The sequence below is a fragment of the Bidens hawaiensis genome, unplaced genomic scaffold (assembly GCF_021521415.1).
Source record: "Bidens hawaiensis isolate Kalapana, Puna unplaced genomic scaffold, B.hawaiensis_p1.1 tig00019082_1, whole genome shotgun sequence".
Classification (NCBI taxonomy): Eukaryota; Viridiplantae; Streptophyta; class Magnoliopsida; order Asterales; family Asteraceae; genus Bidens; species Bidens hawaiensis.
Window position 1 is genome coordinate 96,804 of NW_027492898.1, and position 72,089 is coordinate 168,892.

Consider the following 72,089-nt stretch of genomic DNA (forward strand, 5'->3'; position numbering starts at 1 on the left):
AAAGTATGTATGTTATGGGTATGCAAAGACAGTATGTACGAAGATGAAGAAAGAGGGACCAGACCCTAATAATATCTGAGATAGAGAAGTAAAAAAGGACCAGACCCTAACAATATCTGAGATAGACAAGAAAGGGACCATACCCTAATAATATCTGAGATAGAATGGACAGTAATTATAAAGTATGAAAGTAATAAAGTATGAATGTATGAAATTATGTAATGATAGTATGTTAGTAAAGTAACTATTATATATCTTCGGATGCATGATTGAAGTTAAGTGAATGTATTATACGATACGTGATTAACTAGAACTCACTTAGCGTAGCTGACTTTTAGTATGTACGCAGGTGAGTAGGATGAGGCAGCTCGCTTGAGGGGACACGTGGCATTGAATAAGAGGCTGGCATCGGAAGACTCAAGACGTTTAGTTTATTGTTTTGTTTATTATGAAAGACGAGATGATGTTTTAAGAAAAGTTATGGTTTGTTATGAAATTTTTTATGAAAGTTTTTATATTCCGCGAATGTTTTAATTAACTCTGATATTTAGAACTGTGTTTATGAGTAAATCCAACATCCAATGTAGGGCACCGGTAACGGGGCCTTACAATATTTTTATTTATAAAAATAAACATAACATGTTTATAGAATTCTATTATGCATAACTTAACGCCTCACACTTTGATTGATTCATTCATTCTATTTAGCATATCTAACTATACTATTAAAGCAATAAGCTTTAAGTCCATATACCCCCTTCCTATTGGTTGATTCTCATAGTTTCCAATTTATATCAATGCCTTCTCTAATTTTCAAGTTAATAAAATAAATCAATAATATATTAAATTAAGATTCATCAATGCTATTAAATTATTATCTTTCATCTTTCCTTTAATCTTTAATTTTTCATTTTGAATACTTAAATAATAAATAATAATGTAATATTTTAATATTACATTTAGCTAAAAGTGTAAATTAGATTATTTAAATACGAAATATTATTTAGCTATAGTTTGAATACGAAATATTTAAGTATTCAAAAATACAAAAAGTCAAGACAATAATACGAAATATTATTTAGCAATAGTTTGAATACCAAATATTCAAAATTTCTTTTTGAAAATTTAATTATTTTTGGGTGATATCATTCACCACCTTTGTTGTTTTTTGCTTGATTTCATTCACCACCTGTGTTAATTTTATAATATATAATAAATAATTTAATTAATTATTTGTTATTTCATCAATAGAAAAGATTACGGATAATATATATATAATATAGAGATACCGATATAAAATATTATAATTGTGTTAAAATATTATATTATTTAAATTTAAATAAAATAAATTAAATATGTCAAATTCGTAAGGAAATTAGGAAAGGATAACCCATTTTATTAAGGTCCGTTGACCCTCCGGCGACTCTCCGACGGTCGAAAATGTCACCAATGAGGTCTAGTACTTGATGTTTCTCTTGTGCTTTTGACCCTTCAAAATATTATCAGCTGTGTAATTGAAATGGAAAAAGGAAAGAAACTAACATGATCTGAAAGAAGTTTCAATAATACGAAGGGCGGTAGTATTTGTGATTGTGAGTTTATCAGGAAGAAGAAGATAAATGTGAAAGTGGAGAAGGGTATATTAGGTATTTATCCTATTTAAAATAAAAGGATTTTAAAATTAAAAACTTATTCTAATTGTACTTATTATTTTATTGTTTTCTTTTTACTGAGTTCTCGAATAGGACAAGGACCAACCAACAATATGATACTAATATTTACATTATTTTTATATTATTTATTACTTTGCAATTTATTTTTTTTAATATTATTTATTACTTTGTAATTGATATTTATTACATTATTTTGACTTAATCCATTATTTTGGCTTAATCTTCTTTTAATTTTTTTAAACATGTAAGAGTAAACAATTTTAATCTTTTTGTTAGGTTTGGTTATTTCAAACATTTAATAAATGATATAATCTAGATCGATTTAGTTGGAATCATTGTGTTTTGGAGCGAGGCATAATTAACATCACATTGTTTCAGTTTCCAAGGACATAATCGAGCCATCGTTTATTAGTCTGGATAGGTTACTTTAGTTCGTTTTTGACAGGTCATTTGCTTTCGCTATAGATTATATGTTAAACTCGCCCCTTGTTGTATCAGTTAGCAAAAATCATAACTAGTCGTATGCTAATGAATGTAATATCTTTTTATTATGACCCTCCTGTCGTAAAGTTCTGGTTATGTCATTGTTTTGAAAGATAAATCACCCAAAATTCCTAGAACCTTAATCTGCTTTAACCAAACCATAAACAAGCCGCCTGATGGTCGGTTAATTTGTATATGTTTTAGTTCGTTTATTATTTAGTTTTAATTGTTTATTCTAGAACTATCGATACTTCATACGTGTACTATTGGATTTCAGGTCACAGGCGTTAAAGTACTCATTATGGACCTGTTGTGAAACGGAATGAAGACTCGGGATGTCCAGCACGTAAAACGATAACATTCATTGAAGATTGGCTGTAGCAGAACCCATCGCGGTACGCGATGGGTGTGTTGAGGGTCCCATCGCGTACCACGATGGGACATAAATGAAGACTTTGACTTTTGGTCAATCGCGGTACGTGATGGGCCATAGAAGACCCCGTCGCGTACCGCGACGGGAGGTGCAGACGGGATTTTTTGTTTATATCTTATTTTTCATCAAAGAAAACCCTAACTCCGTTTTTGAATAATAGAGGCGATTTCCAGCAGCTCCTATAGGCGATTTCACCATTCTAGCTCGTGTCAAGACCATATCTATGATCCATATCATCCGTATTGAAGATTCGATGATGTCGCGGCTCGGCTAATCTCCTAGAATCGCACCCGGGATGTATAGTTTGTAACCATTTAAAGTTTTTCTCATGTGATTAAGAATACTTATGTTTTGATCATTGAAGATTGATATATGATTATTGATGTTTAGTATTTCTGTGTGTTCGATCGGTTTAGGTTTACGTTGGTCTGAACGATCTGTTACCAGTTGCTAGATAATTAGTCATATAACTGTTTGGTTAGATTGAATACGATAAAACGTACAATTACCCTTAACTAAGTCACACTTGCAAGGACTGTTTGATAACCAGAACAACAACCAAAACCAAGACCCACTTCCACAGAATATCCAGTTTCACCCAGACAACATACCTGACCCACCAAATTTTAATAACCCAAATGACCAAAATCACTCAGCTCGTGCTTCCAGAACCCGAAATCAAAACCGAAACCGAAACCTTAACCTCAACTTTGACCAAGCCGGACCATCCGCTCCAAACAATAACACCAATCGCCGAGTTCGGATAAATATTGATGATGTTCGATCGAGTGTTCCGACTGAAGATGAGGATGAGGGTGAAGATAATAACGGAAACGAAGGTTTTCGGGCAGCTAATGATGTGGTAGAACGATGGGTTATGACGAATCGGGCGGTTAAGCCCGAGAATGTGGTTGATGAACCAGAGGTTGAGGGTGATAATCAGTATGAAGAAGAAGTGGAAGAGCCGGTAATTCAAAGACTGGTTGAACCCGTTAACAGAAATGGAAGGGGTCGAGACAGGGTTAATCGGGCGGAACGGCCCGAAAGAGTTCGTGGTATTCCGGTTAACCGGGGCGGTATGGGAAACCCCGGGGGGCAAAGGAGAAATTACATAGCCCCGGCTCATGGTGTTAACAGTCGGTTCAGACCGGCTATTTCAGATGGAGCATCCCCGTTGGTCCCACAGGAACGAGTGCCGGGACAAAAAACTTTCAAGTCCCGGCCATCTTACATCAACATCATTCCTCATTTCAACGGGATGGCTTCGGAAGACCTGTATTCACACCTAGCCGATTTTTCGGCTATTTGCGGGTCTATTGGTGATGGTACGTTAGATCAGGATGAAGTCCGGTTGCGGTTATTCCAGTTCTCGTTAAAAGACAAAGCGAAACTGTGGTTTAACTTGTTACCAACACACAGTATCAGAAACTAGGCTGAGATGCAACAAGTCTTCCTAAACGAGTTTTATTCACAGTCGAAGACTACTGAGACCCGTTCAGACATTCGTCACTTTTCACAGTTACCAGGTGAGTTATTCCATGAAGCTTTTACCAGATATAAAGATATGATCAGAAAATGCCCACATCACCAAATCAAATTGTGGGAACTGGTAAAGTGCTTTGTTGATGGTTTGACATACGAGGACCGAAAGCATCTTAAGGCCTCGTGTAATAGTTAGTTGTTAAATCAGCCTGAGGAAGATGATTGGGAATTTTTAGAGTTCATGTGTGAAGATTCCAAGGCAGAAGCAGCAGCTGAAAGACGAAGACGGGGTAATTCATCCAGATCAGTTAAGTCAGTCACGAGTGAGTCGGAAAGAATTGATGAGTTAGAACGTGAACTGGCTGGGTACAGAAAGGGTAAGAAGAAAGAAGTCGGGAAAGTTGGAGTAAAATTCCCGGTTTGTGAAGATTGTGGTGAACTCGGGCACAAAGCAGAAAATTGCCCCGAGTTTTATGATGACGAGGAGGATGATACTGAGGAAGTCAGTTATGCTTACGGGGATTCCAAAGGCCAAGGGTTCAATTCGAACACATATCACCCGGGTGATGTGCGTAAAGTGGTATATAAAAATTTAGCAAATAATGACCAAGCACAACGAGTAATAAAAACCTAGAATACCCTAAACCAAACCACTAGCAACAGGCAAGTGAACCTATCGGGTGTAGAATAGCTATGGGAAGACCGGGAATATCGAACCCTAGAAACACTTATCAAATTAATGAAACTAGTTCTAAAAGCTAATTTAAAGTAATAATTAAGAAAATATTATTTTGGGTTTTTATTTATTTTATTTTAAAAAACTAATAATTAATTAAACTAATTACTTAATTAAATTAAAGTAAACTAAAAAAAATTACCGAATACGCTTTAGCAAATTCAAATGAGAGCAAGAGTTACCTAGGCAAGGAATCCGAATTGTGACGACACAGGCTTTTATCGGTTACGGGAAAATGTTATGGGAACCGGGAATCTAAAGGTATGAAGCTCTAGGAAACTTAATGGATCCTTAGTCACTCTCAAGGTGTCACCTAAAAAGAAATCTTAGAGATCATGTAAAAACACCGGCTTATTGGTTCACCTGTTAGTTCACCAACTATGATTAATTACCCTAGAAAACAGCTAACCCGTCGGTTTCACTATCTCAATGCACCTAAGTACACGGGGTGGTTTTGAACAGTTCAAAGGACACGGGTAAACAGTGAAATTAAGGCAAAACTAGGCAAACCTCCTGTCAGATAATTTAACCTAAAACCCTAACAACGCAGACAAACCCAACAACTTATCACCCTTCGGATATTTGAGCTAGTAAGAATATAAACTTCTAATAATATGCCAAAAATCAGTTTCTATGGTGAATGAGCTCAATAAACCATAAACAAGTTGGAAACACACAGTCAACAACCCTAACATGCAACCTATAATCGAAAGACAATCAATCTAGCAACATGTGAAACATTCATTCAGACACAAATCAAAAGTAAATACGCATGAGACACATCCAATAAAACTAATCAAAACATTTAATTAATCAAAATCCCTAAAACAAAACCCGAAAACCGACAAATCTAAAAATTGCTTGTGTGATCAGCACTAAAAACCAGTTACTTCATAATTATAAATCTGTTACACGAATTGCATTGACCACATACTCCTTGTGATACGATACCCTACTTGCTCTATCTATTTAGAATAATTAGGTTTTTGATTGACTCAAACGACGGTAATCACCGCCCAGCTTATTCGGTTAATTGTTACTTTTGACAATCCTAATCGTCATCCATTTAACTAGCGGTACTCAAAAGTAGAAGCGGTAGTTCATGACACGACCCGGAACATGACCCGAATCCGACAAGAAAAATATAGATTTTGGGTCGGTTAACACGACCCGTTTTCTTAACCAGGTCAACCCGAACCAGACCCGTTAAAAATGGGTTGACCTGTTAACCCATTTAAAAGTTTTAAGGAGTTAATATTTTAATTTTAAAGATAATAATTGTTAATTTCTAAAGTTAAATACTTTCATTCTTATTTTTTTTCATATATATCCATTTCAAAAAGTAAAACTAAATTCTCTTTAAACTACTTTTATCTAACCTTTGCTTTCAACATTTTTATTTTATTAGTATTAAATACCGATTTTCTAATTATCATCATTCGTTTATTTATATCTTAAACTAAATATGTAAACCAAGTTTATTAGTTAAGAATGAGAGATAAACACATAAATTACTAACATCTTTTATATAAATAAGAATAATTAATTGTTACTAAATCTCTATCTATTACTCATATTCATAAATGAACGTAAAATGGTTTGAGCTGATACACGACACCAATTTAAATGGGTCAAAACGACCCGACACGAATCTCAACACATCAATCCACTAACCTGAAACTTATCAAGCCATTAATCCGACACGATTTACACAATTGCTTAAAAGATAATACATAATACTAAATAATTCTCATAAAGATACTAATCCGTCACTTCACTTACCAGCCAATGAAAACACTCATTCCCTTACCACACGGATCACCATCCTACGGTTCTCAACCTCTCATCTCTCCACTAATCCAGCGTACATAAACCCTCCTCACCCAAAACAAAGTGTCACTCGTCCAGTATATAAACCCATACCCAAAATAAACGAAAACCATCACTTCAAATCAATTTCATAATAATAATAATATTAATCTAAAACCATGTCAGGCAGAGGCAAAGGAGGCAAGGGGTTAGGAAAAGGAGGAGCAAAACGACACCGTAAAGTCCTCCGAGACAACATCCAGGGCATCACCAAGCCGGCCATCCGGCGTCTGGCTCGGCGTGGCGGCGTGAAGCGTATCAGCGGGCTTATATACGAGGAGACACGTGGGGTGCTCAAGATATTTCTAGAAAACGTCATTCGTGACGCCGTTACCTACACCGAGCATGCTCGAAGGAAGACTGTGACGGCCATGGATGTGGTTTATGCTTTGAAACGCCAAGGACGTACTCTGTATGGGTTTGGTGGTTAGTTAGATCTGGGTGTTTAGTGATGTAAGATATTCAATCTCAATCGAATTTGTAATGGGGTTTTATGATATATGAATCAGAATTTGCTTTTAATATCTCGTGAATTTGAATTTAAGGTCTTGTTTGGTTAGGTTTTAATATTCTTTATTATTTTGTGAATCGAAATGTAATTTGGGCATTTTGATTTCGGTTAATTGGTTTTTGGGTTGGGTCAGGTCTAGATAATGTGAGGAAACACATGTTCACAACATGATACCTTGTTCTACTAATTAATATCGATTTAATTGAGTGGGAATTGATCCAAGAGTGTCAAACGAAGCATGTTTAAACTCGACTTGGGCCTATGTTTAAACCTTATTCGGGAATACCTGAATTTGCTTTTCGACATGTATAATTAAAACGATACACTACTTGATTTTCCTGAGCATGAAACCTGCTTCATCCGAATCATAAACAATTTAGGGTTTCATCACTATTTTTGACAGCAGTTTCACTAACTTGTTTGTACCATTTGTCATGTATAATGTAAATCCAGTGGTGGATCAATTCCAACGGGCCTTTCAAACATTCTTTAATTAGAAGCGAAGTAGTTTCATTGCACAGTTGCGAACGGGTTTTGTATTTGAAAACCGGAAGTCTATTAGAAACCTTGTTGACCGTGTTGTACATATACATTTGTAGGAATCGAGGCCTCTCAATTTTAAAGATGTGCATTCCTGATGAATGATTTGCAGAATATTAACGTCCGTGGTACCCCCGGAGGTGGGTAACGATCAAGTAAAAAGGGAAATATAAGTATCTTCGAAGGGATTAAGGTGCGGATTGGCTGGAAAGGGGCTGTTTAGGTGGATGAGATTCCTAGTGTCCTATGACCTCACACTCTCACAGGACCATGCCAAAAACAAGCCAAGAATAAACACCATTCACCATGACATATGGGCACGATGCAATGATCCTGGTTGGAACAGGGTTGCAAAATTCGCGCAGGACAAATAAAAAAAGGGAAAATAATGAACAGTTATAATAAAAAGTAAGATCTAACAATATTGTTAAAGTATTACATATGCTTCACATGACATTATTCTAGGACCTCAACATAGGATGACACATAGATGCCATGTCACATATTACATTTCTTATTAATGCTCAATCACCCACTAAATACTATATAAACCTTAACATTCCAACTCTTCTAATTTATTTTTCTTTCTCTTTCTCTATCTCTCTCTCTTCGATGTATATGGCCCTCAAGATGTTCTTTTCATTTTAATTTATGCCATTCGTTTGTTCGACGTGTTAGCCGTACACAATATTCTGGTAAGGTATTTATTCTACTCTAATGATCGATTCTCATATGTTATTCTTTAATCTGATTATCATTTAATTTTCTTTGCACTTTTGTTGTTTGTATTCTTATCAGCGTTTTAAAAACCGGTTCAAACCGGCCGGTTGAACCGGTTAAACTGGATTTCATACAATAGGCCGCCATTTTGAGTCCAGTATTTTTGACCGATTTACTAGAATATCGTACCGGTGGTTTTTGTCTAAAATACCGGTTTTTATCGGCAAACCGGTTTTAAGCCTGAGAAATTTCTGATATTTGTGGCTCGTATTTTTTCAAAATTACTTCTTGTCACACCCCGACCAAAGGCGGAACATGTCGGGGTGCAACGTGATTGGACAAATACACAAGACACTATTTAAAGTGACAATATTTATTTAACTCATTTTATTTCAACAAATCAATAAACAACACATCTCGTCCACACAAACAAGTTGAATACAAGTAGCAATTATATTGTTCGTTTTACTAATATCCTAATAGTCTTGGTAACGTTTTCGTCAAGTCCTCGAGTCAACAAAAGTCAAACATGTAACATTTCATAAAATAAAGTTTGTCAACACAAAGGTTGGTCAGCAATTCATAAGTTTGAGCATATAAGTATATAGTAATAAAAAGCCATAAAACTTGTATACAAAACAATAAATAATAGCAACAATTTAGATATGCAAAGGATAAATAGTTCGGACCCTTTCTAAATGGTAACAACCAAGTATACTCGGATCATAGTGTCCATGAGGCTACCCGCCTCATGCTAAAAATAGTTATCGTTAATAAGAATACATTAACAACACCCTCCATAAGAGAATACCAAATGGACTCGGGATTTCGTGAAGTCGTTATAAGAATACATTAACGACACCGTGCTATAAGAGAATACCAAATATTTCACGGATTTATGAATCAACCTTCCAAAAGCGGTAAACACATAAGCATATAATCATGTAAGCATATATCACCAAATCGAGCATTTATTTAAGTAAAGCATACAATCACGTTTGTGGGTTTAAAGATTCAAGTAAATAAAACATTTAGTTTGATAAGTATGAAATGTCACCCCAAAACGGAAGATGGAAAAAGGGGTATGAAAGTACTCACCTCGATTGATGAATTGATAAACTAATAAGTGATTGACATATAGGAAGCTTGTAAACGAAACGAACGAATCCGACTTGAAAGCTAATTGAAAACGGATAAATAAAATATATTAATGAACTTGAACTTTAGTTGAAACTACATTTGAAACATGGAACGATGAGGTTCGGTTGTAAATCGGATTACCGGTTAATTTGCTAACGATTAGGGACTCACACTTAATTGATAATTTAAAATAAAATAATATTATTTTATTTGGGCTTTTAAATAACTAAACCAATATTAAGTAGAAACAAGACGGGTTTAATTCAAGAGTTCGGTTTTATAAAAAAATGAATTGATAATAAGGTTTATAATAATATTATTAATGTTTAAGATAGAAATGATAATAATGATTTTTAAAATATGTTATATATATATATAGATATATAAGATAATGTTGATGATATATGAAGAGGTATGTACCCGCCTCAACACCGAGCGAGGCGGGTCAACCCACAAGATATAGACAAGAGGCTTGAAATCAAGACATTATGAAGGCACAAAGCCAAAACCTATGCGCATGGCGCATATCATATATGCTCACGCATATCACATATGCTCAGGCATCACATATGCTCATGCATCACATACGCTCACGCATCACATATGCTCACGCGTATCACATGCTCACGCACCATATATGCTCACGCATATCACATCTGTGGGTGGCGCATCCGCGCGTGGCGCATATCACATGCTTGTGCATATCACATCTGCGCATGAAACATCTGCGCGTGAGAATAAAGAGAAGACATCGCGCATCCTCAGGATAGGCGCATATCACACATGCACATAATCAACCTCGTCCTTATCCAAATCAGGATAAGGACAACCTTGATTGTGCACGTCAGACAACCTTCCAGAAGGTATCCTTTTAAGGAATAAGAATATGCTGATGTTGACAGCTGCCAATGAAAGGTGGACAACTCAGCAAAACCCATGTGCTACCACGTGATTGCACAGAGAATAATCAATGAAAAAGCACCAGCTGTCCCAAGGACACGTGGCGCGAAGCAATAGGAGGAGGCCAAAAAGGCCCTGATTGGGTCTGAGCCCAATCATTGGAAACCCTAGCACTATAAATACCACATCAACTCCACAAGGAGAGGTATGCCCTATTACACAGTATTCAGCTATATTAAGCAATACACTCCCATTTCCTTACTCTCAGATTATTATCTTCTCCTACAAACTCTTATTCTCACACCGGAGGGTTACCCCAAAGAGGACCCTTCTGTCCCTTTCTGAGGGGTAAGTTTACGGTGCTGTTCATTTTGTAGGTGGAAGAATCCAGATCCCAGAGAACCATCGGTGAAATAGCATAATCACACCCGAGGAAAGTTGATCGTCTACCAGTGAGTCGATCCATGTTTCTTCATTGGCGCCATCCGTGGGACCCGAACCCACCGCGGAAGAGGAGGAGGAGGAGGAGGCTGAGGTGCCCCAACTAAAGCGTAAAGCTAAGGGGAAAAGTGGCGCAGGGGCCAGTAAGAAACAGAAAAAAGATGTTGCCCCTGTTGCTCAGGATCCTCCTACTCAGGCGAAGGGACTTGAGAAAACCCAGGAGTTTACCTCCAAGTTTTCCTCGTTTTCCCTGCCTCAAAATGTGGGCAGGCCTCCTGTACACACGAGGTATGGTGCCGCCACCTCCTCCCTTCTCGCGGAGGAAAAGGGAAGCGGCGCTGCGCCTGCCGTTTCCTCATCGACAGGTATACTTTATACTTTATGGTTTTATGAGCGCGTTTCTGATAGAATTACTAATGAATCTTTGCTCACTCAAATGTTTGTAGAGCCGGCGACGTTGGTGGATCAACCTCAGGCGCAACAAGGTGCCGAGGCTGCGCCGGAGGTCGCTTCGAAGTCCCCTGTTTTACCCTCAAAAAAGGGGAGAATGGACTTCATGGCGATGTTTAACTCGCGAACGGCGATGCGCCAAGGTATGTATTGAGCTTTTACTTTCTGACTTTTTTCTTTTAGATCAAGTCATGAACCATTTCTTTCTGTTGATTTTTTCATAGGAGTCATTGCTGGCGTACAAGCTGCTGGCGGCACTGCTGGCGCTGGTGCCAGCGTCGTTGGTTCTGCTCCTGCTCCTGCAAGCGCTGAATCTCCCCTCATCGGGATTACTAAGGAGCAGGAGGCCGTTTTACGCGCCGATCTGGCGGCGTCGAGACCTCCCTCACCTCCTCCTGCGCGCAGCCCTCCTCGCGAGACTGATTTTGTTTCTTCTAGGTCTCAGGAGAAAAGGCCTGTTTCAGAGGATGAGGAGGTTCAAGTTGAAGGCTCCGACAGCGGCCGCGCCAGCCCTGCAGCGCCACGAGATTTCGCGGCGCAGTCTTCTCATGGGGCTGGCGCTGACTTTTCTGCTTCATCCCCGCAGGTATAGGTTCGTTTTTGCTCCGCTGCGCGGACTTCCATATTAGTGTTTTGATGACTTAGATCATTACTTTGTGTTTGCAGGAAGCCGATCACATTTACCGCCCGAGATGGAATATTACTGAGGACAGCTCATTTCAGTCCATGGGTGTGTGTGAGGACTTCTGGGCTCATTCTGTGCCTCCAGCTGAAAGGAGGTTTCAGGAGGACCGCGCTCGCGATGACTTGCTCAACGATCATCTGTTTGCTGGGTCGGCTTTCTTTGCTGCCTCCCAAGAGCTTCGCTATGATTACGTAAAGGTACGTGATGCTCTTGCGGAAGCCAAGCAAGAGGCTAAAGTGTCTGCTTGGCATCTTTCTGATGCTCGAGAGAGAGCTGAGAAACTCCAAGCAGAGCTCAGCGAGAACAGAACAAGTGCCAACACCGCCTTCGTGAAGCGCGGGCATGAGCTACAGGCTGCGCGGGAGAAGCTACAGGCGGCCGAGGCGGACTCGGCCCAGTACGCGCGTAGAGTGCGCGACTTGGAGCTGGACGCGGAGGCGCGTGACCAAGCTCTTGTCCAGTCTATAACTGACAAATCATCATTGGAGAGTGAGGTTGCGCGCCTGAAGAAGGAGCTGGCGGCCGCGCGGGCCGAGAAAGATGAAGCCTTGGCGACGGCAGCGTCTAGCCAGGAAGCACTCGATGTTGCGCGAGCGGAAAAGGAAGAATCCTTGGCGGCAGCAGCGTCCGACAAAGAGGAGCTGAAACAGACTAAGGAAACTGTTGAGTTGTTAAACTCTCAGATTCCTGCTCTTGAGACGTCTGTTTCTTCCCTCGCGCAGGATTGCCAATGGCTAATCTCACAGGGTATGACTCGTTGCGCTTACGCGATGAAATACTCAGACGAGTTTCAGGCCCTTGTGATGGATTGCAACGCTGCCGCGCGCTTGGTGGGTCGAGCTGAAGGGTTTAAGGATGGCTGTGAATATAGCATGCTGAAGAAGAACCCATCCGACTACCCTTTTCAGCTCGACGTTGCCTGCGCGGACATGGCCGAGATGGGGGAGAAGTATTTGAATACTCCCATTCCCATCCTTGCGCAGGTATTTTAACCTTAATGAATTTACCTTGACTTATTTTCCAAGTCTTTTTGTACTCATATTTTTCCTTATGATTTGCAAATATCCGCGCTTGCTGACCAGCCCGATCTCGGCGCGCTAAAGAAATTACTTGACGAGTGCGAAGGGGCTGGTGGCGGCGATGATGGCGCGGGGAATGCTGCCCCTGCTAGCGGCTCTGGCGTGGCCAAAGGACCCGCTCCTGACACTATTGTGATAGAAGACTCCATTCGGGACGAACAACTTGACTATGGTCAGTTTGGAGATGACGAGGAGCGGGCTGCGCCAGATGCTGAGGGCGGTGATGAGGACGATGAAGAGGCTGACGTCGACGTGGAGACTTGAGAAGCCCCTCATGTTTTTTTTTTATTTGTAGTTTGTATCTCATCATCTTGTAAACTTGTAAATTTCAATGCTTTGAAATGAAATTTTGTTTTCCCTTATTCGCATCTTGCGCATTCCCGAATCATCTCTTTATATTGCATGTTTGCTTGTTGAATATAAGATATGCTTGCACGTTGAAATAAGAACAAGGTTGTAAGGAAATTATTTTACTTAATCCTTGTCATATTGTAAGTGATTTTGCAATATCCTGACTATGTTGACACGTGCTTTGGCGTTTCATTATTCCTCTTTTGCGCGACGTTATCGCGCATTTATTATAGGGAATTATGAGTTTTTTAGCCTTTACGTGTCAGTTGTTACTCAGATATCCATTACAATTTCATGCGCGACCTCGACCTGAGACCTTAACAACTATGTTTTGGCATGTGCTTTGCCTTAGTTGTGCTTAGGTATTTTTATGGTCAGGCTGCGCAGCATGTAGGATGGATGTTGTGAGTGATTTGAGCTAAGGCTCACATTATTGGGCTAAGGCCCTGAGCTAAGGCTCATATTATTGGGCTAAGGCCCTGACGTTTTAGAGTTAAAACTCATTAACGCGTTTGAGCTTGAAGCTCGCGCATGTATGTTTTACTTCGTTTTATTTTGTTTTGATGTCAATACAATGTTGTCATATTGCTCAAAATTAATAAAGGGAAGTGTGAAACATGTATGCAAAAGGTAATAGAATCCACATTAAGAGAAGATAGCGCTTATCATTATTCATAATGGCTTAAAAAGCCTTGATTACAAACTTGACAATTTTTACATGAAACATTTTCTAAGCTGTGCCGCGTTCCATGCGCGCGGGATCTTCTTTCCATTCAAATCTTTTAAGGCGTATGCGCCTTTTCCCAATTCTTCCGAGACTTGATAAGGTCCCTCCCAATTGGGGGACATCTTTCCCGGGGGTATCGCGCGGCTAGCTTCATTGTTTCGAAGGACAAAATCATCCTTCTTGAAGTGGCATTCTTTCACGCGCTGATTGTAATATTTTTCCAGTTTTTTCTTGTATTTGGCTTCACTGATGATAGCCGCCTCTCTGCGCCCTTCAAGTAAGTTGAGATCCAACCTCCTTTAGCGCTCGTTATCAATCTTGCTCATCATGAGCACCCTATGGGATGGGCATCCAATTTCTGCTGGAATCATAGCCTCCGTTCCATAGGTTAGGCTGAACGGGGATTCCCCATTGCTGGTTTTGCTTAATGTCCTGTGCGCCCACAGTACATTAGGTAGCTCTTCGACCCAAGAATGGGATTCTCCCTCCAACCTTTTCTTCAGCCCATTTAGCAAGCTTTGGTTCGCGCGCTCCACTTGGCCATTCCCCTGAGGGTGGTATACTGAAGTGAAAATTTGGTTGATGCGCAATTCCTTGAGCCAGCTGGATATCTTCTTGTCAGTGAATTGTTTGCCATTGTCGCTCACAATTTCCATGGGAAGGCCAAAACGGCATATGATGTGGCTCCAGATAAATTGCTTCATCGCCTCAGCTGTAATTTTTGCTAGTGGCTTGGCTTCAACCCATTTTGTGAAATAGTCTACTGCCACTACCAAAAATTTTACTCTTCCTTGCGCATGCGGTAAGGGACCCACAATATCGATTGCCCATTTGTGGAAAGGCCATGCGGAGGTCACCGGAATCAAGTTGTTCTTTGGCTGCATGGTGTTTGGCGCATAGCTCTGACACGCTTTGCATTTTTGGATCTCTTTTAAAGCGTCCAAGTACATGCCTGGCCAATAGTAACCTGCGCTCATTGCCTTGGCAACCACCATGCGCGGGCCAGCATGTATTCCACCGATTCCTTCGTGTATCTCTCTGATCACATAGCTTGCTTCCTCAGCATCTAGGCATTTCATGAGTGGTTAAAGATAAGAGCGTCGATATAATGTACCATCAAGCAGTTCATAATTCTGCGACTTGTGTCTTATCTTCCTCGCCTGTGCGCGATCGTCTGGTACCTTTCCCTCCATCAAGAATTCCATTATTGGAGTTATCCATGATGAAGGGGTTGTATGAGTTACCAGGACAGACTTCGCTCCCACCGACGGGTTGCTCATTACTTCTACCCTGACATCTTTGCCAAAGTGATCGAAGCTGGTTGATGCCATCTTGCTCAGCGCGTCAGCAGACTTGTTTTCACTGCGCGGAATATGTATGATTCTGAAGCAGTCAAATTGCTCGATGAGCTTTTTCGCCTGCTCTAGATACAGAGGCATGGTATTCTTCTTGGCATCATAAAGGCCATTGACCTGTGCTGCTACCAAGTACGAATCAACAAGGGCCTCTAGCTTTTTAACTCCGAATTTGTGCGCGATGCGCAGGCCAGCCAGCAGGGCTTCATACTCAGCTTCATTGTTGGTGCTCTTGAAGTCCAACCTGATGGCGTAAGTATATTCATGATTCTCTGGATCCACCAGTTTGAGGCCTGCGCCAGACCCTTCGTTGTTTGAAGCTCCGTCAGTGAATAATCTCCAAACATTTTCTTCATCATTGGCTCGCGGAGGGTCTACCTCGCGCTGAGCCTCTTCAATTTTTCCTTCGGGGATTTCTGAGATGAAATCAGCTAAGACTTGTCCCTTTATTGCTGGACGGGGCTTATAGGCGATCGTGTGTTCTCCTAATTCCAGCGCCCATTTTGTCAGCCTTCCTGAGAGCGCGGGACGCCGCAAGACTTGCTGGATGTTGTAACCAGTCAGAACTTCAATGGGATGACCATTGAAATATCTATGAAGCTTGCGCGACGCGTGTGTTAGTGACAAAACTAACTTTTCCATGATGGAGTAGCGCGTCTCAGGATCTGTCAGCACCCGACTCACATAGTATATTGGCGTTTGGATTCCCTTGCGATCCACCAACAATACTGCGCCGATGGCGCGCTCTCCTGCTGATAGGTACAATGTCAAAGTTTCACCAGGAAGTGGAGCTGTGAGCGCGGGCAGATTTATCAAACATTCTTTTATCTCACTGAAAGCTTGCTCAGCCTCAGGAGTCCACTTGAATTGGCTTTTCTTTAGGCAGTTTCTCAATGTGTTAACGAATGGGGTAGATTTGCTTGCATGGTTCGCTAGGAACCTGTTGATTGATACCAATCTCCCATTCAACTTTTGGACTTCTTTCATGGTGGATGGCGAGGGCATGTCAAGGATGGCCTCCACCTTCTCTGGGTTCACCTTGAAACCATCCTTGGTGACCATTACACCTAGAAATTTTCCCTCTTGTACGCCGAAAGTGCATTTGCTCGGATTGAGCTTCATGTTAACTTCCTTTAGGCGCCCAAGGGTTTCTTCGATGTCTTTGAGCATTTGTTTTTCCTCCCTGCTTTTGATCACCAAATCATCCACGTAGACTTCTAGGTTTCTTCCAATTTGCTCGTTGAAAACAGCATCCATAAGTCTTTGGTAGGTGGCTCCCGCATTCTTCAAACCAAAGGGCATTTTTGTGTAACAAAAAACACCCTTGTCGGTTCTGAAGGCGGTCTTGTCCTCGTCTTGTGGTGCCATTTGAATCTGGTGATAGCCCTTGTAGGCATCCAGGAAACATTTGAGCTTGAATGGCGCCACGGAGTCCACCTTTGCGTCGATGTTTGGGAGGGGGGTAACAATCTTTTGGGCATGCTTTGTTGAGGTCCTTGAAGTCAATGCACATCCTCCACGACCCGTTACTTTTCTTTACCATCACAGGATTGGCTACCCATGTCTGGTATCGTATCGGGCGGATGATGTTTGCGCGCAATAGATCCTCAACTTGCTCATTCATGGCCCTCGCCTTCTCATCCCCCATGACTCTCTTCTTTTGAGCAATTGGCTCTACAGACTTGAACGTGTTGAGAGAATGTTGCACCAGGTCTCGCGGAACCCCAGTCATATCAGAGTGTTGCCACTCGAAGACCGACATATATGCTGTGAGCAATCTTTTCATTCTCAACCTCGTGTCGTCTGATATCGTAGCGCCAATTGTGATTGTCTGCTCCGGGTATTTTGGGTTGAGAATCCATTCCTCTGGCGCGTTGTCTGCCATTGGAAGTTTCATTCTCCCTTCCCGCGGAGTACTTGTCACTGCACACAAATGATCTCGGTATACAAATGTTACACCTGTTGGTGTTGGGAACCCCAACGCGACGTGCGCTGGCGACGGTATGGCGTTGAATTGGGCAATCGTTCCTCTACCCAAGATCATATTGTGGCATGAAGTGGTGGGCAAGACCAAGAAGTTGACAACTTCGGCTCGCTTGTGTTTCTCATACCCATAGTTAGCTCAAATTGTATTTGACCTAGGGGATGAATGATTTCATTTGAAACACCAGAGATTGGTGCATTCACAATTTCGAGCCTTGCTTGGTCTGCCGATCCAACTTCCTGAAACATTGCTCATACATGATGTCTGATTCGCTGCCAGTGTCCACCAGGACTTTTGACACTTCATAATGAGCAATGTGTGTAGTGATGACAAGAGGACTGCTGATAGAAGGGCCTCCCCTGATTCTTGGAAGATTACTTGTTGCTCGCGCCAATCTCCTTGGACTTGCGCGCTTCTCTTTCTTGAATTTTGCCCTTGCCTTCCTCCTCGGCTACACAGATTCTTTTGAACCTTTTGCTGGCAGAGGCTCCTTCTGGTTGTTCATTTTCTGGTCTTGAGTTTTTCACCAGATGAGCCAGCTTGCCTGATTTCACATCTTTTTCAATTGCATCCTTCAAGTGGTGGCATGCATCAGTGTTGTGTCCTGTGGACTTGTGAAACTCACAGTACTTGCCACTTGTTTGATGGTCCCTTGTAGTGTAATGGCTTGGGGCTTTTGAACTGGACATTCTCAGTGCTTAACACTTGTGAAGGCGTTTTAGTGAGGGGAGTCCATATTCTTAGCAGAGGTCTGTTAGGATCTCTGCCGCCTTCCCTCTTATCAGCTTCTCCGCGATTACGAATGTCTTTTTGGGGCTGAGGTGAGCTTGGTTGCGCCTGCTTTTCTGCGGGAGAAAAACTGGTTGGTTGCAACCTGGACCATACAGAGTTCTGTTTGCCCCTTCTTTCGTTGCTGCGCGGTGTCTCAGCTTGATGCCCTCTTTCTCTTGCCCTATCTTGGGCAATTTGTTTTTCATTTCTCGCGAAGACTCGCGATGCTTCCATTAGCTTGGCCCAAGTGGTTGGCATGCCATCTCTGCTTACGAGAGCTCGGCGGAGTTGATCACTGCGCGCGCCTTGTATAAAGGCCACGCGCAAGAGTTGCTCAGTGATACCTCCGATTGCCAGAGACTCCTGATTGAAACGAGTTATGTAGTCTTCAATCGTTTCATCATTCCTGCGCACGCAGTGCATGATGTCATCAGGGTCGCGCGTGTGTCTGCGCTGCTGTACGAAGTGAGCTTGGAACTTTTCCAACAGTTCCTCGAACCCATCGATTTGCCCAGTCGGCAAGCTTTCGAACCAGACACGCGCCGCGCCCGTGAGGCAGTGAGCAAACATGTGACACCATGTTGGCATCGTCCAGCTTTCTAGGTTTCCAGTGTTGTAAAAACCTTGTAAGAAATCGTCTGGATCTGTTGTGTCGTCATATTTGCCCAAACCACTTGGCATCTTGGTTTTGTGCTGAATGGGAGCCTTCGCGATGCGCTCAGTGAATTTTGAATGTTTCACCAAGATGGCTGGCCTGTACGGTGTGGTTACGTCCACTTGCCCTCTCACTGGTGGGCTGTACGTTAAATGTGATCGGCTTCCTGCAAACACAAAGTAATGATCTAAGTCATCAAAACACTAATATGGAAGTCCGCGCAGCGGAGCAAAAACGAACCTATACCTGCGGGGATGAAGCAGAAAAGTCAGCGCCAGCCCCACGAGAAGACTGCGCCGCGAAATCTCGTGGCGCTGCAGGGCTGGCGCGGCCGCTGTCGGAGCCTTCAACTTGAACCTCCTCATCCTCTGAAACAGGCCTTTTCTCCTGCGACCTAGAAGAAACAAAATCAGTCTCGCGAGGAGGGCTGCGCGCAGGAGGAGGTGAGGGAGGTCTCGACGCCGCCAGATCGGCGCGTAAAACGGCCTCCTGCTCCTTAGTAATCCCGATGAGGGGAGATTCAGCGCTTGCAGGAGCAGGAGCAGAACCAACGGCGCTGGCACCAGCGCCAGCAGTGCCGCCAGCAGCTTGTACGCCAGCAATGACTCCTATAAAAAAATCAACAGAAAGAAATGGTTCATGACTTGATCTAAAAGAAAAAAGTCAGAAAGTAAAAGCTCAATACATACCTTGGCGCATCGCCGTTCGCGAGTTAAACATCGCCATGAAGTCCATTCTCCCCTTTTTTGAGGGTAAAACAGGGGACTTCGAAGCGACCTCCGGCGCAGCCTCGACACCTTGTTGCGCCTGAGGTTGATCCACCAACGTCGCCGGCTCTACAAACATTTGAGTGAGCAAAGATTCATTAGTAATTCTATCAGAAACGCGCTCATAAAACCATAAAGTATAAAGTATACCTGTCGATGAGGAAACGGCAGGCGCAGCGCCGCTTCCCTTTTCCGCCGCGAGAAGGGAGGAGGTGGCGGCACCATACCTCGTGTGTACAGGAGGCCTGCCCACATTTTGAGGCAGGGAAAACAAGGAAAACTTGGAGGTAAACTCCTGGGTTTTCTCAAGTCCCCTCGCCTGAGTAGGAGGATCCTGAGCAACAGGGGCAACATCTTTTTTCTGTTTCTTACTGGCCCCTGCGCCACTTTTCCCCTTAGCTTTACGCTTTAGTTGGGGCACCTCAGCCTCCTCCTCCTCCTCTTCCGCGAGCTCCAGCTCGTAGTTCTCAAGCGCGTCTACAATACACGCAACAGAAAGGTTAGCCAAATCTGGTATTATAAAGGCATAAGCATAAGTACAAAGGCTTACCAGGCGCGTCGCTGTCAAAGAGAAATCCCAGATCAACAGGGATGAACATGTCATCGAAGCGATCGGGGAAGCCAACCTCCCCAGCGCCCAGCGCGACGGAACCACCCTCCATATGCTCATCATAGGCGGCGTGGACATACTCCTTGCTGACTGCACAAAACAAGTCAAATGATATCAGCAAAGCGAATTATATTCGCGCAGAAGTAATGCAATGAGTTAACTTACACAAGCCGTCAACTTGGATAACGGGCTCAGTCGCGCTGTCAGCCCACCTCCTGCTCATACCAACCCCCACCAGCGCTTCCTCGCAAATTTTCTTGGCGGGGGATGGTTCGGCAGTCAACTTTTTTACCCAGGCGCCAGTTGGGTTCTTGAAGACACCCACATCCGCAGGCGCAGAAGAGATCGCGCGCATGGTCATGCGGATGGGGATCACACCAGCCCTGATATAGAAAAATCTCTCAGACCAGTCATGAAGGCTCTTGAATGAAACAGTGCAGCACTTGACCTTCTGACTGCGAGGAATAAATGAGAACCAAGAATCTTGGATCTTGGGCTTATAAAATAACTGAAAGCGCCGAGGGGTGGGCTCCTCGCGCTGAGATTTGCACATGAACTCAAAGTGAGTCATGCGCACGAGTCCAAACGGATGGACTTGGGATATATGAATCCCATAAAACCTAAGCAGCGCACCCACAAACCTTGTCATCGGGAGACGAAGGTTGCAGTGGGTGAAAAAATGGCAATAAAGGGATATATAGCCGGTGGGCGGGTCCGCCGCCGTTTGCCCGGCCGCCGGCAGCATGCAGCCATACTCAGGGAGAAAACCCTGAGAGGCGATAAGGCTGTCAAAATCGGACTGCCTCAGTTTACAGGGGATCTCATCCCACTTCTTCACTGCCTTGGTTTTCCCTACCTCCTCCGATGAGGCCTCAGCAGCCCTCTTCCCCTTGCCGGTCTTCTTCAACGTAGACATTACTAACGATTTCACACGGCGATGGCTGGGGGAGATTGTGTTGTCTGAGCTATCAGACATACAACTATAAAATCGGACAAAGGATGCTTCTGAAGAACAGAGACCTGGAAGCGGAAGACAGGCAATCGGAATAGAATGAAAGGAAAAAAGCTCGGAATAAACAACAAAGAAGATGAAGGATAAAAAACTCAAAAGGCTTGCTTTTATAGGCCCAGGAGAGAGAAAAATTGGTACTGATCGGACTTCACGCACCTCCACTCGCAGGTGTAAGCCAACGCGAGCGCGACACGTGTCCCTGACACTGTGTGGGGGGACACGAAAAGAAACGATACAGGTGCTGCCAGAGTTCACGCGCCACTTGAACCTCGCAGGTACGGACCAACGCGAGCGCGACACGTGTTCCTGATACTATGTGAGGGGACATGAAAGGCAACTGTAGCACCTCGAGCACACGAAAAGTCTGACACGTCTCCATCACTGACGCATGTCAGCAACAACCAACCACGTACAGGGACGATTCGTTTTCAACCAAAAGGATAGAATTTCGCGCAACGATGAGTAATAAGAAGAAAAAGACAAAACCCTACTAAAAGAGCAAACTATTAAGTCTAATATCTATCTTACCTCGCTCGCGCGAGATAAGACACACATTAGACTGGGGGGGCTTGAAGAGGTATGTACCCGCCTCAACACCGAGCGAGGCGGGTCAACCCACAAGATATAGACAAGAGGCTTGAAATCAAGACATTATGAAGGCACAAAGCCAAAACCTATGCGCATTGCGCATATCACATATGCTCACGCATATCACATATGCTCAGGCATCACATATGCTCATGCATCACATGCTCAGGCATCACATATGCTCATGCATCACATATGCTCAGGCATCACATATGCTCACGCATCACATATGCTCACGCGTATCACATGCTCACGCACCATATATGCTCATGCATATCACATCTGCGCGTGGCGCATCCGCGCGTGGCGCATATCACATGCTTGTGCATATCACATCTGCGCATGAAACATCTGCGCGTGAGAATAAAGAGAAGACATCGCGCATCCTCAGGATAGGCGCATATCACACATGCACATAATCAACCTCGTCCTTATCCAAATCAGGATAAGGACAACCTTGATTGTGCACGTCAGACAACCTTCCAGAAGGTATCTTTTTAAGGAATAAGAATATGCTGATGTTAACAGCTGCCAATGAAAGGTGGACAACTCAGCAAAACCCATGTGCTACCACGTGATTGCACAAAGAATAATCAATGAAAAAGCACCAGCTGTCCCACGGACACGTGGCGCGAAGCAATAGGAGGAGGCCAAAAAGGCCCTGATTGGGTCTGAGCCCAATCATTGGAAACCCTAGCACTATAAATACCACATCAACTCCACAAGGAGAGGTATGCCCTATTACACAGTATTCAGCTATATTAAGCAATACACTCCCATTTCCTTACTCTCAGATTATTATCTTCTCCTACAAACTCTTATTCTCACACCGGAGGGTTACCCCAAAGAGGACCCCTCTGTCCCTTTCTGAGGGGTAAGTTTACGGTGCTGTTCATTTTATAGGTGGAAGAATCCAGATCCCAGAGAACCATCGGTGAAATAGCATAATCACACCCGAGGAAAGTTGATCGTCTACCAGTGAGTCGATCCACGTTTCTTCAATATATAACTATACTACCACTCGAGGATTGTTGTTAAAACTAATAATAGTAATAATAATAACAATATAATAATAATTACTTTTGTTGTTGATTACATTATTAATATATTTGAATTTTACTACTAATAATATTTATATATGCCATATTAATGATAATAACTAGCTTATAACATTTTAATACTAATAGTATTAGTGATAAAAATATAACTCGGGTAACGATGACGTTAAATAGTAATTAGGCCCGACATGGGTTTCGGCTCGAAAAAAAATGGGTAATATTAAAAATATTAGATTTTAATAATATTCCTTAATAATCATAATAATAATGATAATAATAATAATAATCTATTATTATGAAAATAATGATAATAATAATAATAATCTAGTTAAAAAAATAATAATAATAATAATCTAGTTAATAATAATAAAAATAATAATGGGCTTTATTATTTATGAGATTAATAAATATGATTTCAAAAACACTCTTTAAAGTCGGTTTAAGGGTGAGCCGGATTTGACTCGATTATCGGGTTATGTGTTAGATACAAGACAATAAAAGAACTCTAAATCTCGAACTTACCATACGATGTTTGACCGAGAACATTTTTCGGAGCCGATCAGGGTCGTCAAGGCCAATTCCGGCCGCCGGAGGCGTGCCGGAAAAACAATACAGGGAGAGAGAGGAGGCGGAGAGAGAGAGAGAGAGAGAGAGAGAGAGAGAGAAAGAGAGTGCTGAGAGAGAGAGAGACACGGCGGGAGAGAGAAAGAGAAAGAGAGTGCCGAGAGAGAGAGAGACGGCGAGAGAGAAAGAGAGTGCCGAGAGAGAGAGAGACAAGCACCGCGTCCACGGCGGCAGGCTTTCCGGTCTCCGGAAATACGATTCGGGGGGAAAGGGAAGTGGCCGGAGGTGATGGTGTCGCCGGAGAAGAAGGGTGGTGGTGTCGGAGGTCTGTGATGGTGCGTCGGAGGTGGTGGCCGGAGGTGGGGTTGGCCGGAATCGCGTCACCGGCTCCTCGCCGGAAAATCGATCTCGCCGGAAAACGGCCAGAGAGGAAGTGGCGGCTATGGTTTTGTTGTGATGTTAATGTGTAGGTTTAGGGTTTATTGTTATATATATGGGTGGGTATTAAAGTTACCCCTTTGGCCCCTCAAGTTCTAATAATGGTTTAAAACGAGTTTAAATGTTTCCAAGCTTCTAATAACTTTACAAAACTCAGTTAGAACCCCCTAAGTTTTTCTTAACAACACTATATTATGACCAACATCGATTTATTTAAGGCCGATGTCTAAAATAATATTATATAATAATTAAATTAGGTTTTTTTGGATATTAAGTCGGACTTACATAATAAAAGTTTACAAAACGAGCACCACTCAGGACTCAAATTTGATGAATGTCACACTTCTAATCCAATAATAAACATTCAAACGTGTAAACTTTAGGACTATTTTTTTTAAAATTGAGTGCTTTTGCATTTTTTTTATATTTGTAACCCATATTTTTTCAAAATTACTTTTAAACCAACAATAAACATTCAAACGTGTAAACTTTAGGACTATTTTTGCATTATTTTTTTGATATTGATTAACTTTTGGATTATTTTTTGTTATAGGAATAATTTAGTTTTGGGTTATTTTCTGATTGAAGTTACATTTATAGGAAAATTATAAGGTAAACTATTCAACCGGTTGAACCTCTCAGTATAAACCGGTTCAACCGGTTGTACAATTTTATAGCCCAATCCGGTACAAGTAAAATACCGGTTTTTAAAACATTGATTCTTATAATTGTGATATGATTTTCATATCATATATATAGGTTCTACATCAAACTCGAAGAACCAATGGACATGTTGAAGTTTTTGACACGAAAATAAGGTTAACTTAATTCATTATTCGAATTATTTTGTTTATTATTCCAGTCACATATATTGATAATTGTTACCGAATTAATTTTTAATATTTCTGCATATTTAACATTAATTGATCTTTAATAATTTGTCAATAGTTTCTGGTGGCCCAACTTGGTAAATTGGCAAATTCCATAGAAGGATTTTTTTTTATGGAAAATAGGCTGATTGTGTTTGTTTCAGGTATTACGAATGTATTTTAGTTATTAATTTATCAATATTTATTATTATATGTAGCTTATATAATTTATGTAAATTAATTCATTTTGATATGATTAATCTTTAGATTTGTTAACATTTGTGAATTTATATCGAAAGTCTTGAATATAATTTCATCATAATTTAAACTATTAACTATATATTGTTTAGTTTTGCACTTCAAAAAAATATTTATCAATTATCAATATTATTGTCAATATCCATTAGTCTGATTATAGTTTTGAGTAGTTCCTAATTTTCACACACTTTTCATCTTTTTAGTTTGACCAATGTATAATGAGACATAAATGCCACAAATAATGCTAATGAGTGTCATCATTTGGTTATGGAAATTATAACAATTACTGCACTATAAAAATCGAAATATTATTTGAATTTGAATTCTAAAAAAAATATATTACAATTGGTTATGAAAAAATTTGGTTTCCATTGTTAATATTATAATGTTTATTAGTTTCCAATTTCCACAAACTTCATATCTTATATGTTTGACCAATTTATAATTAGACATAAATGTCACAATTAATGATAATGGGTTTGTAACAAAATTGAATGCAGATTTCATTGACGGTAATAAAATAATATAAAATGGACCGACTAAAAAAATAATAATAATTTCAGGATTACATTATGCCATGATTTTTGTAATATTTTTTGTGTTTAGGATCTTTGACTATAACGGATTTCGTTTAACAATTTTGGTAAACATATTTATAACTTAAATAACAATTTATTATATTCTAATTTAATCAAATCATATAATAAAGTTGAAAGTCATTATTTATAATTATTACTTTTTACGTGTATCCAAATTAATAATTCGAATTTCAAATAAATAAGTTGACTAATTTATTTTTGGAATTGACTATAATGTGTGTCGGTGTTTTCTAAAATTTTCAAAGTTAATAACTTCCTTTAATATTGTTGATCGACTATTAGTTTTGATAGTTCTAGAAATTTTGGTAAACAGATTTATAACTTAAATAATCATTTAATATATTCTAATTTAATCCATTTTCCTACTATATAATCAATATAAAATGTCAATATCTTAAATACGTGTCTATTACATTTTCTGTTTGTACGAGATATTCATATATGTTTGTTAGTAATGTCTTTATTAATATTCTCATTTAAATATAACAATTAATTTAATCGTTTTTAATATATTTTTTTATTAAAATACATGTATATATGGTATATATACGTCGGTTAAGAAAAATAAAATATTTTTATACTAAATATCTTAATATTTAAAGTGTATATTTAATTAGGCTGATTTTGCTTTTTTTTAGGTTATGAAGCAAAATTAGTTTGTTTGGGTTGAATGTTAAAGAACTTGATGGTTGGCTAATATGATAAAAGCATGTTCATGTATTCTTATGGTTTTTTTGTTGTTAGGTGTAGAGTAAGATTTTGTAACTATGATCTCTTAATTTGTAGAAGATATAAATGTTTAACATTTTTGTAAAAAACCTGTGTCTAATTATTGTGTTGGTTGAATATGTTATCTATAGTTATATGTTTTGTGTATTTGTTTTTTCACCCGTGTGTAACACGGGTTCCTATTCTGTTACAATTAAAGCTGAAAATGAGACCTATTTGTTTAGTTTTATCCTTTATGAAATTGGGGTTCGGTGTTTCATTAATTCATTTATAATCTCTTAACTGTCTAACCTAACCTTTTTGATTTTTGACATATTACTTAAAATCACATAACCAACAATTTCAATAAGTTGACTTACTTTTCTGTTAATAACATTGTCATATTTGATATACATACTTATAATAGGTAAATATTACTAAAAAAGTTACAGATATATATAAGTATATAACTTCAAATGCTATATTCAAAGAGATTTTTAGAGATTTATGAATTAATTGAATTATAATATTTTGATTACATTATCTATCTCTTATGAACCATAAGATACGTTATTATGCATTTTATTAAATTCAACTTTTTTTGTTGTATTTTATAATTTCATTTATTTTAAACCGTTTTTCAAGTTTCACAAAATATTAATGTCACTAAATTTCTCAATAATGTATAATAAAAAACGTATTATATGTTTACCCATTTTAACTATTACGTTTTTTAAACATAATATAAATCTTCTAATTCTAACATCCAAACAATTTGATAGTCTAAGTGTTCATAATGTTTTCAAAGAATATTAAAAATATTTGATGATTTATTTCCTATACGTTAATATTTTGTTTTCATTGATTTTGTATCATATTTTTTCACCTTTAATTATTTTCAAAGTCAATATAAAATTTTTTAATCTTACCAAAGTTATTTGAAAATTCACTTATTGTAAAACGTTTTTAAGTTTTGAAAGTTTAACAAAATATTAATGTCAGTGATTTAAAAGTTTTTTGCAAGATTGGTCAAAAATAAAAAAAAATTACATAATTTTTTGAAGTTGACTTATTCCAATTTTTTTTATATTTTGTAACTATTTTGAAAATATTTCAAAATGGGTTGTTTTAAAAGAGTATCAAATTTGTTATGTATAAAATGACGGCCAAAAAAGGTTTTTATTGATATATCTTTTTGGTTTAATGATTTAAGTTAGAAAGATGTTTTATGTTGTCATTTTACTTTGTTTGTTGTTGTATGTTATTTTATTTTAATAAAAACACCAATTTAATAAAAACAACTTTATTAATGTTCAAATGTTACTCATTATTAAATACTAGTTTGAGGCCCGTGTATTACACGGGTAATTGTTGAAAATTTTAAACTTTGACCATTAAGTGAAATTTATATTTTTAATAAAATTACAATTTAATTAAAATTACAGAAATTACATAACTAAGATTACACAAATATGTTACAAATAGGTAAAAACTTTCTTTTACACTACATTTGTGATTGTATTAGCAGGTATACATTGCTTATTAAAAATTAAAATATTTAATTCATGTCTGCTTTTAACTCTTAATAAAGTAACATATATGCTTGCTTATAACTCTTGATATAGCCATATATAGTTGTCAGTGTGACAAAAAAAGGTTCTTCAAGTACATACCAACTCTAGATAAATAAAAATATATATCCATGATGCTAATAAAAAAATTCATACACATAAAATATCATAGATTTTAATCAATTAATATGATGTCATTTGCGAACATCTACTCATTTTTATCCAAAAAAAACATGATCTTCCCAAAAACCATATACATGAACTTTGATGATATAATCATCCTTAAAATCTTTATAATTTGAAATTGATTGATCATGATAAACTTGTTGTCAGTACTATTCTGTGTATGATAAATTTTTATGACTTTATATTTTACAATTAAAAATTATATAATCAAACAACATGAAAACCGAAAATTTAAATATAACAAAATGATTTGTTTATTTCATATGAATGTAATTCCCAGAAAAATGAAAAATACATACTAACTTTAAAACCATGTTCAAATAATAGTGATTTTTCTGAGTTAAAAGAATATTAGAATATTTAAAATTGCATAAACTGAAAGTAGTGATTCTTATTTATAATCGTTGAAAGTAGGCTGCCACTTTTACTCGTAACATGAAACCCAACCCAAAAAAACCCGTACCTGAACCCAAACTAACCCGACCCGAGAAACTCGTACCCAAGAAAATGCTAACCCGAACCTGAACCGAAGTAATTCGGGTTGGCTCTTGGGTCCGAATTCTAGGTTTAGGGTCAACCCAAAAACTTTTACTTTTAAAATCATATGTATTTTTAGGTATTAAAGGCTAAGTCTTAGCCGCTGACGTTATCAAGATTTAGTTCAAGTCGATTGTTCTCATTTCACATATTTTGAATCGAATGTTTATTGTTTATTATTTTGAATATCAATCATAATAAACACTTTAATTAACACTTCAAAATTCACTAATCGTCCATTGTCAATCTATATGGAGAATACTTAGTATATGTAGTAATGGATTTAGTTAGAATAAACCTATAATTTTAATGTCATATATTGAAATGACTTAAAAGATAAGGACCATATGTGAAAATTGGTTGAAAAAAAGATGAGGAGGGCTATGGTATTGACAAGTGGCAAAAATGGTAGGCTTTTATTAGAATAGATAGATAGATGTTATTATGGTATATTTAATTTGGATGCTATTGTTTTATTATATTTTGTGAAGCAAAATGAGTTTCTTTTGGTAGAATGTTTGAAGAAGTTGATGGTGGGTTAATATGAAAGAATATGTTGATATCTTTTGTCGATGTTTTTTGGTTGTTCGATGTACATTAACTTATTGTAACTTTTAACTTTTAATATCTAGACAATGTAAATGGTTAACGTTTTGGTCCGAAAGTTTGAAGAAGTTTTGTGTTGCTTGAATTTGTTGTTTAAATTTATTATGTTTGTTGACATGTTTTCCACCCGTGTGTAACACGGGCTATACCCTAGTTACAACACAGTTTGGTCCCCTAATCTACGATGTCAAATGTCAAAAAATCCAGAGCCTTAGACACAGTAGAAACGACATTTGATGTCGATGCATTGCAAAGTATTCTCCGTTCGTGGTTCCTGAATAGTGAGAAATGTGACATATAGATGAATGCATGCATATATATATATATATATGAAATTGTATATCTTATCATAGTCGGACATTAACTGCCATAGCTAGGAGTGACAAATGTGACCCATTGGGTTGAATAAGTTGTATTAAAATGTATATAATGGGTCAAGTTAAATAAAGAAAATGATTGAAACGAGTCAAAATGAGTTGAAATTTCTCAAATTTTTTTTTCTTTTCTTTTTACTGTAACAAGAAAAACGGATGAAACTTTTTACTACTTTTACTTTTTTAGTTTTTGATTTATATTTTAAGTTATGATTTTTTTAATTGTTTTTTGAACTTTTTAATGAGGGGTTTTTGAAATGGGTATAAATGGATTGAACTTTCAAAAACCCAATTTGACTCATTTCAAAAACCCCTCATTAAAAAATTCAAAAAAACTAATTAAAAAATCATAACTCAAAATATAAATAAAAAACTAAAAAAGTAAAAGTACTAAAAAATTTCCTTCGTTTTTCTCGTTCCAATAAAAAATAAAAAAAAACCTTGAGAAACTTCAACCCGTTTCAATCATTTTATTTTTTTAGTTTGACCCATTCTAACCCATTATATACATTTTAATACAACATATTTGTCACACCCCGACCAAAGGCGGCGGAACATGCCGAGGTGCAACGGATTGCTCACGAATACAAGACACTATTAAAGTGACAATATTTAACCAACTCATTAATTTCATTCAATCACCAAAAGTACACATCTTGTTCATACAAATAACATCAAATATAAGAATTTAATTATTTATTCTTCTAATAACCTAAACGGTCTCAAATAAGATAGTCTAAAACATCTTCAAACTTCAATCAACCAATAATTAAACCTGTAACAAAGCATAAAATAATATTTGTCAACATGAATGTTGGTGAGCAATTTCATAGTTTTGAGTATATATAATATGAGGCGAAATCCACAAACTTATACGAGACTATAAATAAAAGCAACAATTGCGGTACATAAATCATAAGTGAATGAGGATCCTTTCTAATCGGTAACAACCGACATACTTGGATAATGAGGCCCTATTCTACTAGCACAAGGCTAAAGTAGTTAGGGGTGCGTATGATCATACTTATTGAGGATCCACAACAACATAAAAATAAACACTCGTGCTAGTAAAGCATATATAACATATAACACACAATAGAGCAAGTATTCTAAGTATCATACACCATAGAGTTTGTGGTTTGAGGATAGAGTGTTATAAATCATTCTTGTTTTGAATAAGTATGCATGTTACCCCCAAAATATAAAAATGAAAACGGGGGATGAAATGTACTCACGTGAAATAAGTAACTTGAAGGATAGTTTGCGATAAAACAGGGAATGATAAGTTCAACGGGCAATACCTAGATTAAAAAGGGTCTTGAGTAAGTAGATGGTTTTAAAAGCTTTAAAGTAAAATAACTTGACAAGTAAAATGAATAATTAAAGTTTGAGAGTTAAAGTGTAAATACATAAGAATTAAAGTAATGGTTTTAGAAAAGTAAGTTTACTCGAAATCGGATCTCGGTATTCTATTCATTAGTTTTACTTAACCTTTGTTAAGTAAATATTTGGGTAAGGTTGCAATTTTGCAAGATCCTTTGTTAGATAGATACCAAAACGAGATTTTACGAGTGTTCGGATTTGTCGGTTCGAGTCTTGATAATTGGTCAAGCTCGAAGCCAAGATTCCAAAGTAATAAATGTTATGAGATAACTCAATGAAATCAAAAGAAACTTAACCAAGTGTCTAGCTCTATTAAGGAGAACCTCGACGTCCGTCAAGCGAGTGTTTGGTTTTGTCAGTCCAAACTTGTTATGAGATCAAGTTGGATCCGACATGCCAAGTATTTTGAGAAAATAATTAAAATTAGTTTATAATATAGTTTTAGAGAAAAATACGAGATTCGGTGGCCCAAAACACAACTAGTGTGTCTTAAGCGAGTGAACTTGGTTTAGTTCGGTCTTGGTTCGGTCCTTGAATCGGAATAAGACCGAGGATGGTTATCACATACCCAATACCATATAACTTATTAAAATGAACTTAGAATTTATAATATACAAATCTTAAATGTAACATATTATTAAATCATTTTAAATATAAAGCATCTAAATGAGAGTTCGGTTTTGGTTCGGTCCTTGACTCGGAATAAAACCGAGGATGGTTACCACATACCCAATACCATAGAACTCATTAGAACAAACTTAGAAATGATATTACTCAAGTCTTACATACAATATGTTAACAATAAAGTATTTAAACAAAAGCTCGGTTTTGGTTCGGCTCTTGACTCGGGATGAAACCGAGAATGATGGCCACATACCCAATACCATAGAACTCATTAAAATGATTTGAAAACTAAAGTAATTAGAAACTAAACAATATTAGTAAGCTTGCATAAATTACAGCATAAATTAAAGTGTTTAACAAGGACTATAATAGTCCTCCATGAAGCCTTGCCTAGCAATACACCTAAACCGACATGGCCGGAGAAGGGAAAGCCAAGGAAACAAGAGGAGTATGTTTTAGACAAGTTATAATAACAAGCTTTAATTAACAAGAATTAGATAGAAACAAAGATTAGTATTAGTTTGACCTTGAAGAGTCAAACTATCAAGAACTTGAAGAATGGAATACTTGGATCTTAGATTGAGAGAGTTTGGAGAAGAAAGAGCAAACCAAAATGGGTGCACGAGACTTGCTTTTGTAGTGGAAAAAGTATAGTATACTCATAAGGGGTATAATTGCATTTCATTGGTTAAAAATGGCCAAACAATGCACAAAACAACAAGAGGTGTTTGACACAATTATTCCTTTAAGTTTGTTTAAGTTATTTTTAGCCATAAATAGGTGTTTTAAAGTACCGAAAATGATGTTTTCTTGATCCGACATTTGTGTAATATAAATGAACATAAAACCCAATATTTTATTAATAACGAAGGATCCGAAAGACCAAAACGGGTCGGGTCTAAAAAAAACAAATACAAGTTAAACCGAAAATGATGAATGTCACACTATTCAACCCAATGGGTCATATTTGCCATCCCTAGCCATAACTGATTTAGGCCGAATTTGAGAGAGTTTATCAATAACAAAGCTCTCCAATCATCACCCGATTGATGTTCTTCCATTCCAGACCTAGATTCAAAGACATATTCTTTCTAAATTCTGTAACCAGTCTAATTTCTAATTTCTATAATTTTTAATTTCTAATTTCAATAACCAGCTCCGAAAAAAGGGTTCATGTAAGGTACTTATTGTTTCTTATTTCTATTCAGATTTTGAAATACATTGTTAACTACTCATTAACTTTTCCTTCTCTAAGCCATGAGATATATGATCAACCACAAGCACAACATATATTTCAATGCATGTTTTAGTTGTCAAATGAAATTTAATCAATGTTTTTCAAAAAATGTCTTATATTAGTATTGTTGAGTTCTATATCATTACTAATATTGCTATGAACCTTGAAAAGAGAAGTTTTTAATCAGGCTCATGCTTTAGGGCAAGTGGTGGGAGTTCACATCGGCTTACCATCAGGTCCAATATGACTGCATATGGCTGATAGGACATATAGAGTCGGTACGCCTGATAGGACATGTATAGTTAATTAATCTTATAGGACTTATAGAGCAGCCAATACGCCTAGTAGATTATATGGAGCCAATACGGCCACACAACGTGGTTTGCATTTATTGTTATCTGAGTCCGGTTAGTGTTTATATGTTAACTTGAAGAACGTTGTGTTCCCGAGTTCATTTAAGAAAAGAAAGGCAAGGAAAAGAAAATTTTCTCTTCTTATCTTTTCTTTTGGTATCTCCTCTTTCGCTTCAACTTATTTTCCTTCCTAATCCTTCCAATTTGGAAAGATACAAATTCTTTTATTTTACTCATCATTTTCTCTTCACTCTCATTTTCTTTCTTTAAATGAAACTCGGGAACACCTCTTTTAAATTTTCCTTTCTTAAATGAAACTCGGGAACACAACATATTTTTCTCATCCTTTTTTTCCTTCCCTTTCCTCAGTTAAATGAAACTCGGGAACACAAAGAGTATTTTAATGTTTTAAATAGTCATCTATTTAGCTTTCCTCCTCTGCTTTAAATAATCAAATATCAGATGTACGTTAATTTGTCAATATGACTGTGAATTGTGATGCTAGCTTAGTTACTACTATAATTTTAACTTTGCCATTAAATTAAAATATCTACTTATATAAAAACAGTTAATTTGTATTTTGTGTCCCGTAGTATACCGTGTAAGCGCGCCGGATAACCAACAGTCACCCCACCATTTTGTCTATTAGTGTTGTTTCGGTGGGTTGATTCGTGGATAGGTTAGTAGTCTATGATTTTACTTATGTTAATGTTTGAAACTTTTAACATATTCATAGGTTTAGAATGAATATTATCTTTAGAGGTGCACAATAAACCAATTGAACCAGAGATGGTTTGTAACCCAGTAATGAAAGCCCAACCGCCGGTTTGGTTTCCGTTTGTGTACCTCCGGTTAAACCCTAACAGAACAGGTTAAAACCCGGTTTCAATCCCAAACCGGAACTGAACCGGTGCTTTCTTTGCCAAAACTGGCTTCAGCTAAACCTGGTTTTGACCAAAATCGGAACCAGTTTCAACTAAAAGTGTTTTTGACTGAGTTTGACCAAAAACGGAACCAATTTCGACTAAAAGTGTTTTTGACCCAAGTTTGACTCAAGCTGGAACCGGTTCCAACTAAAGCTGGTTTTGACTATGTTTGACCCGAGCTGAGACCGGTTCCAAATAAAACTGTTGTTGTCCAAGGTTTATGTAAGCCGGAACCTTTCCGACTATAACTTTTTTTGACCATGTTTGACTCAATCTAGAACCGGTTCCAACTAAAACTGGTTTTGACCAAGCGTGAACCAGTTTCAACTAAAGTTAATTTTGACCAAGTTTGACCCAAACCCGAATTTGTTTCAACCCGAACCGACTTACACAAAAACTCGGTTACTGTACCTCTAGTTCTCATAATGCAAACTAAAGTTTAATCTGTGTTTGTTTTTTCTTATAATAGCAGATGGAGTCACAAAATAATGAAATAAAGAAAAGGAAACAGAAATCCGTTTGTGACTACTTTGAAAGATCCAACAACAACGAGGGGAACATAAAAGGCAAGTGCAACCACTGCTCTCAAGTGCATGAAACACACCCAAGTGTTGGTGGAACATCAACAAAACAACACTCGTCGGCATGTACGCAAGACCCGAATAATTCGAAAGATGTTAACGATGATGAGGAAGACATTACTCAGCATATAAGGACATCATTAGCGAAAATGATTATCTGCGACGGTCTTCCTTTCTCATTTGCTGAAAGCAGGGGATTTCAGGAGTTTATCAAAGCTCTTACTGGTGCCGGGGATGGTAGCTTGAAACCGGACAAAGCAAAAGCGAGAAAAGCCTTAGCAAAAATGATAATAATCAACAAACTTCGTTTCTCGTTTGTTAGAAACGCGGGATTTAAAGAGTTTGAGGAAGCTGCGTGCCGTGATTTTAGCATGCCTTCACCGTCTGCATTAGCAAAAGATTGTTGTGATTACTTTTTGAAAAAGAAGATGAAGTTAAGAAAGTTGTTTAAGAACAATAAACAAAGAGTTTGTCTTACCACTAATATATGGACTTCAGAGGAAACAGTTGATTACATGTGTTTAAGCGCACAGTATATCGACGATGATTGGACTTTGCACAATAAAATAATCAACTTTAGATCTCTTTTTAGTGGTGATGGCGAGGATATTGGAAGCACAGTTGTTGAATGTTTGGAAGAATGGGGATTAATTGAGAATGTCGTGACGATTACTATGGATAATGCATCGTATAGTGACGATGCAATTTTGTATTTGAAGAGTAAGTTGCCGAACTTGATATCTAATGGTAAATATCTTCATATTAGGTGTATGACGAGTGCTATAAGTTCGGTTGTGAAAAAGGATTCAAATCGCTAAATAATTCAATTGAGCGTGTTCGTAGTGCAGTTAGATATGCTAGATATTATCCTGACAGGTTCAAATCTTGTGTTGTTGAGAAAAAAACTAAGCCAAAAAGAGTATTTTATGATTTCCCATTTAGATGGGACACTACATATGATATGTTGAAAATGGCACCCGAATTTGAGGAGGCGTTTGATTTATGTCAAATTAAAGATCCAGATTTCAAACGAGTTTGCGAAAATAAAGTTCCGGGGCGTATCGATTGGGTTTATGCAAGAAAATTGGCATCGTTGTTAGAATTCTTTAAAGGTAAAACTATGGAAATGTCTAATACAACGTATGTGGTAGCTAATCAATTTTTCAGTGAAGATATGGATATCGATGCTCGTTTACATGAACTGAAGGGTGAGCACGACCCGCGCTTTAAGCTTATGGCGAATACAATGGCGAAAATGTTTGGTAAGAATTGGGGTGATCGAAAGAAAAACAATATGCTGCTGTATTTTGCTGTTATATTAGATCCGCGCATGAAGGTTGAGGTTATCAAGTATGGTTTTAGAACAATTTGTAACTTGAAAAAAGAGTCAAATACTGAACAAGAAGTTGTGGATAAGATGGTTGAAGATATGGTTAAAGATGTCACGGGTGAGTTCGGGTTATTGTTCAATGAATATGAGTTGATGTATCATCAAACAACAAATTCAAATGATGATATAACTGAATTACAAAAGTACCTTCATGATGCCACTATACAAAATACAGAAGACTTTGATATATTGCAATGGTGGAAACTAAATGCTTCAAAGTATCCAACTTTATCCAAAATGGCAAAAGGTATTATACTTTTATTATAAATAAATTATTTTTAGTTAGTTATAAGATACTTATTTTTCTTAATATATTTTGTTTTAGAGCTTTTGGCAATTCCGCTTTCAAGCGTTGCTACGGAGTGTGCTTTCTATACAGAAAAACGAGTATTAGATTCGTATAGAAGCGCGTTACCTGTTACTGTCATTGAAGCATTAATCTGTACACGGGACTGGGTTCAGAAGTCGAGGAAAGACGTCATTATCGAAGATTTCCATGATGAAGATGATTTTTCTGATTCAGATTTTTGAAAAGGTTATTTCATATTGTTATGTAATTTATAATTGTTTCAGTTAAAGTAGTCCTAATTTTCTTTTATAGATGTTTCTGAGCAACCTGGATGCGGATCAAGATCAACAGTGATGGCATGCGGTTTTTTTTGTTGTTGAATTGTCGTTTCTTTATGCAATTTCGTAAACTGTTTCTGTTTTTCATGCGACTTGGTTGAATATTGGGATTGTTTAGTTTTCAAGTTCTTCTGTTTACCTTGTTGAATCTATCAAGTAATGTCGGATTTGGGCTTAATTACGGTGGATTTTTAATTATTTTTTTGGTTAACATGACTTGTTTGAAAATAGTTGCTTGTTTCAAAAGGATCATACTGATTGAGTATATATATATAATGGCCATTTTAATGTTTCCTGATCACAATTGAGCCTACTTCAACAGCCTTTGTCAATCTTGCACCAGCCCCTTAGACCGGAACCATATGGTCTGAAACATGTTTGGTCTTTTGTTCTAAGGTCACTGCCTGGTTTGCGTGAACCATCTGTGGGGCTGCAGGGTGAGTGGCAACCGAAGGTCTCGTCACTCTTAAGTCCTTTGACTCGTGATCAACCCTAATGGCTTTCTTTTAGTGTTAACAATGTTAACAGCATTGAATATATAAAAATGATACATTGTATACATTGTTCAATGTAACATTTTGCCTTATAACATAACCATTTTTTAACAAAAAGCTGGGCGCAAATTGACCAGTTTGCCTTTTAACATAACCATTTTAGTATTGACTACAAGGTTGCAAATTGCATTTAACTCTTTAAAAGCAAATCATTTCTTCACTAGTGTCCAGTACACAGGGCATGCTCGCCAGAAACCCTTCACTGCCATAGATGTTGTGTATGCTTTGAAACGTTAAGAACCCACTCGGTTCAGTTTGGTTCTGATTAAAACCGAAACCGAAGGTGATTTAAACCCCTAATGCAGTAATGTGCTATTTTTCATTTTAACAGTTTCAATAAAAGCTATTTATATATAGTCTTTGACGCACGTAAAATAATTTGCATTGGTAAACCGGTTTCACTAAAATTGGATTTGACCAAGTTTCGCCCAAGCCAGAACTGGTTTCAACTAAAACTGGCTTTGACCAAGTTTGACCCAAGCCGGGAAAAAACTGGTTTTGACCCAAGTCGGACATATGATTTCATATTAATGCCATTGTAAGTATTCGGAATTAGTCATTAATAACAACTAGCTTTAAAAGCCCGAGATATTGTTGAGTTGTCCACGTGCCTCAAAAAGAGTGATCTAAAGAAGAAAGACTGAAATCAATTATGTAAAAGGTCGTAACAGTATATCTAATAATAAAGGGGTTTCAAAAAGTGAAAGTTGAATAAATTAAAAGAATATTATAGTTTTATAAATATATATATAAAAAATAATAAAAAGTTTATCCAATTAATTTACAAAAATTTATTGGCTGAACCGTTCAATACCTTTTTGTTGTGTATGATGATAAAATGTAAAACTATATTTTTATTTTTGCTTTGAACGATTGTAAAAACTATATTTCGTTGTCACGTGATAACGGTAAAAAACAATAATGGGGATAAAGTGTTCGATACTCTCTTCTTTTATGTATTTTATAAGTATCCTACACTCAAATTTCAACGATTTAAAAATACATGTAAAATAATTCCAAAAATAGATACATTAAGCAAATAATTTGTATACCTTTTTTTGTTCAGGGACGCTTATGGTTAGTACCCATGTACCGACCGATCATACACAGTTATTTCATTTATACACTTAAGTACTCACAAACCATAAAATAACTGGAAACACATAACCACAAGTACCCTAAAATTTTCTTGTTTAAATTTAAAAATAAAAAAACAATTAAATGTAATTAAATTAAAATTTCATTGAAATATTAATGGGTGTTTAATTTTTCAAAAACCTCCAATGGGTTTGTCATATGATAAACCTTTGCCACAAATTGTAATTTGACAAACTACCCACATGGTTAGAGATGGATTTACCATGTGATAAATAACCAATAAAACTTACCCATACTAATGCCCCCTCCCCTCTTATAAGTATCCTACATATGTACGTAGGCGGCCGTGATTGAACATCAAACTGATTGTTCTTTCGTTTTCTCCATACAATATTTTATTTTACTTTTTAAATGTTGACGTATTTCCTTTTTAAAAAGAGAAATCAATACTTTCGAAATACTTTTGACCATGACCACACATTTGAAAATCATATTATATTAATAATAAAATTCTTCATTTTAAAATATATTTTAATATTAATGATAAGAAACTTATGTTATAAATTTGTTGGAATAATAATAATGTATTTATAAGCCAAGGGTGCGAAATATTAGTTTGACTTAACTCTTAAGAAGTGATTCATAATGACGGCGGAGAGTTGGTTAAAAACATATTTTGCCCTTACTAGAAGTTTAAGTTTGCCAACAACTGTGAGGGTAGTTTGGTCATTTAGAGTACTTAAGCCGCGTAGTGTTTTTTTTTTAAACGATAAATTAGGATCACTCACGGACCACTGGAGTATCATTAACATTAAATAGATATATTGTAACATATCTGTCATTTCTATTTTAGTTCAGGAAAAAACATGTGATTTCAAGAGAAAACTTTCTGGAAGGATTTAAAATGTTCTAAATTTTGAATATTTAACAAAAATAATATATAACATGGATAATTGAAACCGTAAGATTGGTTTACTTTAAAATGATGAGTTAGAGTTTGATTGTTAAAGGTGGTTTGTAAATAATATATTTGATTGTTAAAAAAAGACTTCAATTGTGTGTTTTATGGTAGCGGCATTGAAACATCAAAGCATTTATTTGTGAATTGCAACATTATACATGTGAACGTTATTTAAGGTGATATGATCGATAATGCATGATTCGGTAAATTATTTATCTGGGTCAAATTTTAATTGGTGGAATAAATTCTTAAATATGAAATATAAAGAACAAGGAGACGTGTCCTGTGGTGTAATCTATATCGACAATCGTGTGTTGGATGATATGGCTATTTAGAAATGATCGTATTTTCAATGAGGTTCTATCTGTATTATCAAAGTTGGTGAATGACTTTAAATCGGTATCCTTCATGTAGATGAAGCAAATAAACAAAAGAACAAGCTTGGAGCGGGATAAATTGAGCAGGTTCAACTTCGTGAATTTTCCAACTAATCGATTGTATGTTTATTTTTGTTTCTTGTTTTTTTTTTTTGCTTGTTGTTTTGGGCTGCTTGTGTCTTATAAGTGGTCATTCTTTTGGTTTAATAAAATTGTCATTTCAAGAGAAAAAAAAAGTAGTATCGTAGTGTATGATATGATGCTTCATCCGTTAGTAGACTGCAGAGCGAGTAGTTTAGATGCGCCTTTGAGTTGTCGTTAAAAAAAATATGATCTTGTTCAAAGAGGTTCGGATCAATCCTAATTTTTCTTCTTTTTTTTTTGAAAGACAAATCTTTTTGTAACTTTTTACCTTTGCATGTTCAAGAAACTTTGTCTTTACCGCTGGACCATTTACCTCATGTGACCAAGTCCGGTCCTAGTTTTTGTAACCGATTGAACCCAGAAACTTGAAACCAAATTAAGTCGTCCTATGAAGAAAAACTAGAAGAAAAATTGCCATCTTTATTAACCATATTTAACACTAAACTTTTTTTTCTCAGATTCATTGACATAATTGCAGGGGTATTTTGTCCTTTACCTTCATGTTAATACGTACTGTTTATCTTACGAACAAATAAGTCTTGTTAGTTGATAGTTGATACCACCTGTCCACATGCTATTGTTTTTCTTAAGTAGGAGATGAGACAGTCCACTCCTCAAAAGTCTTGCAATTTTAGAAATTTCCACAAAAGGTAAATTTCGGAAATTATAAGTCTATTTACATTTTAGAAATTTCCACAAAAGGTAAATTTCGGAAATTTTAAGTCTATTTACATTTACCTAAATTAAATTTTTTTAAAAATAGTATGGTGTATATATATTTAGGGGTGTGCAAATTTGAGTCTAGAATGCTCACATAAAATGAGAGCCTACATCGGATCAAATGCAATAATACATATGGTCGGGTTTTCAGTATGTATTCTTTTTAAAATGGGTTCTCAGTTCAGACTCTGAGAACCCTACTACAATGAGAACCTAAATCTAAACATCAATTTTGCAGAACAATGAAGTCGATAATTCAATATGTAGCAGACTAGCAACCGATTCACTCGATTAAACACTTTTAATAACGCAAAATAGCAGTTAGTATTAAACACTTGAATAACCCGAATATGCATTACATATTTGGATGTGATATTGTTACATTTTTCTATCTGATATATTAACTTTTGGGTTAGTCTAGATCTTATCTTAAATATTATATACGATTAATAATTAGTATTTAAGAATTCTTTTTCAATACTTTTAAACTTTTGAATCTTTTGGTTTGCTTTTTATTCAAATAGACATAAAACAACCAGATTCAAATTCGAATTTGAGTTTCAAATTAATAGATTAATAAATTCAAATAACAATATTCAGATTTGAATAAATTCTAACTCAATATCTTTTGATGTAAGTTAATTTATAACAACCATTAGACAACAAATTTAACCAATAAAAACCACCACCAAATGTAAAAAATTATATAACATTTTTTAGAACATATCCAATATAACTTTCCCCAAATAATAATAATTCAACTACTCTAATCTATCCAACCTGACCCAACCCGACCCAAAAATTTTAAATCCGGGTCACCTTATCCGCCTTCACAACCGGGTTCGCCTTCGCTATTTCCTCCCTCCCGGTCCTCTTAAAATCGAACTCACAACCATGCTCTTCAGCATACTGATGGGCCCCACAAAACATCTCTCCACATTTACACTTAAACCCCATCACACCAACTTTCTTGTTACAACTCAAACACCTATTCGAAACCCGAACACGAACCTCCTCAATCGCTTCAGGCGCATCTTCCGAAACCGAAGAAAACGATGACCCGAATTTGTTGACTAGTTTGTTCATCATGGCTTTAGTAGAAGCCGCTTGCTTTAACTTGTGAGTCACGGTAGCATTTGGAGCAAAGGTTCATTGTTGAAGCCGGTAGCATTTTGAGCAAAGGTTCATTGTTGAAGCCGAGCCGAAGAAACCGCAGCCGTTGGCTCAAAGAGCCGGCTCGGATGGGTGGAATGTTGTAGCATCGTTAATCTTGTTTGCATTAGAACTCATGTTTGCGAGTAATAACAATAGTAATATTATTGACCAGAAACTTATGATATAAATTTGTTGGAATAATAATAATAATAAGGTACGTATTTATAAGCTAAGGGTGCGACATAATAGTCCATAATGACGGTGGAGAGTTGGTTAAAAATCTGTTTTACCCCTCTAGAAGTTTAAGTTTGTATAAAAGTGCGAGGGTAGTTTTGTCTTTCTGAAGTACTTAAACAGCCTTCTATTTTGGTTCAGAAAAAAACAGGTTATTTAACTTCCAGATGAAACTTTCTAGAAGGATAAAATGTTTCAAAAAATTTAATATATTTAATAAGTTTATTATATCACAGGATAATCGAAACGGAAATGAGATAAAGATATGTAATCGGTGATCATAGGGATGCAAATAAGACAAGCAATTCGTGAGTTATGATATAAACTTAAAAAATTATGAATGGAGTTATATTCAAACAAGCTTGAGTCTAAAAGTAAGTTATTTTAATAACTGAGTCTATAACCAAGCTTCACTTATTGAAATTAAGCCGGCCTATTAAACAAGCCTATTGTTTATATAATTTAAATTTAGGATTTTTAATGTGCTCATATTTAATTATGATAAAAACTAAATAACGTGCAGTATTATATATAACTATACCAAAAAAATATATATGTATACAAATATATAAATTGAATTTTAAGTACTAAACAAGGTGAGCCTGAGTTGAGCTCGAGTTTTCTATAAGTTAAATAAGCAAATGAAAACAATTAACTTATAGACACCCAATTGACCCTCATATATGGTGTATTTCCAATTTCTTAAATTTTTTTTTCCAACTCCGATTCAAAGAAAAACATGAAACCACATTACCCTCTTTTTAATAACCATATTCAAAACTAAACAAATCTTGTCAGATTCAATAACATGAACGCATGAGTATTGTGTCCTTTACCTTCATGTTAACACACTATTTGTCTCACCAAAATGGCTCCTTTAGCTGTTACCACATGTTTTTTTGTTTTGTTGTTTTTTTCCCAAAGAAAGATAAGGTGATGAGAGCCTATATCGAATCACATTTATTTGCAAATAAGACCATGCGTAGTCAAAACTAATGGTCTCAAAACGCGTGGATAACTTGCCCACTACGGATGGTCTAATGGTCGAGTTTTCTCTCCGTATTTATTTACACATTATAATGTTTAAACCATAACCAAAACCAAAACCAAAACCAAAACCTAAGCAATAATTTGTAGATCAATGGAGTCGATAATTAAATATGCAGGAGACTAGCGACCGATTCACTCGATTAAACACTTGTACTAACGCAACATAGTAGTTTGTATTAAACACAATATGTATGATTTAGGTTATATTAAATAAACCATTCATTAAAAGTATTAACCGATTAGGATATGTAACCGAATCATAAAATGATATGGTGATGGGCTTTACTTCAGTTAACAGTAATAACTAATAACCGATTTAGAATATGTGATTGAGTCATAAAATGAACGGGGTGATGGGCTTTAGAACTTTTGGATTGTGGGCCAAGTATACATCAGTACATGTGAGTATGTGACTATGTAAGCCTATATGCAATATCTATAACAAAAATCTAGGGGCGCATGTAAAGATCTAATCAGACGAATCAACGTTGAGCAATAACTATTAAAATGATTTTATGGACTGGCCCAAAAGCCCATTCACATTTTTTGAATTAAGTTTATAATTAAGTTGTCTTATAAGTGTGTTTTAAACATTAATATTATTTTGCACTTTCCTCTTCCTTTCGTTGTATTTTTTAATTAACTAAAATGTTTTATTAACTTTAATATTTCTTAAAACTAGTTATCACTTATCAGATTTTAGTAAATGAAAGTTATTATAATCTTTGGGTTATTATATTTTAATAATCTCAACATTTCATCTATTGGTCGAGAATAATCTTGACTCGTGAAATATTTATAGAGAGTAGCAAACTTTAAACGTATTGTACTTTGGTAGTCCAACACGTATTTTCCAAGTAATTAAAAGGCCAACAGAGTTCCTTTTAGTTATGTAACATCCTAAATATTATAATGTTAAATTATAATATTAAATAAAGATTTCGTTAAGTTGTCGTATGTTAAATAAATATTTTAATATTAAATAAAGAAGATACATCTAGTGACTTCGCGTTAATAATTAATTAATATCAAGTAAAGAAAGGATTATGGACTTAGATTAATTAAGGTGGGTTAAAGGGTAATGGTCTTTAGGTCCATGGGCTTCAAGAGATATAAATATCCTCTAACCATTCTAAAATCCTAACTCCTCATTTCATCCTTTCCATAATCTCCACACACACTCAAGAACACACACACACACACACGCACCTTCCTTACTATACATAAACGGCCAAGAGAGAAAGAAATAGATCAGAGACCAAATCAAGCTAACTATTACTAGATCTTCTATATATAAGATAGATCCAAGGATTTAAGATCATAACCAAGCCAAACGACAACAAACGAACACGAAAATGTATGTTCTTGATCCTTAAAGATTACGAACATTAAAGTTGAAAACTTGATGATGAAATGTAACTTAACGAACTCATACACATGTACGGTTTGTTTAAATGAACCCTAGATCTAGTTTTGGACGTTTTCATGTTAAAGATCCAAACTTTATAAATTCTCGGGTCAAGTCTTAGCCGAGATGGGTCGTGAGGGCGTTTACGGGATAAAAAAAATATATATTATAGAAAATATTTGCATAATAATAATAAGAGTAAAGTGCTATTTTCATCCTTATGGTTTGTCAGATAATGCGAATTTAGTCCAAAAAGTTTATTTTTTGCATATGGACCCTCCACGTTTCCCAGTTACTGCAATTACATCCAAATCACTAACTCCGTTAAATTTTATCGTTAAGTCATGGGCAAACGTGTCTTTCACTCTTTCTTTATTATAATACTTATTTAAGTGAATTGCGGTTTTCGTCCCTCTGGTTTTTCAAAATCTGCAATTTTAGTCCAGTAATTTTAAATTTGCAATTTTCTTTCCTATGATTTCATTTCACTTGCAATTAAACCCGAATTCCCTAATCTCGTTAAGTATGGTCGTTAAACTCATCAGCGTGCCCTTTACCTGAGGGGCAGTTTTGTTCCTTCTTTTTTCCTTTTCCCCAAATACACCCCACCCCTCACGCGAGGGGGGTCGAGAATTAGGACTAAAGTTTATTTGGGAAGAAAAATGACAAAAATGATCGTCACATGATGGGCACGCAAATGGGTTAACAACCGGACTTAACGAGATTAGAGAATTCAGGTTTTATTGCAAGTGAAATAAAGCCATAGGGAAGGAAATTGCAAATTTGAAACCACTGGAATAAAACTGCAGATTTGGACAAACCAGAGGGACGAAAACCGCAGTTCACTTAAATAAGTATTATAATAAAGAAATTGTGAAAAACATGTTTGCCCTAACCTAACGATAAAATTTAACAGAGTTAGTGATTTGGATGTAATTGGCAAGAACTGAAAAACGTGGAGGATCCATATATAAAAAATAAACTTTTTGGACTAAATTCACAGTATTTTCCAAACCACAAGGACGAAAATGACACTTTACTCTAATAATAATAATAATAATAATAATAATAATAATACACAAGCAGTGGGTTGAAGTCCAAGACCCATCTGCCCAAACCCAATTAAACCAGGAATCCAACTTCACCCCTGTTCGTTTACAGCCTAACTCGCATACAACCCTACTCGTTTACAACCTTGAATTCGATTACAATCGGAGGTCGATTACAATTGAAGATCGATTACAATTTAAACTCGCATACAAATATACAATATACACACTCGCATAAAATGTAAAGTAATCACCTTACCATTCGCATACATTACAATTATTCTCGCATACAACCTGAGTTCGATTACAATGAACTCGAACACACTAAACTCGATTACATCGGACCTTACTACTGAACAGACACAAATACAAAGGTTCGGTTACAATTGAGCCGCCATACTCGATTATACCCAAATTCGTTTACAATCAGTGAGCTGCTTAAAGTCGCATACTCTGTGACTCGATTACATAAACAACTCGCTCACAAACTGTTAGTTCGATTACAATATAACCAAGTCGCTTACATTGAAGTTCGATCACAATTAAAATCGCTTACAATAAACAGCTGATTACGACCTGGATCTGTTACGCCCCAACTCGATTACAGCGAGATCCGAATACAATAGGGGCATGGCGCATACAGGGGAGATTGATTACCATGACGATTTTGGGGACTCACTTGGAGGCTTGGAGCTACTGTAAGAAGAACGAAGAAACAATGAATGAAGGAGAAGAAGACTGGGAGAGATTGGGCTTTATAAGTTCAAATACCCACGGCCCAATTTCTAACCAGGCTCACATTTAGCCAAGCCCACTTACAATTACCCATTTATAATATAGATACCCGATTACAATGTGTGAAACGACTACGTATGGGTTCGATCACACCGTCACTCATACACTTAGAATATATATATAAACTCGGTTACAAAATGGATAGTCAAACTCGTTTGCAATGTCTTGGGTTATTTATAATGTAATTAACAATAATAAGGACCCGATCACGTTAAGACTCAAATACAATGTACTTGTATATGCATATATATATATAAGTACCTGTGTGTTTGATATATGTATATAAATGCACGTATACACGTACCCACGTTATCACACGTCGAGGGAATAACTTAGGATGATAATTATGATACTTAGAAAAGAAAATATTAATAAAATAATTAAAAACCTTACATTAGGGTTTGTAAGGAAATATAATAAGTGAATGCAATCCAATCAAGGCCAACTGTTACACCAGACTTAGCCATGTTGGCTAAAGAACATATAGGACGAGTTTTAATACGTGTACCCTATATACAGTTAGCAGGGCACAATTAAAGAAGGGAATTACGATAAACGAAGAAAGAAACAGGATCCAGGTGAGTTTCTAGCCCCATTTCCTTGTTATGTTTTCGGGGATGTGTGCATACTCGATGTGTTTGTTAATATATTTATCCTAAGTGATAAATGTATGCCTTACGTGATTATGTGAAAAGTATGAATGATTGCTTGGTAGTACGTGAATGATTTTCGGATATTGCACGTATTGTCAAGTTGTAATGCTATGTTAAATAATGATATGATATGTATGATTTATGAATGAATGTAAATGATGTATGGTTGTATGGTAACGAAGAGGGAATCGAACCCTACTAATATTCGAGGAAAGAGGGACCGAGCCTTAATAATACTAGAGAAAGGAGGGACCGAGCCCTAATAATACTCGAGGAAGGAGGGACCGAGCCCTAATAATACTCGAGGAAAGTAGGGCGTAATGCTCTTTATAACGTAACAAATGAAGGTAAGTAAGAATGATATAAAGATATGAAGTATGAATGAAAGTATGTAAGTATATATGTATTGTATGTTATGTGATTAACTAGAACTCACTCAACTTTTAGTATGCACACAGGTGAGTAGGATGAGGCAGCTCGCTTGAGGGGAACACGTGGCATTGAATAAGAGGCTGGCATCGAAAGACTCAAGACGTTTAAGTTTAATGTTTTGTTTATTTTGAAAGATGAGAAGTTGTTTTAAGACAAGTTATGGTTTTTTATGAAATGTTTTATGAAAGTTTTTATATTCCGCGAATGTTTTTATTAACTCTGATGATTAGAACTATGTTGATGAGTAAATCTAACGTCCAAATGTGAGGTACCGGTAACGTGGCCTTACAAGTTAGTAAGAGCTTGCCGGAGAAAAATGCGTTCAAAGTTGAGATGGCCCGTAAACATTTCATGAGTTTGGATTAATCTCGGCCATTGGTGAAAGTTGGGATTGTTAAAATAATAACCTTATACTTTAATTATAATTTTCTATAAAATGTAATATATTTTTTTCATTTTTTTTCTTATTATAGTTTTATATATAGTATTTATTATTTAATAACTACATATTAAATATATCGAATAAAGTACACAACTAATAGGCTTTTTAATACTCGTGAGTTAGCTTGAGCTAGATAAGTAAAACTCAGGCTCGCTAACTTAGTGTGCTTATATTCAGCCTTTAGCTCAATTAAACTCGGCCTGATTCGAGTTTTTTTTTGTGAGTGTATATCGAGTAGCTCACTAGCAAGTTGACCCGTTCACAACCCTAATCGTGCAAAGCGATTCCATGATGTCCTCAATATATGAAAGAGCTTGATGCGACCTTACTACTAGAAAATTGGGGTGTTACCTACGCCACTTTCCGTTGGAAACGCGTAGGAACGAGTGTTTACCTACGTATTTCCGACGGAACCATGCAGTAGGAATTGGCCTCGTTGGAAAAACTTTGTTACATATTTCCTACAAATTTTCTTATATGTTTCCCGCAAAATATTTTCGTCGCAGATTTCCTACGCATTTCCAACAAAAGTTTTGTTTCTAAATTTTTAGGCTTCTTACATAATTCCGACGGATCCTCTTATTTTGTTTTATATTTACCTACGCATCTCCAACGAAATCAGTTTTTTTATTACTTATTTCCTACGCATTTCCAACAAAATTCTATTTTTTTCCAAAATATTTGTAATAAATTTTTGAAAAAGATTATAAAAAATCAGATTTTTGACCTGCTAAAAATTCACAATATAAATATTTCAAAACATAACTTTATAAATGTAACCAAGCACATTAACATAAATTCAAAGCATGTTTTGTTTATAAGTTTAACAAAACCAATAACATGAATTCAAAATGGGTTTAACCAAACCTGCACTAGTAAGTTATAAATCCAAAATATTGCAAACTACTACTAATTACTACCGACTTCAAACTTTCTCATAAACTCATTAAATTGTTTTTGCCTCTTTTCTTCATTTTCCTTAAGTTCTTTTTCCATTTGTTCCATTCGTTGCACTCGTTCTTCCAGCTCGTTTCTTGACATCCTTTCATTTTCTAGTTCTTTTTCCATTTCGGTCTAACTTTTTGAACCTAAGATTGTTAAAATTTTAGTATCATAACTAGTAAAGATAACATGTGAATAAATCAAACCCAAAAACATTGGTTTATCAAACATTTGTAACATTTTTTTTCTTAATAGCTGAAATCAAACCATTGAAACCTTAAAGCGAAACTAAACCGAGCATGTTGTATCCATAGTGCAATACTTAGATTAAAGAAGTAAATATCATTGTTTATAAAACCGGACTAGACCAGCCAGCCCAACCGGTTCAACCGGGAATCGGGACCAGCTCAATCGGCACCTGAGCTGGTCCGAGTTGTGAAAAAGAACTGGTTGACAAATTAAATATGGGAACATTAATTAAAAATAACCAGCTTCCTTGAATCCAACTAGAGACCTAATTGTTGAAAAAAAGTGATCCAACCATGTACAGTAGCAACATTTTTGATTCAGTTGTAACTATTTATATATATTAATATAGATATATATTCATACAGTCATATGTAAACTAATGATAAATAAATATAATATATATAAACAAGAAAACCTTAATGTGAAAAAATTTAATTTAGTAATACTGGACTATTAATAAGTTTATAATTTGATTGTAGTCTTCTTTTTTCTTATTTTCCCTAAACATGACGATTTTTGTTATTATATTGTACATGTATATTTCTAAATAATAAATGGTGTTATCCGGTTCTTAATCCGAGCCAACCAGTCTGACCAATGAACCAATAGCGTGTTCGGTTCGATATCCGATCCGGTTATGAATACATTGGTAAATATGATGTATCCATAGTGCAATACTTTGATTAAAGAAGTAAATAATACCTCCTCTTGAGACGTTAGGACACCAATATATGATGCAGATATGGAAGTTGTAGACGGTGTCCCAGTTACCAAGAAATGAGGATCCGCTGATCCTATCCCTAATATTCGGCCCCTGCTACCTCTTCCCGCTCTCGCCCACACATCATAATCATCCGGACGCTCATTGAGATCTGGTTCGTGCAACTTGATCATTTCAGTCTTGTATTTTACCTACATTTTAACAAAACAAAGTGATTGTTATTGTACTACAAGTTGATAGTAGGACTGAGCATGATGGACCTGAACCGAACCGACCAGATTATATATTACGCCCATAAAATAAGTATGTAATTTTCATTCAGATTTTCAGTAATTATAAATTGAACCAACCCGATTATGTGTATGCCACATGTACCAAAACTTATAGTGTTAGCAGATTTTATGTTTATTGTTAGTTAGGCTCAGTCCAAATCAAGCAAACTGAAATTCGAAACGGTCTTTTTATTTGCTCGCCCCTAGTTGATATGTTATACCTAATTATAAAAAAAAATGAAAAGTGTTAAAAAATAACTTACAAATGCATGTTCTCACTTTTCGGTACAAAACTCAAATCCCACAAAGCTATTAATGTCGAGCTCTCCCGCCCAATACTTTTTCTTGCTTTCTTTGCTGAGGTGGGTATCTAAGAATACCTCAACCCACTTAAATTTTCGACCATGTTCTTTTTCCTAATAAGAAGTAATGTAATAAATGTTAAAGCACAAACAATTATAATTTTTGACCTAATTCTTTAAAATTAAATTTACAAATAAAACTAGCTTACCAAGCGGATACGATGTTCATAAAACCCTATAGAACCACCCGTGTGTCGAGATATATTGCCATCACTACCCTCTTTCGTGCGGTTGTCTCTCCCGCTCGCAGACTTCTTTAGCCATTTTTCCGTGTTCCAACCCTATAGAGAGAAAAAATATATGATACATATATAGAGTAAAAAATATAAAAATAAACAATAATGTATGAACTCCATTACCAAACACAATTTCTTCCATATGCCCCGAGCCACATAATCAGGAGGAAATTTACAAATTATGTCGAATTTATGTTCTTTGTCCCCAATAATATGCCCGGCTGCCTTGGCTTTTTCTTTAGAATTTAATCTTCACTCTCTCATAATGTCCCTAAACCGACCCTTAATCACGTTACAGAATCCGTTATATATAAGTTGTTCATTGTTTGGATCCCAACAATAGAGCATCTGTATAAAATAAAAAATAAAAGTTAAATATGCAAAACTAAAACTACCAAGCAGATATATAATAATTAACTAATATATTACCCCAAAACGAGCAAACATACGAGCGATCAAATTCTTTGGGATCATTCTGAATGTGGCCCAAGGCTCATCATAGTGCTCGATTAGTATTTTTATGATTTGGCTATGAATCTCATGACTCGCAAATCTACAATATTGAAATAACCAAGTAATTATATTTGTAACATAAATAAACAACACAAATGAAAATGTTAAAACTAAAAACATACTTATCCCTAATCTTTACAATATATTTCTTCCCAGAGGTGTATCGAGGCACGTCTCCATCACACGAGTTTTGTTGAGAGGGATATTCAGGTTCGTCCTCATTGTCATCGTATGCATCATCATCGGTTATCTCATCTAGACCTATAGTGACGAGTCTCCCTGAAGCAACAGTGCCACTACCAATAGGACTACAATCTAATCCCCTAGCATGACTGATATTGTGCCTCCTTGAAGTATAGACTGAAGCATTAGCACTACGAATTGGACTGTCATCCAATCTCTCATCACGATGGTGTGCATCCCTAAAGTGTGTCCATAAGTGACAGGACTCTCATGGGATCCCTCAGCATGATGCTCTGTGTGGTGTTTCCGTTTCCCTGAAATATGTCAATTACGTCCTTTACCACGATAGATGACATGTCTCATGCAAGTATACTTTTGTAGACCATTGGCATCATCACTACCAACACCATCCTCATGTGATCCCGCAAGTGATGAGCCACCACGATGGTTATCACCTTTCCTAGGTACAATGGCACGTCCATTGATAGGACGACGACTACCACGCACAATCACATCAGACATACTGTATACACCCTGCATACTTTAGTTAATGTTTTGTGTTCTTGTATGTAAAAAATAAAAATGGCATTCATTTTATATTACTAGTGCTAAATGGAACACAAAAGTCAAAAAGACCAAACAAACCCACAATAATTCTACCCATGAATATTTTTTATATTTTAAACCAAACCGTAGAACCTTTAAACCGAATCAAACCAAACCAAACCAAACCGTTAGTAACGGTATGGTTTCACAGTTTGAGGTTTGGTTCTAATCCTAATGCTACCAATTAAATTATAAACTATTAACAATGAACTCAACTATGGAATGAAACAAGAAGCAGCCTAATGAACTCAACTATGGAATGAAACAGAAAGGAGCCTTCTAGCCGTGTAAGGACCACTTCATTTTTTGAACTTATAAATATATAAGTAAAATACCAGGTTCTAATTTAACAATATGGCCATTGTATAATATGAATGACCACAAGAAAATGTCTTAACACAAACAAAACAGGACAACAAATCGGGCCACGACAACGTAAAACATTAAAAAGAATGCACCCTCAAAACCCTCCTAAATCTGCAAGTGTAAAACATTAACCAAAAACCCTAACAAAACATGAACCAAAGACCCCAACATTATGTAGTAGACAAACAGTAATGTTTGAACCAGTGAGATTATTTTAATTTTTTTTTTCATTATTTCATATGTTATATGTAAGAGACAAAAAGGCCAGTAATAGAAATTGTATATATAAGTATATCTAAAAGCTACCTGAAGTCATGAGTTTTTTTTTTTTCCAAACATTTAAAATAAAATATTTTTATTAAGCAAGTTTAAGTGCAGTATGAGTTAGCTTTGTTGTACTGCTTTAATCAAAATTATAATCATTATGGTTGTTCACTTGTTTGATAAGAAAACAAGTAATGGGATATGGACATTAAGTTGACATAGGTTGCTGGAAAATGTAGGTAGCCGGAGTGGTGGGTCACCGGAAAGATGACATCTAGCTAGCGGGTCTGAAAAAAAGTTGTGTTAGTTGCAAAGCGCGGATGCAACCCACTAGTTACTTACAGGTTACAATTACCAACGGTTATGAAATAATCATATAGTTAGAAACAAACAAATAACACACTTACGAAAAGATCATATAGTTAAACAAATAACACACTTATGAAATAATGACCATATGGGTGTCCCTTCCCCTCTAATAGTTCTTTGTATTTATTATATGGGTTGAGTTATAATAAGAAGATTAGTTTTCATAGGAAGGATAAGAAATAATCTTGTCCATTCATTTGAGAATTGAATGGTTGAGATTAGATTAGAGAGATCAAGTGTAAAACAAGGGTAAGGACATAATAGGGATAACACATTTGTTGACTTTCTCTCTCCACATGCAAGGCACATGTCAAATTCCCCAATCATTTTGAAACGTCCATAACTTTTTTATACGACATCTTTTTTTCAAAACAATTTCACCATAAAAACGAGTGTTTTTTTATCTTTTATATGAGTACCATATTGCTTTATAAAAATAAAAAAAAATTTCGTGGGTTTTTACAAAGTGTGTTTTATCATAATTGTGTTTTACAAAATTGTGTTATACAAGTGTGTTTTATTTTTTCATAGTGTTTTTTTGCATTGTGTTTTTTACATTGTGTTATTTAATTGTGTTTTCATTGTGTTTTTATTTTCGTAGTGTTTTTTCCATTGTGTTTTTTTACATTGTGTATTGTTCATTGTGTCATAACGTTTTATTTTCCGGCGAAATTTTCGAAGAATTTTCCAGCGAATTTTCCGAAGACTTTTCCGGCAAGGTGGTGGCGGTGGGCGGTGGTGGTTGTAAAAGATAAGTGAAAATTTAAGTGAGTTTTAATTAAGTGGGCTTTAATTAAGTGGGTTTTTGAAATTAAATTAAGTGAGTTTTCAATATTAAGGTATTAGACAAAAATACCCTTCTTCCTAGTCTTTTTAGGAAAATCAAACCTCTTATTTGATCTTTTATCTTTATTATATACTTAAATTACATCAAACCAAACCGCCATCATGTATAATGCACACCATTGACTAGTTTTGGTTCCTTCTACTACCGGCTTGTCTTCATATATATAGGTTGAAAATCACATCTCCAAGTCGCCATCATCCACCGGCCATCCGGCTCCGTGTGAGAGTCTTCTTTTCTTGTGTAAGACATACAAAAAAACATGAAGAAATAAAATTACGATTAGGTAGCGTTTGTTATGCCGTTGTGGATAAGGGTGTTCAAAATAATCCGAATACGTATCCGAAATATCCGAAAATTCGAATCCGAATTATCCGGAAATTTGGATATCCGAATTTTCGGATTTTGGATTCGGATAGTGATTTTGAAAATTTTCGGATACTTAGGATATCCGAAATGTTTTTTTTTAATTATTAAATAATAAATATTATTTATAAATTTTGGATATGTAAGATAAATTTTGGATATTATATATATATATAGAGGAGGGTTAACGTACAATAATAGGTTATCGTACATTAGGTACGCGAGACCCTGCACCACCAGATCCTAATTGCAATTAAAACTACGCGGTGGCATAATTGTAATTAAATCAAAAAATACTTCTCGCACAACAGATCGTCATTTGCTGCAAGCCTTCAACCATAATCAAATCATCCACAAAACTAAAGCATAATCAAAATCGATAAATCCATTATCGCTATAGTTTAATAATCTTCAAATTGATCAAAAATTGTTGATTTAATCAATATAATTGACGTGTAGGAGGCTTTAGAATCATCAATCAATTATGAAATTGCATAATAATACACTTAATTGAGCTATGATTAGGGTTCATGTTTAAACGTTCTGCACAAAAACTTTAAACGTTCTGGACTTTTTGTACAGAACTTCTAAATTTTTTGTCTAGAACTTCTAAAGTAAAAAGTTTAGACCAAAATGAAGAAAAAGTTTAAACATTCTGACAAAAAATGAACAAAAAGTTTAAACGTTCAACTAATACGTTCTGATCAAAATTACAAATTTAAACGTTCTGGCCAAAACGAACACCTTTAAACATTCAAGTTTAGATGTTCTATACCAAAACTTTAGAAGTTCTAACAAAAGGTTTAGAAGTTCTATACAAAAACTTTAGAAGTTCTGTACCAAAACTTTAAAGTTCTAACAAAAGGTTTAGAAGTTCAATCTAAATTCCACCCTTAAAACGTTCTAAGGTTAACCCTTTAAAAGTTAACGCAAAAAACTTTAAACGGTCAAGCCAAATTCTCATACTTAAACGTTTAGACTTAAACCTTTAAACGTTCAGTTAAAAGCCATCACTCAAAACTCAAAATTGATCAATTGAAGCTTCAAATTGATGATTAATTTGATCAATTTCAAAGTTTAATTGATCAATTAGTTCATCAATTTCAATTTCAATCGGTCAATTTGATCAACTGACCTGTGAACAACTCGTGACGGAGGAAGATGGTGTTCACGACGGTAACGTCGATGGTCGCCACGGTGAATGCAATCGTTGGACGATGACGAATTGATGAACGGTGATAGTGAAGGCGGAAGGAATCGATGGGAGCAGTGGATCAGAGTTGATGAAATTTACAATATTGCCATCGCGTGATTTTGAAATCAACAGTGTAGGAACTCGCGTACGTAAATGTACGATTAGGGATTATTGTATTGGATCTTATATATATATATATATATATATATATATATATATATATATACTAGTTTTTGTCCCTCGTATTACGAGTTATTTAAATTTCTTCACTAGAATCGTAAGTTTGGTGTAATTTCAACGTTTAGTTGTTCCAAATCGTATGTATTTTTGTATTGTGTTACAAGTACTAACTACTTTGTAGCATTTTTATGTATAATAAACTTCATTGTTAAGAAAATATATATAGTCTATAACTACCAACGAATCAAAACCCCTGAAACAATGCTAAAAGATATATAACGTCAGTTATATACTCTTATCCACGTCCTCTGTGTAAATGATAAATCATAGAAAATTTGAAGATTAAAAACTCTATAATATACAAATAGCATGTGCAACAAAAACATCAGATCATAAAAACCTAATAATTGGACATGATTTTACCATCAACCATCACGTCTGTTTTGGATAAAAATCAGCTAAGGATAATATATCTAAATCTGTAAAGTGTGGTATGGTACTAACACGATAAGAGCGAATGTATAATCGAAATCTTGATGAACACAACGATTTGATCACGAGGGAAAAAACCCTTGATTATGATAATCTTACGGTCAAAAACTAGCAACGTAATCTTTGGTCGAATTACTTCGGTCAAAGATTAACAATGTAATCTTTGGTCGGGATAGTATGTGATTATAATAATCTCCGGCACAAAAAACCCTCGGACGGTGAAAACTATCACCGTCAAGTTTATTAATAGTAAAAAGGTGGTTACAAGTGTTGTGGAGTTGTTGATCAACGAATGCTATGTGTGAGAATATCTTAGCAGCTAAAATTCGTGTGATTGTGTGTGTTCTAATGTCAATCACAACTCGGTATATAAAGAAAAATATCTATAACTAACCAACAACCATGTCCTATAAACTTGCTAGTCTTCCACTCTCTTCCATCGTGCTCTTTGACCACGTGCTAGTAGACGTTTAATGACGAAATAAGTGGTAGACCAGGTCTAGGAGCCGTTGTGGTTATTTAAACATCAGTCTTCATATGAAAATCGTCCATTAATAGCTATGTTGAATAAGGATTTCGGATCCAGACCACAGCTAAAGAACTCTCTGAGAGGATAATTGATCCAAGCACTTCTTCAAGAACAACATATCTCGTCTTTAGTACTTAGCAATTAGTCTCGTCATTCTGCTACTTCTTCCATTGGCTTAGTCTTCTGTCTCAACCATGTGTTGCAGATGTCTCATAGTGGAACATACAGTAGACTGGATCTTAAAGTTGTTACACATGTCTAACACATCACCATACTAAACGCAATCATTAGTAAACAAATAACACCGAGGATCGTTGATCCTTTATAACCTGATATATATCTCAAGGATAATCTATCCATAAGATAGTTACGGATTAAGGATCCTCAGCATAAAATTCATGTCCTAACAATTGCCCCCAAAATGGCGGATAATAGTGGAACACAACTGTCATTTTGAAATTCAAACTTCTGCGAAAACTGATAGATGGGACGGTTTTGCCAGAAATATTTACCATTCAGCCCCCGAGTTCATAATAACCGTCTATATATGCTGTCCTATATCTTGGCTATAATCATACTTTCGAGCGACAGATCAGGTATCCTTTCTTTTCTTTTCTTATTTTCTTTAACAATGTCTGCTACTTCATTTTCTTCTTCTTTGTCTCCCTCTAAACCTACCGAACCATCTTCCGATGACCCCGAGTTGTTGGAAATGGAACCACAATGCCTCATAGCCAACCCATCTACCGAGATTTGTAAACTCACAGACCCCGAGATCGACGAGTTCTGTTCACTGTTTCCTCCGAAAACCCTATTTCGACTTTACGAATCCAGTGTCCGCTGCGACGTATATTGCAAAGTCTGGGTGTGTTTTCCGGCAACTCCGTTCCTGATTGGCTACAAGTACCCTTTTCCTCCTTTCAATCAAAGTTTCTTCGATTCCACCGGCATATCCTATATACAGGCTATGCCCATGGTTTGGAGGGTTCTGAGCACTATCGAGAGAATCATCGAGGAGCAAGAGATTGACTTTGGTCTTCCAGAGTTATCACATCTGTACACCCTTACTACCCACGGTCCTGCCCGATTTATCTTCAAATCCAAGCCTCGACAACCTCACCCGATACTAAAAGTCACTTTAAATGATTCCTCATGGAGGAATCAGTTTTTCTTTGTAAAACGTAACTCAATACCAAGAGGGATTGATCTTCCTTCAAAGTGGGTTAGAAATGGTAGGATCCTGGATCCTTAATAAATAGCAGGATCCTTGATGCTTTAACTTTAATTCTGAATCTTCCTTTTTGTTTGCAGTTGACAACTTTGCTTCTTTAGGCAAGTTACCTGGCACAGAAGAGAAAACAAAATGGTTCCTAGCACTGGATATCGAAGTTAGAACCTTTCAAGCTCGTTTTATTGAAGCTTTCTGCGAAATCTCCTCGGGTTCCAGCTTGTTAAGTAGGTTTATTAAAATAATTTTAAGATAAATAAAATTAGTTTGAATACTTATCTGTTAACTTCTCTTTTGTAGGCGCCAAGAAATCCCTGAAATCAGCGGGAAAGTTCTCCCTGGAAGACATTGACTGCATGGTCACCTCTCCTGTCATCAAGAAAGAAACTTCAAAAGCAGCCACTAGTTCCGAGCCCAAGACTGCAACAACCAGGGCTAAGTCCGCTGCTTCCAAAAGAAAGAGGTCCTCTGATCCTGAGACCCATTATGACATTGTCCTCTCTGTGAGTATCCTTATCCTGATACTTTGAGTTGTAGGATCCAATATCCTTCTGATCTTGATTGCTTTGTTGTATATAGGCTATGAGTGCTTTCAAAGAGCACTATGAAAAGACCATCGGCCAAATGAGTGATAAGCTGTCGGGGTTAGGGAAAGCCGTGGTTGCCAAGGACAAGGCCATGATCCAACTCTCCAAAGAGAAAAAACAGTTGGAGGATCAGCTATCCTTATCAGAAGCCCAGCGTCAAGAGGCAGTGGAGCAGGCTACGGATCAAGCCAAGGTGTGGGCTACCAGGTCAATATTCCAAGCACGGATCAAGATGGTGAAGGAGGCCGGTGATCCTGCTTTTGATAAGACGACCTAGGACGTGGAAAAGTGGAAGACTGCCCTGGATGCTCTCGGTGGCGAGGACGATGAGGAGATGGCTGAAAATAATGAGGCTGGGACAAGTGGTGTCAAGGAAGTGGCTGAAGTTGGTAAGGGAGAAGGTGCTGCTGAGGGTGAAGATGCAGCTTAGGTGGGCGATGAAGGATACAAAAGACAAAACCCGAGCCCACTTTTTTATTTTGTGTTGGTGTTTTTCTGTTTAATAACATTGGTTTGTAATAAACAGTAGTAAGTAGGGTAAATGATCCATGATCCTTAAGGCAATTTGCGAGGGTGACAAGGTGGATGGATCCTCTGTTTGTAGGGATGAAACCTTTGATGCCCCTGTCTTTAACTTTCCTGCACTTATGAACAGTTAGTAGCACTCACTTAACCCGGATGGATGGTCCATCTTTTGTATGGTGAAGTCCGGGTTAAGAATTTTGGATAAGTCCCGGTGGCTTATTTTAAATAATATAAATCTTTTAACTATTTGCCTGTTGTTTATTTTTAAAAGTTTGTATGATATAACTTTAGCATTATTCATAGTTTTGAAAAATAATCTTGAGTAAAAGATTTTTAGGATATAACATCCTTATGAAAACTACTTAGGACAGAATATCCTTAAAGAACAAATTTTAGGATAAAGTATCCTTAAAAATAGGTAAAATTTTTTGTAATAAAACATTTTCAAAGGAATAACCCTCAAAACTGAAATATCCAAAATTATTGCAGCTAAGATATATAGACTCACTAACAGAAACCATACTAGAAGGTCTAGGTAGACCTAAGTTACCATAAGTATTGAACCTTTAATGATCCTTGAAGTAATAATCTTAGGATTTTGAATCCATAGAACCTTGTCTTCGCGATGAACTTAGAAAATTTGTTGCATATAATTTATAATGTTAACCGGGATCAAACCCATTAAGCTGGGGACAAGCCCAAATAATAAACTGGGGACAAGCCCGTGCAACTGGGGACAAGCCCGTGTAATCTGGGGACAAGCCCGTGTAATATGGGGACATGCCCAAGACTGGGGACAAGCCCAAATACGGATGTTAACTGGGGACTCGCCCAACCCGGGATTTAGCCCAAACGTAGATAACGTGAAAACGTTATAAACCGGTGGTATGGTACGTCTACCATAATTCGTAGGATCCTCCATATAGCCGAAAACAACGAAATTGTCAGCCACTAAGCGTGTACTGGTCCCGCTGCCCCGGACTATACGTTGGATAACGTGCGCTCCAGGAGAGAGTGTAGAAACTCTATTTATAAGAAATGTGAAAACCTTTAAACCTTAGAGGATATGACCATCGGGGGTCATATCCAAACATGGGCTAGGCAAGAGAAATAGGATAATACCTCGAATGTAAAGGAGAGGTGGCCAACCTTTTGAGCATCAAGTATCACTACAACAAAAAGGGCTTTTTAGGACCTTTTGTGTGGGACGCTTGTAAAATAGGGTCCTAAAATCTATTTAATAGGACAAATGAACATTTGGGGTCCTTTTACAATGTACGTTACAGAACTGGTGTCCTAAAAAGTTATTTAATAGGATGGATGATTCTTTGGGGTCGTATTATCATATAACTTGATAAGACACTTAAAATGTAAATCCTAATAAAGTAATCAATAAGACATGTAGTTGTTGGTGTCCCATTATGTGGTAATGTAATAGGACACTTGATCATTGGAGGTCTTATTATAACATAAGTTAATAGGACACTTTGTACTTAAGTCATAAATGTTCGGTGTTATAGGACCATTTCTAGTCGAAGTCATATAAGAACATAACTTAATAGGACATTTTACACTATGGTCTTATAACTTTAACCTTTATAAGATACTTACTCATTGCGGTGTTATTATAATACACCGTAATATGACATTTGATATTTGAGTCATAAAACATCTGTTTTCTAGGACGCTTATTCGCTAGAGTTTTATTATAACGTAACTTAATAGGACACTTGACACTTGAGTCTTATAACTTTAACCTTTATAGGACGCTTAATCATTGTGGTGCTATTATAATACACCGTAATAGGACATTTGATATTGTAGTCATAAAACATCTGTTTTATAAGACGCTTATTCGCTAGAGTTTTAATATAACATAACTTATTATGACACTTGACACTTAGGTCTTATAATTTTAACCTTTAAATGACGTTTAACCATTTTGGTGTTATTGTAATACACCGTAATAGGACACTTGATATATGAGTTATAAAACATCAATTTTACGCTTATTCGCTAGAATTTCATTGTAGCATAACTTATTGTGACACTTGATACTTGAGTTTTATAACTTTAAACTTTATAAGACGCTTAATCATTGTGGTATTATTATAACTAGTCAAATGCCCGCACGATGTAACGGAAACAACACTTAAAAGGTTGTTAGCGAGCCAAGCCTAGCTCGAGTCGAACATCATACCGAGCCGACTCAACTCTGCTCGAAATTAAAGATAAAATCTTAAACTCAAGTTCGCCTTGATTATTTTGATATTTATATGATTTGAGTACTTTTAATCATATTTTTGTAAAACATATCAAAAGATAATAATATTTATACAAACATGAGGGAGCAAAGTTGTTAGTAATCCTTAAAATAACAAATTTTGAGTAAGTTGAAGTACTATACTTGTAATTAATTTTAGTTGTAAAACTAACTTGTACATTCATGCATATATTCATGCATTAATGACTTGTACAATTTAAATCGTTTATTTGTTTAATTAATTGCTTTGTGGATTAGGAGGGAACTAGGGAAGTCTGAAATTTTTTGCGTGGAGGGTAATTGGTTAGATCATTAGAGTTTAATTATGGAGGGAAATTGAAAATTTTTGAGAAATTGAAGATTGGCGGTTGCCTTTTAGAATTCAGATTGGAGGGAGGGAGGTTGGGAATTAGATGATAGGAAGGTCTTTAATTTTATTTATAAAATAATATAATTTAAAGTCACAGCAAGTTTGCAAAATCTTAAATAAATATCTATTAAGCATAAAAGAAGGAGTAAAAATAATGTAGCAAAATCGTAAAATAAGTACTAAATTTTTTTCGTAAATGGCGAGTGAAATATCTAGCAAATTATAAACATACAAATTTAAAAACAACTTTTTTGAAAATAATTTAATAAGCTCGTAGCTAGTAAATTTCGTAGTTAACTCGGAATTCAAATGTATATTAAAAGCTAACTAAAATATTTAATTTAATTAAAAGCAAAACTAGAAAAGAAGTATTTAAAAATAGTTAAACCATACTTTTAATTAAAATATGTAGGCAAATGATACGAAACCAAAAAATAAATAAGATATTTTAATTTAATAAAAAATAACAGAGTGCAAACAGAAATATTTATATTAGTTCACTTGGTTATTGCAATGAAAATAAAAACTAGTTTTCTTTCGTGAGGTTGCTGGTTCAAACTAGAGAAAAAAACGGAAGTTTTATACTGTCTGCGTCATGTCAAAAGGTTTAGATTCTTGTGGCAGCCTAACTTGTATCAAGTGACATCAGAGGAGAAGGATCCTTTGAGGATGAGATGAGGAGCTGGGAATCAAAGGTCATGTCATTCGAAAAAAAAAAACTCTTTGGGTTCCAAACCGGGTTGGCCAACTGCGACCTCTAGTCATAACGTAGTCTGTTCCGTTCTAAAAATAAATAAATAAATAAATAAAATACTTTAATAAAATTTGTAGCATATCCATATAAATATGATAGGCATATTTAATAAATCTCATAATAAAATTCTCGTTGTCGTAATTTAACAAATCCAATAAACTAATACCAAAGGTGTCAATACAACTCATCAAGATATGTATGACTAATTTTAAACTTTGGTACTCACGATCACTCATTAACACTTAATAGTATGGATGTAGATGATCAAATGTGACATACTAAATCTAGTATGACTTATCGGTGTCTATCTTGTTCTATAATTATGAACTATAATGACTCTTAATATAACCAATATGACACGTTAAGATACGCATTACATATTGTAGGTTACTATAACATATCTTGTAGGTTACTATAACATATCTTCATTAGTGATAGTTAAAAGGTTAATCAAAGTCAACCTTGATCACATAAGCATAGGGTCATTCGCAGTTAACCATGGATATATCTAACCAACTCTAAAACATTAAGACATGTAGAGTCCACTAAACTTACAACGATCCAATACTACCCTTCACAATAGGTTTATACCTATTGAGGCACATCCATAAGAGTTATCATACTGAAAAAACAAACACTCAAGGTTAACCAATCAAAAATAGTTTTATAACCTCATATTTTTTATATAATTTTCAAATTTACCCAACTTAGGGTCAATGGAGTGGCTGCTAGGTGGGTTTGGTACTTGCGGTAACACCTCCCAACCCATCTTCTTACCGAAAACTTTTTTTCAAGCCGCTTAGAGAACCCAATGAGAAGACATGGTTATACTAAATATGTGTTGTGCATAACACTTGTACTAAATATTTTTAGCTTATTTTATAAAAAAAAATTATAGTATTGTATTTTGTATAATTATTTTAAAACTAAAAATTCATGTTCCCTCGCTTATAACCCAAAATTATCAATTCCCTCCTCCCCTTAAATTAGGGTTGAGCACGGTTCGGTTCGGTTTTTGGGTGAAACCGAAACCGAAACCGAAAATTCGGTTTTTTCATATATACAAACCGTTTGGTTTCGGTTTTTCGGTTTCGGTTCCGTTATATTCGTTTTTTTATTTATTTTTGTTTTGTTTTTTTTGTTCTATTAATTGTTTTATGCCACTAGTTCCTACGTACAAAAATACATATTAACATTTACTATTCCTTTCACAAACTCTAATTTCTCTTACAAATCTATTGAACCAACAAACTCCTAATTTGTTTCGGTTGTTGTCGCATATGACTTAGTATAAATATATTAACAATCATTTAAATTATTTATTTTAATATTTAAAGTTAATCGGTTCGGTTCGGTTTTTTTCGGTATTTTTGAAATGGGTAACCGAACCGAAACCGAAATTTCGGTTTTTCAGAAAAACTAAAAAAAAACCGTCGGTTAATACTTCGGTTCGGTTTTTTCGGTTAATTCGGTTTCGGTTCGGTATTTTCGATTTTCTGCTCATCCCTACCTTAAATTATCAATTTTTCTAATAATTAAATTGTATAATATATTGTTCCCCATCAAAATAATCGCTCCTCTGTTCAATATCAACAGTACGATCAACCTGAGTTGAAATCTCAACCTTTCAAAGTACTTAGGGGGTGTTTGGTAGAGGGAATTGAGGGGTGAGAAATGGAATTGGAAAGAATTCTCTTGTTTGTTTATGAAAGAAAGAGGTGAGAAATGGAAATAAACCATTTCCATTTCTCTGATTTTGTTTCTCTAAAAAAAGCGGAGAATTGATTTCTAGGGTTTCATTTCTCCCATTTTCCTCCTTTTCATTTCTCCCATTTTCCTCCTTCAGCAAGGATAGCACCGCAACCCAATTGCCTCCTGTTAATCGTTATCTCGACAGTCACTCACCAATCGGTTGCAACATTCACCTATTCCTTCAATAACCTTTATAATTGCTAATCGATTATGCGGTAGTGTTGACCAATTCCCTTTCTAACTGCGGTTGTCGCCTCCTTCGGCAGGTATTGCAATTATCATTTATCTTTAATTTATTGCTTGATTGCACTCAAATTAGTGGTTCATTGTTTGTGATTTTGTCAATTTTCTTAAAGACACTGGTTTATTTTGTTGTTCATTTCATTTGAAGGTTGTCGTGTAGAGGGTTACACCTGTGTTATACTTATAAATTACATGTCCTTTCGTGTTAGTCTATAAAGTTTTCTTTAGGTTTGTTGACTCATTTTATTTAATTGATTTGGAGGTGACTGGCTTTGTGTCTGTGAAATGTACAAATCCGTCGTTGTGTAAACCAATATCTTCGACTAGACTATTGTAAATTATGGTGTATGTTTTGCAAGCCATTTGAGGAATGAGCCTTACACTTACATTTGCAGGTTTTCTTTGTTTTACTCTTCATTAGGGGATGGAGGAATTTAGACCTATTATGTGTGATTATTTTGAGATTTATTTTTTCACGTTCATAAAATTTGAACCTATTATGATTTATGATTGGTTATTTTGAGATGGATATTCGTTTTCCTACAATTACATGTTCACTTTCACATAATTTTGTGGTGCAATTTGATGCAAGATTTGGCATTCATGTTTTAGGATTTGATGAGTAATTTCGCCGGTTCATAGTGTCCATTTTGACACTTTATAAGATAACTTGGAAGCTTCTTTCACTTTAGCTCAATTTTGCACTTTATTTTGCTGCATTTTGGTGTGCATTTTGGCTGCGTTTTTGCATTAATTTACCTGCAATCTCATGTGCACTTTGGTAGCCTCATAGTGTATGATTTTGGCAGCTTTAACATGTGCATTCTTACATAGGTATTGTTAGCATTCGATAATGCCCTCAACTTTTGATATATACAACTGATACATGGGTATTGTTTGGATTAGTTAGATATCAGTTTAGAAATGTTTATTTAGGATGAAGATTTTGGATTTTTTCTTTTTGGACAATATATAAGTTTGGTTCTTCTGAACATGATGCGCTTATTATAAACTTTCGTGAGGTCTAGTTTAGTGTATAATAGGAACTATGAACTCTTTTGATTTGTTATATATATGAAGTTTAGATTTAACAGACACAAAACAAACTGATATACTTTTTTTTCATCAGCATCGGCAGTCACCTGACATCCATCAGCATCGCCGCCGTACCTGGAATCAGCTTCTATCAATCATTTAATCATCAGCAAACCTAACCTGTGAGTTCTCCTTTAATCCAACACTTTGTTTTCATTATACATCTTATTCTATTAAGTGGTAGAACATGAATTAGGTTTATGTTGTTGATTAAATTAGCAACTGCTTCAATATTCTTAGCTAAATGAAGTTTAGATTTAACAGACACAAAGCAAACTAATATTTGGATTATATTTTGGAGTTATTTGTTTTTCTTGAATTTTCTTATATTTTTATGTGTAGATGGCAAGATCACCTTCCAGACAAAGAATAGTTGCCATAGGTGCATTTTATGTCATTTATGTTACGATTCGTTGGTGGATGTTGTGTACTTATCATTTGCGTCGGTCGATTGAGTCAATGACTTTACGTACAAAATATTTAATGAGTTACCATAATAGGCGTGAAAACATGGTGAGGATGGTTTATGAAAGTGATGTTACTAGTGTTGTTAACATAAGAATGAATATACATGCATTTCAACACTTTGTGATATGCTAGAAACTAGAGGGGGACTAAAGAATAGTAAAAACATGCTAGTCGATGAGCAAGTTGCTATGTTTTTACATACCCTTGCTCATAATGCAAAGAATAGGATACTAGTCAACAGATTTCATCGGTCCGGGGAAACTGTAAGTCGGTATTTCAAGTTAGTCTTAAATGCTATATGTCGATTACACAAAGAACTCTACAAGTCACCTGTGCCAGTGCCAGATAATGAAACTGATGAAAGATGGAAATGGTTTAAGGTTAGTCAAACACATTTTTTATTAAAGATATTTTTTGCTAACATACATTAGTAAGTAATGATTTCTTTTAACCCAGGGTTGCTTAGGAGCATTAGATGGAACATACATTAAAGTTAAAGTCCCTGCTATTGATAGAAAACCTTATAGGACAAGAAAATGGCAGATTTGTACTAACGTACTCGGAGTATGTACGAGAGACCTTTTATTTACGTATGTCTTAGCGGGATGGGAGGGTTCTGCAGCTGATAGTAGAGTTTTGCGTGATGCAATCAGTAGACCCAATGGTCTTAAAATAACTCCGGGTATGTGATAGACAATTTTCAAAGAATATACATAGATTTAAGTATGATAATTAACATAGAGTTTATGGTTAATTGTAGGAACATACTACCTTTGTGATGCCGGTTATACAAATGGTGAAGGATTTTTAACTCCATATCGAGGTCAACGTTATCATCTTAACGATTGGTCTCGTCCTCCTACGAATGCTAAGGAGTTCTTTAATATGAGACATTCATCGGCCAGGAATGTTATAGAAAGATGTTTCGGAATGATTAAAGATAGATGGGCTATTTTGCGTGATAACTCATATCATCCCATAGAGTCCATGCCACGTATCATCATTGCTTGTTGTTTATTGCACAATTTCATACGAACAACAATGAGTGAAGACCCTCTTGATAACGAAATCCCAGTAAATCACACACAACCTGCAAATGACCATGACAATGTTATTTCTATGATCGAGCCCTCACAAGAATGGACCGATCGTAGAGACCTTCTTGCTAATGAAATGTTTAATAGTTGGACTGCGATGCGTGCGCAGCGTGCCAACAATGTTTCTTAATTATGTTTGACAATTATGTATTTTTTATTTGTAGAACCAATGATGTTTCTTATTAATGTTTATTTATGCACTTTATTTGTTTCTTATTAATGTTTCTTGTTATATTTGTATTTGTAGTTACATGAATTATGATTTTTAATTGTATAATTATGCATTTGTACGTAGACATGGCAGATTCAAATATAGTGAGAGGAGTTACTCGGAGCAAGCATACCTGGACAAATGATGAAGATGCAAAGCTAATTGATGCATTAATGGAGATACATGCATCCGGAAAGTATGCTAGTGCTGACAATGGATTCAAACCAGGTTATTTAAATGGTGTTCAACAATTGCTAGATGTAAGTCTTCCTAACTCTGGCCTCAAAGCAGAACCACATATAAAGTCTAGGATGAAGACATGGAAGACACACTTTAGCATTGTATATGATATGGTGCATACAAGTGGGTTTGGTTGGGATGAACAAAAATGTTGTATTATTGCCGATGATAGTGTTTGGAATAAATACGTGAAGGTATATTCTAAAAAATATGTTTTTTAGATTTTAAAATTTTAGTCTAATTTATTTGTAATTGTCTTGTAGTCTCACAAAGGTGCTGTGAATTTTCGTGACAAGTCATTTCCTTTCTATGACAAATTGTGTACCATATTCGCTAAGGATAGAGCTACTGGTAGTAAAGCAGTTGACCTTGGAGAAGAAGATGTTGTTCAAGAGACGCAAAAAAGCTCACCTGTTGATATTGAAGACTTTGATTTTGTTGATGAAGCCGTTCCAAATGTTGATAGATCTGAAGGACAAACAGGAAGTGTAACAAGCAAGCGCAAAAGAGGTAGAAGCACGGATGCAGATGAGATATATCGAGAGTCTTGCAAAGATATCAAGGAAGTTTTGCTTCGATTTGGGGAGATGGTGGGTGAACAACTTAGCAAAGAAGGTATGGAGGCTCGTGAAATCTATGAAAATGTTAGTGATGAGTTGAAAGCTTTACCAGGTATCACTACGAAAAAACGGTTCAAAGCAGCTCATTTGATTGGTAAAGATGTGGATCTAGGACGTTCTTTTCTTGCGTTGACAATAGAAGAGAAAATTGAGATGGTCGAGTTGTATACCGATGGTTCAATGGGATAGTTGTGTATGGTTGAAGTATGTTTTGTATGTGAATTGGTTTTAACTAAAGTTGATGTTTTTTGCTTAAAAACTATGTTTTGTATGTGAATTGGTTTGATCAATGCATATTTTGGTTGGAATTTATGCATCTTTTTATATGTTTTTTATTTTTTAATAAATATTTGTTATGAAAAAAATACTTGTGCTAATGATAAAGTTGATATAATTCTCTGTTTATTTTCTATGTACCAAACAAGAGAAATGATTCTCAGCTATATTTCTCTACTGAAATCTCTGTACTACCAAACAAAACAGTCAATTCTCATTCTCTAGACCAATTCCCTTTCTCTGCAATTCCATTTCTCTATTCAATTTCTCTACAATTCCATTCTCTGTACCAAACACCCCTAAGTTTGTTTGCATGTTTGAGAGTTTGTATTTGTAAATTCTTTCTTATCAAATTAGCATTTTGCATATAGTAATTTAGCAAGGAATATTCCATGATTTTTTCTTTGTAATGCAATCTCTTAGAATTTAAAACTTAGCACGAATATAGTAGTTTGCACGGTAATTTTGTGAGCACAAGCACATGATTAAATCAGTTTGGATATGATTAAGTATGACCATTAAGTGTTTTGAATAACTGAATCAATTAGATAAACTGTTAACACAAAATCAACTTAAATCGATTAGATTACCTATTAATACACTCAACTAGACTAACAAATTTACATGAGTTGATTAGGTTAACACTGTTACAAAAAATTAATACAGAGAAATATTAAATATTTATATGATTAACTATTCGAGTTACGATTGACCAGATTAATTGGACCAACTATTCTAGTTTCGGCTGATTAGCCAAAATGACTTTTAGTATTCCACTTTTGATTAAGGGATGGACTTAAGGTTTTCATGTCCATCTGCGTTACGCTATTGTGAAAGGAATCCCTACGATTGTGGAACTAGCCTATATGGTAGAGACACAAGCCTCTTAGACAAAATATCTTAAGGTTCAATCCGAGACGAAGAGTAGTTTGTGTTTAATTTGGTATAACTTAAATTCAGCCGTGGAGGCTAACATTCCCCTTCTGAAAAAAAAAAAAAAAAACTTTTTATGTCCTCTTCAATTCATTAGTCTTGATGAAAGGACTTATTCAGAGCTCAAACTGACACTTCTAGTAAGTACGTGATTCACCCTCTAAAAAATTTGGCCCAATACATTCAATATATTAAAAAATGGGTTAATTTGGGGGCCTGATCATTTTAGGCCCTAGATTGTTGCCTATGTTTTTTAGTAGTCAAATAGAAACAGAAACAATCTCAAAGCATATATTTAACTATACAGAAACATGCAATAACGAATAATGAGTATAACTTCAATAAGGCTGTAGCATAATAAGGTATCAATATATGAACTAAAGAAAAAGAAAATAAAGAATAATAAATTAGAGGCTCTAAAGATTAACATACCATATGCCATACGTACCCCAAAATTTAATTCAAGCGCTTAAAAAAATTTCATTTATTTAGTGACACATTTTAATGATATGTAACTTTTGTGTACATAATTTAGGTTTTTAATGGCATTATGCATATGTCATCTTTGCTTATAACACATGTTTGTAACTTAGTTTTAATGCCACTAATTTATGTTTTAGTAGCACTTAGCATATAACACTAAAAATCTAGTGTCACTCGTATTTAATGACATTTAGCTTTTATGCCGTTAATTTCGGTTTTTAATGACACTTTGAACATGCCATCTTGAGATAGAGTTTTAATATGTGGAGCAAGGTTAAAATAAGAAATGTATTTTTCCTAAAATGTGTAGGAAGTGATATGAACCATTAGATACACAAGGGTAGGATCGTAAACAATGATATTTTTAATTATAGCATTTAATTATGAAATTAATTCTCATCCATATTTTTCCATTTATTACGGCCATGATCATTTTTATGATTTGAACCAATCACACAATTATACAATATCTTCTTCAAAATTCATTTTTTCTAAAATCACAATAAAATTAAAACAATATATTCTTTAACACAATAAAAAAGTTTGAATGCTCCGTGTGTTATGTATTCTACAAACAAGTACAAAAGCAATAACAAACATTACTTTATAGATGATTTTTACATAAACACACTAACTTTACAATTGTAACCTCTAAACATAATTACTTTCTTGACATGTTTCCCACATCTATCATTCTTCAAACTCGTGTTACATGCTCTGGCTTTTTCTCACTACAAAAAGAATAAAAAAAAATAAGAACGAGGTGTGTAGGTGACCAGATTTCATCTTGTGGAAGTTTTACCCCTCACATGGAGTGACAACTTAGCTACTTTTATCCCCGGACGAGGTGTGTTCTGTTTGACTTAAAATAAGAACGCATACTATAAACTTTGCTTTTGCCCGACTTCCTTTTAAGGTGTTTTTAGTGGCTTGATCCGTTAGGCCGTTAAAGATAAAATATCACATGAATCAGCACATTCCATAATCCATATAAATCTCGTTTAAACAAACATGAATGATATCTTACTTTTTTTAAGTTTGATGAACATGTATTCAGCTTAATTAGTTTTGCCATTTCTCATGAATAAGAAATATGCGTATCCTTTTTTATAATGATAAGACATTGAACCACATATGGGTATCATGTTAGAATCACTTTTTTTTTGTTCTATTTATTTATTTCTTGTAATTCTAAGTTACATGCGTTTGGAAACAGGATATGGATGGTTTTGATAGTAATTCAGTTGTAATTGTTATCGGTGCAACAGGATATGGATGATTTTTGCACTATAATGACTCAAGTTTAATAACTGTTTGTTGAAATCTCAAATCTAGGTCGGAGATGAAGTTTTCCTCAAAAACATTCTAAACCCTAATGAGACTGTAGCAAGAGGATGGGTGAAGAGCTTGGACCCAAATGAGCTAGTTGGTGGTACAGAGATTGGACTAAACTGGTGTGAGGTAAATGTTCAAGTACCAATAAAAATAGATGAAAATTTGGTGAGACCATATGGGTTATTTTCCATAAATCAAGATTGTATTGGTGCATCCATCGCATGGCCCTGTCCATTCATCTCGGTAAGTATTTGTTAAACTTGTGATACGAATAATTTTAATAACATGGAACTTAATACTTGTACATGGATGGTTTATTTGTAGGTAGTCCGTGAGGATTGAGGACGTAGGATGACTCGGGATTTTATGGTGCTTGTTTGTTTTATTGCTTTTTAATTTCTTTGTTGAATGTTACAAGAGTTTATGTTGGATGATGTTATAACTTATTTATGTTTAGTGTTTTTATTATGAATAAGCTTATTTAATATAATGAAGTTTTATTTCTTTCAATAGTTGATGTTATACACAATAACTATTAGGATTATATATGTTGATGGTCTTTTTATGATTTAATAAAAACCATTATCTTAAAATTGTGTGTGTGGACGTTTAAAAAAGTGTTGTATAATATGATTTGTTAGGATTTCTAATTTTTGTCCTATTAAACATTAGAACATTGTAAAAGTGTCATAATATGTTTTTTAGGACGATATTTAAGTTGTTCATAGACATATTATGTGACCATAAAATTTGGTTTCATAATCTTGTTTGGGATATTAGGACTCTTTTCTTGGTAGTATAATGTTCCAGCATAAGGGTCATATAAATTAATTTTTAAGGACGCTTGCATGTGTATCAAAAGATTAAAGATATGTAAGCACATGTTAAAACATTGTAATAGTGTCATAATATGTTTTTATTGGGACACTTTTTGGATTGTTAATGGATATATTGACCATAAAATCGGTTTCATAATCTTATTTGGGATATCAGGACA

The 72,089-nt window shown here is 35.7% G+C and overlaps 1 protein-coding gene and 2 pseudogenes across 1 annotated transcript; 2 read left to right on the plus strand and 1 right to left on the minus strand.

The window, feature by feature from the left end:
• Positions 1-6,762: 6,762 nt before the first annotated feature.
• On the plus strand, positions 6,763-7,180 carry LOC143557683 (histone H4). The gene has a single exon (XM_077046694.1). It carries the CDS (start codon positions 6,796-6,798, stop codon positions 7,105-7,107), a length of 312 nt encoding a protein of 103 aa, XP_076902809.1. The 5' UTR covers positions 6,763-6,795; the 3' UTR covers positions 7,108-7,180.
• Positions 7,181-34,725: 27,545 nt separating this feature from the next.
• Positions 34,726-36,755, plus strand: LOC143557685 (zinc finger BED domain-containing protein RICESLEEPER 3-like; annotated as a pseudogene).
• Positions 36,756-41,471: 4,716 nt separating this feature from the next.
• LOC143557684 (zinc finger A20 and AN1 domain-containing stress-associated protein 7 pseudogene) lies at positions 41,472-41,995 on the minus strand (annotated as a pseudogene).
• Between the last annotated feature and the right edge of the window lie 30,094 nt (positions 41,996-72,089).

Excerpts from the sequence above, each read along its gene's own strand:
- LOC143557683 (XM_077046694.1), top strand. The coding sequence starts at position 6,796 with ATGTCAGGCAGAGGCAAAGGAGGCAAGGGGTTAGGAAAAGGAGGAGCA.